Source organism: Neovison vison, chromosome 10 (genome assembly GCF_020171115.1).
Source record: "Neovison vison isolate M4711 chromosome 10, ASM_NN_V1, whole genome shotgun sequence".
NCBI lineage: Eukaryota > Metazoa > Chordata > Mammalia > Carnivora > Mustelidae > Neogale > Neogale vison.
Genome location: NC_058100.1, coordinates 57,807,554 through 57,878,486, shown reverse-complemented (window position 1 = coordinate 57,878,486; position 70,933 = coordinate 57,807,554). Strand labels below are relative to the sequence as shown.

The window sequence follows — 70,933 nt, the reverse complement described above, 5'->3', positions numbered from 1 at the left end:
GTGCTGGCTGGAGATCTCAGCCACAGGGAGGGTGACCAGTGTCAGGGAGAAGACTCCTACATCTGCAGCCTCTCTGGCTCCCTCTCAACCCAAAGATGTTGAGATTACATCATTCCACTTAGAATGTAGAGCACTTTCTTCATAACCAAATATTTCTAGAGGATAAGAATATACAAAACCTGATTCCTTTTTTAGAAAAATAATACAGATGAGTTGTCCTCTTTGAAGAAGCAGGGACTTAGTGTTGGTGATGGAGGTCAACCTAGGTATCATACCTTTTCCATCACGATCAGCCTCAAGGGCAGGTCTCCTTATAGATCTCAGGGAAGCTTCATCTGGGGCTAAGTTTGGAAAATCCTCTTGGGGAATTTCAGTTCTCTGCGTTACTGTGCTCAGTCTTACAGTCCACTTAACATATTTCAGTCTGAAGGGCATTTTCTGAGAAAAGTCAGGAGGCCTATATTGTTAAGTAACAAAACACTGTAACCTGACTGGATTACTTAATTAGTTAGTTAATTCAGGGATTCAAGAATGTCATTAAGGACCCAGAATCCTCCCATATTTCTGCTCTGTCATCTTTTGTCCTGTTTAGCTCCCCTCATGATTGTAATATGGCCGTCATATTTCAGGCAGGTGTGGAAATAGCCATCAGAAGGAGAAGGACCAACTCTTCTGATATAAGAAAGCTTTTCCAAAAACCACATTTGACAAAAATGTCAAATACCCTTTCCTAAATCAGACCATATTGAAGAGACTGGAATTATCATGATTAGTTTAGAATAAATCAGGATTTAACTGTGAGTCACAAAGGGGAGAGGTAAACACCCAGACAGAATTGTGGTCTTGGTTAGTAGGCAACTGTCAACCCAAGGATTCTTCCACTCTTCTGACTATTGACTTGTACAGGCCAGTTTGGTCCTTTAAGCCGATCAGTGAGATCTACTTGAATCAGACCAATCAATTTGATTAGAAACCAATTATGCTATGTTTACTAAATGGATTAACCTCAAGATTAACTCATCAAAAAGAATCTTTTAAGAACTAGCAGTAGGTCCTTTAAAGTCACAACTATTAGAAGTCACAATTTAAAGTAGGTCCTTAAAGTCACAATTATTAAAGTCACAGCTATTAGGCACTAGACCTACTTATGTGTAAAGAGGGCCAATTGGACTTAGAGCTCCTAATCAGCTGGGCAAAAATTTCTTCCAGCTGAGCATAGATAAATATATATTTTTTAAATACCTATGATTTCCAACAAGAGTGCCAAGACCGCTCAGTGGGAGAAAGAAGTGTCTTTCTAATAAATGGTAGCAGGACAACTGGATATCCACATGTAAAAGAATGGAGTTGAACCCCAACCTCACACCACTTACCAAAATAAACTTAAAATGGGTTATTGACCTAAATGTAAGTGCTAAAACTATAAAAAACTTAGAAAGAAACTTGTCGACCTTGTGACCTTGGATTAGTCAATGGTTTCTTATATATGACACCTAAAGCATAAGCAGCAAAAGAGCAAAAATAAATTTGATTTCATCAAAATTAAAAATTTTGTGCTTCACAGGGTGCTTTCAAAAAAGTAAAAGAAAATCCAAAAATTGGGAAAGCTATTTGCAAATCACATGTTTATTTTTGTTATTTTAAAGATTTTACTTATTTATTTGACAGAGAGAGACACACAGAGAGAGGGAACACAAGCAGGGGGAGCAGGAGAGGGAGAAGCAGGCTTCCCTTTGAGCAGGGAGCCCGATGTGGGCACCGATCCCAGGACCCTGGGACCACGACCCAAGCCAAAGGCAACCGCTTAACAACTGAGCCACCCAGGTGCCCGCAAATCACATGTTTATTAAGAGTTTAATATCCAGAGTATAAAAGAACACTTACAACTCAACAATAAAAATGCAAACAATCCAATTAAAAAGAGAAAAGGATTTGGATGGACATTTTTCCAAAGAAGATATATAAATGGCCAATAAGCACATGAAAAGATGCTCAACATCATTAATCATTAATGGTGTACAAATAAAAATCTCAAGATTACTACTTCACACCCACTGGGATGACTATGACAAAAAAGTCAGACGATAACTAGTGTTGGAGAAGACATAGAGGAACCAGATCACTTCTACATTGTTGAAGGAAAAATAGCTAAACAGAAACATGGCCCAGCAACCAATTCCATTCCTAGGTGAATTACAAGAGAAATGAAAAGATAAATCCACAGAAAAACTTGTACACAAATGCTCATAGTAGCAACGTTTACGATGGATAAAAGGTGGAACAACCAAGTTTCCAACAGTGGATGAATGGATGATAAATATGATAAAACATTATGATGTGATAAAACATTATTTAGCCATGAAAAGGAAGGAAGTACTGATACATGTTACAACATGGAGGGATGTTAAAAACACCATGTTAAGTGAAAGAAGCCAGTAATGAAAGGTCCTATATTGTATGATTCCATACAATGTATACAAGTTACATGAAATGTCCAGAATGGGCAAATTCATCCAGATAGCAAGTAGATCAGTGGTTTTCACAGTTTGGGAGAGGGGGAAATCAGAAGCGACTATTAACAGATGTGGGGTTTGTTCTTAGGTTGAAAAAACATGTTCTCAAAGTAAATAATAGTGATAGCTGTAGAAGCTTGTGAATACATTAAAAACCACTGAATTGTAGACTTTAAAAGGATGAGTTCTATGTTATGAGAATTATGTTGCAATAAAAATATTTATATGACTATCTCATATAACTATCTCAATGGGGGGAAACAGGACAAAAATCAGTGGGCTAATAAATGTTTAGTTTGCAAAATTTATAAAAACTCTTTTATGATTCTGAAATGTACATATCCCATTTTATCACCTCTTATCTCCTTGGTCCAAATGACTTATTGTGAAAATCAGTGGTTCTCAACCCTGGCTGCACATTTTAGAATCACCATGGGAGTTTTCAGGAGATATGAAGCCTTGGCCTGATCCCAGGGCCAATTAAATCAGAGTCTCTGGGTCCCCTCCCCTCAACCCTGGCATCTTATTTTATTAAACATGTCCAGGTGATTTCCATGTTCTGTCAAGCCTGAGAAATCAGTAGTAGACCAAGATGTGGGCAGCACTGGGTCATGTTATGAGGGGATTCTTTAGCTAAGTGTTTTCCCCCCTCTAGTCACGTTTATTGAGATTATAATTTGTGTACATTAAGATTTACCCCATTAAATTAAAAGTTCAATGAATTCTGACAAATGTATAAGGTCCTGTGACCTTATGACAATCCAGAAAAGAGAACCTTTCCATTACTCTCGCAATGCCTTTGTGTCCTTTTGTAATGAATCCCTTCCCCCGTGTATTAAATGCACATATTAGAATACTATTATTAAAACATTAAAAAACTTGTCCTTGAAAGAATTTATAAGAAAATGGAGAAAAAAATTCTATGTAAAATTAAGAGCAAAGAGCAGGAGAAAAATCTCTATGTAATAAGATCCTAATTGTTTAATCTTTTTTTAAATCCAAGTGCACAGTTACATACAGCTCTCCATATATGTATAAATTTGTAGAAAAAAATCAGTGGTCATCTCTGGTTGTGAGAATTCCAGGAAATGTTAATTTTATTCTTTATATTTTTCTGCATGGTGCAGTTAGTCTACAATAATACGTGGCTTTTAAAATGGAAATATTAATGATTATCTATAAAACAGTGATCTATGGCCAAGTGATGAATGAAGTCTACTAAAAACCGAACTGTCACTTTCTACCATGTTCTAGGTCCCTCACAGCAAAATCCAGCTTTCCCATCCCACACACACTTCAGGTCACTTGCTCATAGCAGCTCATACCACCCCAAGAGATTAATAAGAAGATATTGACTTCTACTGAGATGGATATCAAAAAATATTGACCCAAGAGAAGAAAATATTGATGGAAGAAGAATCAAGGTCTTTCAATGCCTTGAAGGAAGTAATAATTTTTCTTGTGCCGAAAGCCTTTTGCTAAATGCTGTGTTCTGTTCTCTATTTTTGCAGACACTTGCACATTTAAAGTCAAATATGGCACATTCTTGTGAGCACCAACAGAGAATGTACTGCAGAATCTACCGTAAGGGGAAGAGGACCCTGTGGTTACAAAATACGTACAGTTTATAGCAGAGTGAGTGAGCGAGCTGAAACAAGATGGTGGCAGGGGAGGTCTGCTCAGGTTTGGTTTCAGTTCCTTTGGATTCAGCAGAATTCTAATTAAAAATACTGAGACATTATCTTCCAACCAGCTCCAACAGACTCAAACCAGATGAGGCCAGCTCCATATCTCCTAACGAGGCACAACTGATTCAGGCTCCCTCAGAGCCAGTGTATTGGGTTTTGGGTGATTTCTTAGGACAAATAAAATTGGAGATGACGGGAGTTGGAATGTTTTTTCCTACATTTTTCTTAAATAAAAGAAGATGATATAATAACATGTTGGTTGAACCATCATTTGAACCAGCAACTTTGTTTTTTTCCAGGTTGTTCTGGAATGGGTTATAGTATTTGGACAAAATAATGAGTTGAAATGAGTTTCAAGTTAAATTATTCCCCTAGTTTGGGAATCGGTTCTGTATCATTTTTCCAATGTTGCATAGCAAACTTCTCCAAAATATAGTGAGTTAAGACAATTGGTTATTCACTCATAATTTTGTGGGATGGTAGTTTGGACTAGACTGTGCTGGGGTGTCTCACATAATACTGGCTGCACTCATTCATATGTCTGGGGCCTCAGCTAGGATAGCCAGGTCTCTTTCTGCTTGTGCTTTTTTATCCTCCAGAAGCCACTTGTATTCCAAGAGAGTGATAGCAGAAACGGTAAGGCCACTCGAGGCCCAAGCTCAGAATCATAATGTCACTTAGCTACATTCTGTTGGGCTAAAGAATTCACAAAGGGAGGCCAGGTTCAAGTAGTAGGGAAATAGACTCAACCTCTTGTGCGGAAGAGCTGCAAAGAATCTGTAGCTATTTTAAGTCTACCACAAACTCCCATCCAAAAGGCAACAAGTACAAAAGAGCTAATAGACCTGAAAGCCTTATAAACGGATTGCCCAATCTCCAGGCCATGGCCTGTGCCAGCTGTGGCTATTTCCCAGTGGGAGTTCCCTACATTCCACTTTCTCTGTTCTCAACAGAATGTCAGTAGTTACTTGGCGATTAAGACATTAATTGAGCAATGTTGACTTCCTTAGATTCTTTTAGCTCAAAGAAGTAAAGCCCTGACTCAGGAAAGTTCCAAAGTAGTAAAACTCAAGTGGTCATTAATTCATCAGCTTAGCAGTGTCGTGAAAAACTCCAGATTCCTCCTATCTTTCCATTCTGACATCCTTGACAGGTTTCATCTTTGTCTAGTATTCCTTATGTTTGCTTCCAAGGTGTCTGACACAGTTTCAGCCCTTATAGAAAGATGTGACATGTCTGTCTCTTCTTTGGGTCATTTATTTATCTTTTGAGTGAAGGAAACTTTCCTTGAAGCCCTGTCAGCAGGCTTTCCTTACATCTTACTGACACCAAATGTATTGCATGACCTTGTCCGGATCAGTCAGTGGCAGTGGGGTTACCTGGATTGGCTTAGATCTGTCAGAACCCACCTCATGGAGCAAGGAATGGGCCTAGATTTCCCTGAAGCCCAAGGTCATATCTAAATAAAATCGGGGTTCTCTTGGGAAAGAGGAAGGATGAGGTTGCTGGGAGGCAGACAGAACAGTACCTGCCAGCATAGTGTAGGCCTGATGTGTTTGGGAAATTTGCTTTGTTCTTGGGCATTTTGAGAAATAAATCTTTCATGATGGAATTTCAGGTAATGTATTATATACTTTGTAATAATATAGGTGGTCAGGGGGAAAAAAGAAAACAAAGTCCTCATTCTCCAGGAGTTCATACTGAACTTAAGGAGTCTCTGTGTGGGGAATGCTCGGGTGGCACAGTTGACTGAGTGACCAACTCTTGGTTTCAGCTTGAGTCATGTTCTCAGGGTTGTGAGATGGAGCCCCATGCTGCGCTCTGCACTCAGCAGGAAATCTGCTTGAGATTCTCTCTCCTCTCCCTCCTACTTGCTCTCTCTCTCTCAAATAAATAAATAGATCTTAAAAAAAAAAATGGAGCCTCTGTGTGGATACATAGAATAGCCAACCAGCACTACCAGTCTTGAAATGAGAGGTACAGGGAAGACATTCTGTAACTCAGGTGCCAAGTGAAGTCACCTATCTTAAGGAGTTAAACATAATCAGGTCCAATCTCTAACCTCCAACTTGTGGAAGATCAAAAGCACTCTTATTCCCATCATCAATTTCTGTGAATTTTGTTCTGGACAGGGTACAAGGGCTTACAGTTTATGGACATGTCTGGCTCTGGATTCTTGCTTCCTCTGAACTCTGAACTCTGTTACATGATGTCTTAATCCTTTGGCTCTTTTCTTTTATGCAGCACTGACCCAGATGTGTGACCCAGTCCTTTTCTTTGGTTTTTCTTCTCACATTTCAAGCTAGTTTAAAAAAAAAAAAAAGGCATCTCTGTGTATAGAAGACTCAACATTTAGTTGAAGACTGAACCATAGATTGAATCCTAGAGGGCCATGAAGGGAGGGAGGTTGATATAAGGCAAAGCAAACACTTTAATACTGAAAAGACATTCTTGTTCTTAAAAGTAATTCATCTGGGCACCTGGGTGGCTCAGTGGGTTAAAGCCTCTGCCTTCGGCTCAGGGCATGATCTCAGGGTCCTGGGATCAAGCCCCACATCGGGCTCTCTGCTCGGCGGGGAGCCTGCTTCCCTTCCTCTCTCTCTGCCTGCCTCTCTGCTTAATTGTGATCTCTCTCTGTCAAATAAATAAATAAAAATCTTTAAAAAAAGTTGAAAAAAATAAAAGTAATTCATCTGCTAAGGATTATCTCACTAGCCCCAGTCTTCCCTAGGCCCCAGACTCTTCCATTATGCCTCACCACCGCCATTATCTTTTCTGTTTCCCCCTACCAATACCTGTTCATCCCATGCAGAGCAGTTTGGCCTTTATTGGTTTGTTTCTTAGTTTCATTGTAAGCCTGCCCTTAGGATCCCAAGTATTGTCCTACATGAAGAGAGTTACCTCCCTGAGAGAAACTCCGGGGCCAGCTTTTAGAAAAGTAAAGGTTTTACTTTGGTTCAGGCAATTACAGTAGGGGAATCAGAGAAGATTCATAGAGTTGAGATGAGCTTAAGCTCAAGAAAAGGGCCACAGGTGAGAGAGCACCATGTGTACCAAGACTGGGGAAGGCTGAGTGGTTGAAGCTAACCATTTGTATTTGCAAACAGTGGGAGATGAGTTTGGCAGTGAGGATGTGATGGGGCCATTACAGAGAGCTTCGGAAGCTTGGGTCTGTAGGTAATGAGAGCTTCTGAAAGATCTGGGCAGATGAGTAACATGAGAGCTTATGGCTCGGAGAGAGCATTTACCGATGGTGCTTGGGTGGGTTTTGTGGCAGAAATCAAGTTGTCCATCAATGTCCATTCTCTCTTTTTAAATGAATGCTGCTTCTGAGCTTTCATTGGACACATAACCACTTACCTGAAGATATGCCAGGCTCTCAGGCAGCTGTGTGTGATCACGTGACCAAATTATGCCCAAAGGGATGCTATGTAAAAAATGTGTGCTCTTCCAGGCTGTGTCCTTATCCAAAAATGTACATCATTCTCCAGTAGAAGGTAACAGGGCTTTTTGGAAAATAACTGATTCTAGGGTTTGGGTAGGAGAAGTGCAAGATGAGCCTGATCATTTGTTATCCACAAAGTAAGAAAATGCTCTAAGGTGGTAGGGGTATGTTAAAAGGACACAGCAATGAGCTGGAAGGGCTCTCCCTGGCCAAATGTAGGATGATTTGAGTGAAATAAATAATGAGAGCAAAGGAAACATAACACATAGAATAAAAAGTAAGAATACATGAATCAGTTTCAATATAGAGAAATAAAATAATAAAGTGGGAGGAGGAGAAGGAAAATCTATTTTACAGTAGAATTCCATCTATCAACATGGAAGGAGTGATGGAATTAGAAAAATCACCATTTGACAGCCACTATCATAGTGTTTCAGGCAAGATTCAAAAATGGGTGCTCAACTAGCGGGTGAACATAGAGAACCAAGCAGGTCATTTACATGGTCTCAAAACATCTTCCCACAAAATACCTATCAGTTACAAAAGGGACACCTATTTCAGTGGAGAAACCTGCCAGACCCCACCTTAACCAAATGATCCAAGGTCATATCACTGACATTGGGATGGTTGAATATCAAGTGCCTCCTGAAAAGACGTGATGAGGACACATCACTTCTTCTATAGTCCTGCCCCAAATGCATAACCTAAATCTAGTTGTTTAGAAGCATCAGACAAACCCAAACCTAAACTGAGGATGTTCTATGAAATAACTGACCTTCATGCTTCAAAAATGTCAGGGTCATAAAAGACAAAGACTGAAGAAGGGTCCCAGATTGAAACAGACTCAAAAGGCAGGATAATTAGATGCAATGATTATACTGGATTGGATCCTGGACCAAGAAAACAATTTTTATTTTCCCATAAATGACATTAGAGAGACAAATGGACTCTGAATATAGCCCATAAATTAGACAGTAGTATTATACCAATGTTAATTTCCTTATTTTGATCATTATATTGAGGTTATGTAAGAATACATCCCAGTTTGGGGGAAATATGAAGTTAGGGGAGACATGGGGGTAAGGGGTAAGGGGTAAGGAGATAAATCATGTCTTTGACTCTCAAATGTTTTAGAAAAAAAAAAAATATATATATATATATATGAAGAATGAGTGATAAAGCCAATATGGTTAAATGTTAACATTTAGAAAATGTAGGTGAAGGCTCATTGCAGATTCTTTGTAATATTTTTGCAATTTTTGAGCTAGTCTGGAACAACTATAGAATTAAAAAGGTTTTGTTTTAAAGGAATGGACATGCACTTCCTCTGCCCTCATTTCTTTACTCTTCCCTCTAGCTGAGAGATAGTCCTGGAGAGAGGTGGCCTGCACTGGGGATGCTGGTGCTGCCCTACCAGCAGCCAGCATGGCCTCTGTTATGTGAGAGGGAAATCATTTTCCATCTTGTTGAGCTATTAGCATTGGGTGGGAGAGCTCTGTGTTATAGCTACGTGTCTTGTATCTAACTCATACAGGCTGGAGGAGGGAAAGGCTGGAGGAAGGTGGTCATGTAGGAGCCTGTTGCATTGGTTTAGTTATTCCTATATAAGGCACGGAAGATGGGGCAATGGAGAGAGTTGGTGAAGATCACCCATTTGAAGAGAATTAACAAAAGGAAATTAAGAACAAGAGAGCGATGTGAGTGGAAAACAGAGTCCTAGGAGCCTCTAGGGGACACTTTGCTATTTAAGAAACAGAGGAACAAATTATCCAGGGGAGAAGAGAAATGTTTGGGGGCAAAGAGTATTTTCTGGTGACCCCTAATTCACAGCACAATGAATATACTACCTCTGTGTATTGCTGGTCTCGATTCTGGGGGGGCAGGGGGAAAAGTAGGCCTCCTTGTGGTTTTGATTAAAGAAGGGCAGAGAATTCTGAACCCACGTAGGCTGAGGTGGGGATTATTAAAGACTACTAAGTGAGGTACGCAAGAAGAATCTTTACAATCTTTACAATGATAATAATGAGAGCAATAATGACTTCTAACATTTACTGAGTCCTCCTGGGCCTTCGTCAAAATTCTTTACACAAATTTGCTCCTTTAATCCTCGTCATAACCATATTATTCTTCTTTTAGAGATGAGTAAACTGAGGCAGGAGTAGGTTAAGTCAAAGATCACTTGCAAGTAGCAGACACTCTAAGGGCCTATTTAGCCAGAGTGGTCCCACCTCGGTTGAACAGCCATTTTGTTGTTTATGCAGTAAAACTTATATTGACCCCACCCCCCCACGCAGGGGAACTTATTTAAAAGCAAGTCCAGGAAACCAGTCCCAGGTAACAAAGCCCAGATACAAGAGTGGGTCAGGTCAGGTGGAGATAAGAGCCTGAATGCAGGGATGAGTCGGGTCAGGTGGAGACATCCAATCAGTAGAGGGTGCATATGGTCTCCCTAGCTACCAAGGAGTGTGGGCCCCACCTTTTGGGTGCCAATTCTGATCAAGGTGATAGGCTAGTGCAAATGTCTACTATGGGGTGAATTGTAGTTCAACTGACCACCCGTGAGTGACCTAGCATGACTGTGCAGCTTTCTCTGCGTGTTGCAATCTCATTCGCCACCTGTGTGTGGCCAGGCCCAACCACAGGGCCTTTGCTCTATAAAAGTTAGTCTGTGAGGCAGGGTGGGGTCCCGCTCTCTGTAAGAGGCGTGGCCCCGACCGGTCGGTTTGATTCTCGATTCTTGGCACAAAACAAAGATTTGCCTGACCTTCGCTTTGTATCAGTCTTGCTCCTTTAATCACGGACACTTTACTGGGGGACCCAACATTGGGGACCCAACAACACAAACTTCAGATACAGGAAACCTGACTCTGGGTGCACCTTCCCACTTCCGGGGCCACTCCTCCATCCCCTGTCTCTCCCGTCCTCTCCCTTCCCCTCCAACAACATCAGTGCCCATACAGGCAAGCTGAAACACATCAGCTCCTTCCACTGTGTTGTAGACCTGCCTGCTAGAACCTACTTCAGGCAGGGCAGAAGTGGGGTAGAGGGTAGAAAGGACAGTGAGTGTCAGCCGTGACCCACTGGAATAGCTCTGGATCACAGGAAGGATTAAGGTCTCTCCACCTGATGGCAGAAAAGGAAGGGGCGGCAGGGAAGGACCACCATTGCGCCTACCTAGGGATGTAGCTCTTCTGTGGCTGGTATAGGGGAGGCTTCTGGAGAGGGGTAGGCCAGAGCTGGCAGTGAGTGGTATTCAATGCTCTGGACTTACTGTTCTTGCTCCCAGAGTCCCCAGAGCCCGCCCGTCAGAGCTGTGACCTAATGGAAGGAGGAGATGGGAGGCTGCGGGAGCTTCCGTCCCTGAGGGTTTCTGCTCGTTTCTTTCTGTGCCAAAGGTTTTCTCCTATTTAAAAAATGGTACACAATGAAGCCCCAGGGTGCCTCAGACAGAAAAAAAGAGAAAGAGACTTTATAAAATCTCTTTCAAACCCGAAGACCCAGCTCCTGGCCAGGAGACAGGCAAACTCTTTTAATAACCGTATTCTGGATCCACTTAAATGGAAACCGTCTCCGGTATTTTTAGTTACTGCGTAATGGATGTAAAAAAGAAGGGAGAAATGTGTACGGGTTTCCTTCCCTGGTTAGAATAAGAAGGAATTGCTCATGATCTCTTCACTGTGTCTCTGCTGGGAAGGGGGAAACACCCCAGGATCCCCACTGGCCCCTCCTCTTGCCTGGATGGGATTTAAACCCAGGGAGGGAAGCTGAGGAGGGGAGAGAAGGCGGGACAGGACAGCACTGAGTTCTGCAGCCCAAGGGCCCCAGTTCCTGGGAGACAGAAGAGTTGGAAGTCGAGCCCAGCAGCCTCTGAGGTAAGAGCACCAGTCTCTGAAGGCTTTACCTGTGACAGGGAGGAAGGTGGCCAGGTGCGAATGAGATCCTGAGCTTGAAAATCCAGGCAACGTAATCAGTGTCTGATCACCTTCAGAGGGAGGGAACACCTAATTAGGAAATATTTCCCAGGACCCAAGTAACACGTCCTTCGCCAGCAATATACTCGATGCCCTGACGGAACTGAGCACAATCAACTTCTTACCTGGCCACGCTCAGTCTGTGTCATCGGAAATTTCCGCCTGGAGTAATAACAGATTTCTACCTATGATGTTTTCTTTAAGTTTGGCATGTCCTTCTCAGCACTATTTCTTTGTTGGCTTTTTAAAATTATTATTACAATGTCAGAGTCCTCTTTTTCGGGGTAATTTTTCTTACATCTCACTTTTTAAAAAAATTCTAAAATGAAGCTTTGATTTTAGATGTGATCAAGAACCGATTCTAACATTCCCCTTTTCTGGATTTTGCGTATGCCAAGTCAAATGAGTTTGCAAATGTACTTAAAGAGCTTTGAAGTTTTTCCCAAACATTTAATTTTATAGGTTTTGTTTTTGATTCGTAAGAGAACAGCTTCTTTCTCCTAAACTCCCGTGCCATCACCCTTGTGATGCCTCAAGAACACCCATTGGGAAACATTTCAAGAAACGATGTGGACGAGTTATTGGGTGTCTTTTTATTTATTTATCTATTTATTTTTGTGGTCGGGAGAGAGCTGAGGGAATGGAGAGAGAAAGAATGAGTGAAAATAGTCACCTAAAAACACCAAACTGGAGTTGCTGATATAAGCATTAAAAAAAGAGAGAGACCAAATCCTAATGTGAAAATAACAAACTGGGTTAGCTGCATTGCCCAAAGTCCATGCTCAATGCCCAATGTCCTTTTCGAGGACACCTGCTCAGCCAGGACTCCAGACTGGTGGCTGGCTGAGCACAGGATCTCCGTGGGAAGAATTGGTGTTTTTTGGCATTTAGGTGTTTGTTGGAGACTCAGGGTCAAGGTGGTGATGCTGGGAGACAGACTCTGGAGGGAATAGAAAGTATTAACATCAGTTACCATTTTTCTCGGGAGGAGGGCACTCCCCCACTCTCCAAACCAGACATTCTTTCATCCAACTTTGAGTCCTGCTATGTCCCCAAGTTCGTGGCTATAGCTGAGTCTTCAAGGAGGGAAAATTGGACAGGATGACTTCAGATCATCTTGTGGCTTTTGGTTTCTATTCCAGCACCATTCTGTGGTTTGGAATGTAGGACAGACTGAGGTCTGCTCCCGAGAAGATGCCTATAGAAATCATGCCAGTGGAAACGCTTGTCTATCCACCGCTCATTCCATAAAGTCTGGATACAGAAGCGAGATCATGGTTTAGGTTCTGGAGCAGCATCTGGAGGTACCAGTCTCTGAGGTGACGATGCTGAGATCTCAAGCCTGGTCCTTGATTGGGCAGGGACTCTGTAGGGTCTCACCACAGTAGACCCACCGCTAATGTCAACCAGCCACAGTCTGTGTACGTGCTGTTGGTCTCAGGAAAAGACCCAGAGAGTGTGGATGGGACTCAGCCTCTTTGGAAGAAGGCTGGAACTTTAATATTATTTAAATACGTGGAAAACCACATATTAAATGAAGAAAAGGAAATGCAGCATTTTCATATGCCTCCCTTCATTATCATTCAACTGAAAGAGTGTGTCATCAGAAGCCCCCCACACCTGTGTGTCTAAAGTGATGCTTTAAAGTCATTCTGGGGGTTGGGTGTGTGGTTAAATGTGGGGGAGGCAGGTCCTGAATTTACGCCCTTGTGCCCATCTTATCTTCTCACTATGCAGGAGCCCACGTATTCCAGTGAAAGGGAAAGGAAGGGCTTTTTGTGAGAAGGGGCTTCGTTGCTGTGGTGTAAATGGATGTCTTTGCTTGATGCTCGGGAAAAGCTTTAAAAGAGCTTAGCACAGAGCCTGACACATCATAAGAGCTGAGGAAATGGGAACTACCATTGTCATCACCCATTTGAGTCCTCATAAGGTAGATCAGTATTTGGTTGATGGAGCAAATCCACCACACTAGCTTGTGACCACCACGAAAAGGTGACCGAGTGCGGAGGCTGGATCATAGACACCATGTGTTAGCTTTTCTAGCTTGTGGTTCGTGGGCGGATGTGGTGGAAAGAGCTCTTCAGGAAAAGGGGTCTTGCATGGCGGTGTGAGTCATCTACCAGGACTTCTTGGGCACTCACTGGGTGTGGTCTGCTAGACCTAGAAGAGGAGGGGACTGGGGGACTGAATGATGCTTGGAATGCTCCTGTATTCTTTTTTAATATTTTATTTATCTATTTGACAGAGGTCACAAATAGACAGAGAGGCAGGCAGAGAGAGAGGAAGGGAAGCAGACTCCCCGCTGAGCAGAGAGCCTGATGCGGAGTTTGATCCCAGGACCCTGAGATCATGACCTGAGCTGAAGGCAGAGGCTTAACCCACTGAGCCACCCAGGAGCCTGGAATGCTCCCGTATTAAGCCTTATCACACAAAGCCAGTTTTTCATTCACATCCACACTTGGTGTCTCCTATTCTGTATGGTATGCCTGGGTGGAGAGTTCAGTGTTGCAGGGACCAGAAATAAAAGTGTTCCTATGTATTTGGTTTGTCCTAGTTCCTATGTATTTGGTTTGACCTAGTTCAAAGACGAGGGGCTTGTGCATCTCCCATACTTGCGTTACTACAAGAGAAAGAGATCCAGAGGCGACATCAGTAGGTTGAGGTGTCCAGCCTGGGATGAGGTAAACCAGGTACACAAGTACTTCCTCTCCTGGGCCGAGTACTTGGGTCAGAAGACCTTGGGGTTATGCCAGGCCTGTGCTGGGGGTCACTGGCAGAATATGCCCAAGAGAGTTTGGGGAAGGAGTGACAAGTTTGCCAGGTGACATGTGTGATCTCAGGGCTTCCCAAGCCAACATCTGCCCCACTTTCCTTCATAGTTCAGTAATGTCCACCCTGTCATTTGAGGGCAGAGTATTAAAAAATATCTTTTTAACTCTACTGGAAATAGATGATACAATTTTTCTAAAACCCAAATCAGTGCTCTCATTTGCTTGTGGTTAATTGTAAAGGCAGGATGAGGTAATAAGGGAACCAAAGAAAGCCCCAAACTTAAGTAGAAAGGTCTGTCATGGTGGATAGAAATGGGCTGCCACTCTCTTCGCTGTAAGTAGTGTTTTTTACTTCTGACCAGGGTGTGCATCTTTCTTTGTGGAAAATGAGGTGATGTGGAGACCATCTGCCCTAGGATAGGACAGGGCTGTCTGGGACTCCGGGTCCATTCTTCTCCTCTGGCCCAGGCTTGGTAGACATCTCCCCCTACAGACACAAGTCCTGGTCTGCTTTGTGTCTCTTAGGAAGACACTTCTCCACATCTTATGAGAAGCGAGCAGGATTTAACCTTCTTATTGGGGGAAAAACTAATTATCTTTCTAGGAGATCATCCTTGGCACTGCTCAGAGGAAGTGCAGGTATAGGGTTTAGTTACAGAGCAATTAATTTTGAATTGAGCATCCAGTAAGCCTTGAGTTTCTTTTATTTTCAGAAGACCCCCTCTCTTAATATGATATGCAAGAGGACATTGGTTTCTTTTTCACATGGAGGGATCTTCTCACTGGCTTTTTTTTTTTTTTTTTTTTTTTAAATCTGGGGCAGTACATACAGCCGAGCGATAAAGAACACTGATAAGGAGAATGGACAGATCTGGTTTTTGATGTCAGCTCTGCTGCTTACTAGCTGTGTGGCCTTGGGCAAGGTACTTAACCTCTCTGAACACCTGTAACAATGAATGATATCAAGGGACTCCCAGGATTTTGAGTGAGAATAACATTTATAAAGTGCCCGGCACAGTCCACCTCATCTAATAAACACATACGTGAAAAACCTAGGTGCTATTATTACTTAGTACCCAAAATATGACCTTGGCTAGGATTGTGTAATGAGACCGGAGACACAGAAGGGATGGACATATTCATGGCCACTGCCATGCCTGGGATGACAGGGATGTCTGGGTGAGGAACACACATACAGAATCTGAAGCCATCGGCGTGTGGCCGGAAATTGGAGCGGCAGGGGTGGGTGTGGCCATCAAGGGAGAATGAATAGAGCACCGGACGTGTGTGTCTCCCACGGCAGAACCAGGAGGACCAGCCATCCAGCTGGCCATTGGCAGCACATACCTCAGAGAGCCTTTCTGGAAAACCAATGCCAGGCCGTCTTTGTCCTGAGTTTTAATATGCCTCTACCCCCCACCTCCCCATGTCCCCTACCGTCCCTCTGACAGTCAGAATTAAAGACAAGATGGGAGGCAATGAGTCTGATTCTGGGGACACCTGGTTTCCTGTGGATTCCCATAGGCACTTTCCGTGGCTGTAAACACCCTTTGTCTCACACATTCCTACAGCGTTTACTAAGTGATTCCTCAACCGAAAAACACGTCCATTCGGAAAGTTATCCTGCATTTTCCTGGGTGACATTTGCTGCCCTGTCCGCCCCCACCACCCCCACTCTGATGGAGCTCTGTCTCTGGTCAGACATCTGCGTAGAGACAGCGCTGGTGAGGTCATCCCATCCCTATGCTCCTACGCCAGGCGAGTCTCTCCTGCCACGCGTTGGAAGGAGAGCCAGCAGACTTCTCCTCTCGCTCATTACACTTGACAGAAGTGCTAGGTCGAGGATCCCTCCTTCCCGTCCTCTTTTGAGCAATCACCCTGCCCAGGGAAATCTAAGCTCAACTCGGGGAATCCAAGAGGCTGCAATTAGCGAAGACATCTTGTTATAAGCGACAGGCGGCAGAAGGGCCGGCGACACTGAAGGCTCCTGCGAGGGCTTCTGGGGTTTCTCATATTCCAGGCTTCCAAAAACAAACACTGGGAGACTGGGCTGCACACAGCCTTGCTGCGGTTTAGGGCAGGAGTCTGTGGCTATTTTGCATTCGTGCAGAACTTCCTCAAAAAGCCATCTGTACTCCATTTGCGTCTCAGAAGAGACGGAGCCATAGGGTGGGGGCGGGGTCTGGATGGCAGGAGTGGGCAGAGAAGTCTGAGCCTGCTTTCTGGCTCCACTGCTGCCTCGGAAGGGGATTTGGGAGGGAAAACTCCATACGAAGAGGTTGCCTTTGAGATCAGCATGTGCGGCTCTTGGAGGAGATGGAAGTATTGGGGGGAGGGTGGTTAAGGGCTCAGTTAGTGGACACTGTGTAGACCGAGTTTGCAGCGTTGTACTTTAGCTGCATAATCAAGGGCACACTGCTTCACGCCCCTGACTCTCAGTCCCTGCCTTGGGGAAGGAACAGAGCTCTAAGTGTGACTGTGTTATCACAGGGTTGAACTTCGGAGGACAGCAATGGTGAAATATGGTTATTTCTACCCTATACCTGACTTCCAACTCACTCTACTGGCTCTCCCCAACCCCCTTCTCCTCTGACAAAAGTCCCAAGTGGATTCCAGAGCTGCCTGGTCACTTTGGGTATCGGAAGAGCACCCTCTTGTGAAGGGGGGGGGGTCCCTGCCAATAGGAAAGCCTCTATCTTCCACCCAGGCCCCCCATGTTGTCAGTGTCTGTACCAATACTTGAGAGTCTTGCGTTGGTCACAGACACCCTGTGGCTCACTTTCTAGCTGAGGGCTGTGCCACAACAGCCCAGCTAAGAGGTGTTCTGGTGAATGCGTGCCTCTCAGTAAATGCGAGGCCAAGGCCCTGGCTTGGTCTCCTGGGGTCTTCTTGGCCTTGGTCTGATAGTGGTGAAGGATGTGTCATTCTGGAGAAGGGCTGGGGAGGCATCCTGTTACACGCGGATGGAGCTGAAGGCTCACACTTCTTGTGGCCAGACTAGAGGTGAAACCCAGCAGCCTGTTCCTGCCCCAGTGGCCTGGACTGACCGACAAAGCAGGCCAGCGGGGCATGGATGGCTTTCAGGGTGACTGAGCCCCTTGGCTTGTGTGATTCTGTGCTCCTGCCTTGGGAGGGCTCCAAGGAATTGGCCTTGGGTCCTTTCCTTAGGAGGCTGACAGCCTCACAGGGAGACAAACTGTGTACAAGAGTAACTATAACACGGTAAACCATCAGGAGGCCCCCAGAGGAACCGACACATTTCTCAGAATGCTCAGCATAAGGAGAGCTAGTTTCCACTGGGAGTGAGATGGAGGGGGGCGGGGCTGGAGAGAAAGCTTCATGGAGAAGGCATTTGCGTTGGAAATTCTGGTCTTTTACTGGCTTGAAGGCAGAGGTGGTGAGGAGAACCCTGGCCCAGCATCTGAGTACAGGCTCTGCCCTTCCTGGCTGTGGAACCTGGGCCCATGAGCTCCATCCCTTGAGCCATGGTTTTCTCACGTGTGCAAAGCAGCGTGACATGGGGTGATGAGCATGGATGCTGGAGCTGGATTGCCTGCATACAAATTCTGCCGCTCTTGGCTGCTTGCCTGTGGGCAAGTCATTTTAGGCTGACCAAGTCTCAGTTTTTACATCTGTAAAATGGGGTACAAATAATATACTCCACGAAGGATTGTTGTGAGGATTGAATTGGTACACAGCATTCTCTCTATGTGCAGGTGTTCTGTAGGTGGTGTTGACGGGGCAGGTAATACTAGGAGTGTGGTATAGATTAGGGTTGGGGGCAGCTGGTCACAGTAGGCCCTTTATAGGAGACAGTTGTTATCCTTGTTATTATTAGTCAGATGAGTATAGAATTAGAGTGAAGAGGCGGATCTCCCAGGTACTGAGGGGTGTAAGCAAAGCCAGGAGGCGGGAATGGACAATGTGTGAAAAAGGACAAAAAGTTTGGTTTGGAGCCTCAGGACCTACAGGATGAAATATGCCTGCTGGTTTCTCAGCCTCCTGTGGGCTCCTAGAAGCCACTCAAAAGTCCAGATTCCATCAGCAAATCCCCATGGCTTGTCTTTTACATCTTTCCTGGGTACAGGTCTCCTAGAGGGTCTGCTCCCTGTCTCTCCGAGGATGGGTCTCCAGGGGACATTCTGGTTCCCCCTGGGGTTCCTCGTTGGCTCTGTGCTTTTGGTGGCATCAGCCCCAGCCACTCTCGAACCTCACGGCTGCAGCGACAAGGAGCAGCAGGTCACCGTCAGCCATACCTACAAGATTGACGTGCCCAAGTCTGCACTGGTCCAGGTGGAGACTGACCCTCAGCCCCTCAGCGATGATGGGGCCTCACTCCTGGCCCCAGGGGAGGCTGAGGAACAGAACATCATCTTCAGGCACAACATCCGCCTGCAGACGCCACAGAAGGACTGTGAGCTGGCAGGCAGCGTCCAAGACCTCCTGGCCCGGGTGATGAAGTTGGAGGAGGAGATGGCGGAGATGAGAGAGAAGTGCAATGTCCAACGCTGCTGCCAAGGCGCTGCTGGTGAGCTCGCCATCTGGTATTCATTCAACAAACCCTCACTGGACACCTGTTATGTGCCAGGTGCTCTCTGTGAGTCTGGCGGGCGGGAGGGGGCGTCTTGTCTTTCGAACTAGCTCCAGGCAGGATCTGTAAGCCTCAGTAGACAGGGACCAGCAACTCTTAAAGTGAGTCTGGACTCCTGGGTTTAGGCTTCTGGGTGCCCTTTGTGGGTCCAGTATCCACAGGAAGGGGGAACAGTGGGAAAGAGAGGAAAGCTGGTCGGCTCTGGAGCTAGACGGGACCTGGTACAAATCCAGTCTTGTCACTATTTAGTGGCGTAACTCTGAGTAAAGTCCTGAAGTTTTCAAAACTGTCCAATTAGGATAATTCTATCACCTAGTCCAGTTCTCAGAACTGCAGACACTGTACAGAAGTTTCCTGGCCCGTAGTAGATATTTAGCAAAGCAGATCCAAATCATAATGGGTGGAATGTTGACATCCCTTTCTATGCTGGGGGAAAAGCCATGGTTGAGAACATCTATATACCGGACAGACACCTGCGTACCAGGGCCACCACCACCACGATATAGCATGCACGGCAGTGGAGGAAACTCCCTGACAAAAATGTCTAGGAAGGAAAGAGGGTGTTCTGAGAAGCAGGAGCTGGGCTGCTGACTGGCCAGGGCCTCCAATTGCCTCTTGCTGCCTGGGCCTAGAGAGGGGAGCCTGGGGGATCCCTTTTTCCACCCCTCAGCCCCAGAGTGTGAATGGCCTATTGGGGGAGCTTTTGCCAGCCCACTTTTCCAGACTTCAGTGTGGGCTAATTTCCCAAGGAGCCAGCCTTGCTAGGTCCAGCCTGCTCCCAGGCAGCCTGGATCTCCCCTGCCTGCCGCCCCCACTCCCCCAAGCCTGCCCCTCAGCACAAGTCAGCGCACTGATGCCGGGGCTGGAGCAGTGCTCGCGCCTTCACGGTTAGGTCCTCAATACTTACCTCCATTTAGAGCAGAGGGAACCAGAACTCACCTGAGCACTCGGATGAGAAGGGAAAGGGATGGGACTTCACGTGAGAAGTGGGGGAGTAAAAGGACAGGTCTGTAGCTGCTGCAGGTCGGAGTCTGGCCCAGGTTGGAAAGGGCAGACCCCTGTCTTCATCCCAGGCCCTGGCCTCCTCGGAAGGAGGCGGCGAGAGGGCACCGGCCCTCGGCGCACTTGGCTGCCCTAACCCCCAGCCTGCTCTCCTCTCGCCCGCAGGTGGGAACCACGACTGCAGCGGCCACGGTACCTTCTCGCCGGACACCTGCACCTGCCACTGCGAGCAGGGCTGGGAGGGCGCGGCGTGCGAGCGGCCCGCCTGCCCCGGAGCGTGCAGCGGTCACGGGCACTGCGCCGCCGGCCGCTGCGAGTGCGAGCCGCCCTACGTGGGCGCCGACTGCGCCTACCCCGCCTGCCCGGACGACTGCAGCGGCCACGGCGCGTGCGTGCGCGGGGTCTGCCAGTGCCACGACGACTTCACGGCCGAGGACTGCAGCGAGCGCCGCTGCCCCGGCGACTGCAGCGGCCACGGCTTCTGCGACACGGGCGAGTGTTACTGCGAGGAGGGCTTCAGAGGCCTCGACTGCGCCCAGGGTGAGCCGACCGCGAGGCCCGACTCTCTCCTTTCCCCGCCCCGCGCCGGCGGCCTTTAGCGGTCGGGACACCAGGGCCGCTCAGGGAAGTGGCCTCTGGTCCACCTCGGAAGCCCCGGGGTGGGGGTGGGGGGCTTGTAAAACACAGATTGCTGGGTCGGCCTGAGATCCCGGTGCAGGGGGCCTGGGGTGGGGCCCGAGGATCTGCATTAATAACCAGTTCCAGCGGCTGTTGGTGCTACGGGTCTGAGAACCAGCCTTCTTCTGTGACCTGATGGTGGTGTGTGTGTGTGTGTACGCGCGCGCGCCTGTCAAGGGCTGATTGAATGGGCGTCAACTCCCAACCACTTAGCTTCTGGCGAGACGGGTTGGGGGGGCGGGGGCGAGGGTGCGGTGGGTGGTCCAGAGTCATACCTGCCACCAGAGTTAAGTATATAGTGGGTGCTCGGTGACATTGGTTGTGCCTTTTCTCCCTTGTTTCCTCCCCTCCCCACACCTCTGGTGTTCTGCATACAGTGGTGGCTCCCCAGGGCCTGCAGCTGCTCAGGAGCACCGAGGATTCCCTGCTGGTGAGCTGGGAGCCCTCCAGTGAGGTGGACCACTACCTCCTCAGCTACTACCCTCTGGGACAGGAGCTCTCTGGGAAGCAGATCCAAGTGCCCAAGGAGCAGCACACCTACGAGATCACTGGTTTGCAGCCTGGAACCAAGTACATCGTTACCCTGCGCAACGTGAAGAAAGAAGTTTCCAGCAGCCCACAGCATCTGCTTGCCACGACAGGTGAGGGATGCCTCAGGTTTCCCAGGGAAGGCCCCATTTTAAATATTTCTCCCATCGTCCCCACAAATACCTAATACTCAGAAAATTGCCCTCGTTTGGGGTTGAAAATCATGCCTGCTGCAGTCCTGCTTTCTGGAGAAAAGTCTCTCAGCTTTTCTTGGCTCCCTTCTCTCTGTTCTGCCAAGGCAGGGATAGAGCCTGCTGGCCTGGGGCCCAAGCGGTCTTCTCTGCCCCTGAGCCAAGGAGGCTTTGAGGCCTCAAGGAGGCTTTGAGGCCATTCAGCAAACTGGAGTTGGGATGGGTGAAGGTTTACTGAAGCCACCTGTATCAGAGTCATCTTAGCAGGAAAGAGAGAGGGTAAATAGTAATTGAAGACAGTTTAGGGAAGAGGCATGGGTGGATAGGATTTGGCTGGTAGAACATTCTAGATCTAGCATCAGTGGGGGTCCACCCCAATCTGAAGGAGCAGGGATGGAAATTGGTAGTGAGACCCAAAAAGAGCTATAGGAGAGGGCTGTCTGAGGAAGCTGTTTGGGTAGAGATGCAGGCCATCTCTCATGGCCTTACCAGAAGGGAGGGAAGGAGATCAGGAGCTCTCTATCCTGCCTTCTGAGCTCCTGGTAACTCACTGGTTGAACGTAACAAGAAGCCAGAAGGAAAGGGGATCTGACTAACCCAATTCATAGCAGTCATCATCTGGGATACACAGGAGGACAGAAGATGGATTTGGGGGGACAGAGTCTCCAGTGTACCACCAAATACTACCAAAGTGTTTGTAAAGACAAGCCTCATGGCTTACTGTTTAGAGATTCTTGTTTTCTCATGAAAGTCCTTAAAGCAGCTTAGATCTTCAGGAATTTGGAGAAACCCAGTTAATCTGAGTGATTCTGATCCCTTCATTCACTCATCTTATTTTACTGAACCTTGTACCAGCCACTGTTTTAGATGCTGATAAAAATCAGCTGCCTCTATCTTTTGCTAAACTCCTGGGGAAAGATCCGGGAGACCCAGGTGGTTGGGCTTTTGGGCCCATCGTTTTCTCTGCAGAAGCATCAAGCTGCCTATCCTGTTGGGTGGTGGGGATAGGGATAGCTCCATGTTGGAAAGGGCTGTGAAGGACCTGTCATCCTGGGGGTATAATCTGTGATTGCCTTTGTCGACCCCCTCTAGCCATAGGCCCCTTGGGACACCCCTGGAGTCAAGCAGGTTGGGTTTATTGACTGTTGGTGTGGGACAACACACCACAGGGTCTGTGTATGTCTCAAGAAGAGCATTAGAAAGCACTGGAAAAGGATTGGGGCTTGTGTTGGGTGATTGGGGGGAAGTTGAAGGCAGTAGGGGTTTGCTTTGGCTTGCATGCCTTCGTCGAGGGGAGTAAACTCCATGACTGGTAACTTAGTGAACCTTTTCTAGAAAAAGCCAACTACAGGGAGGCTAAAACCATCATCAGAGAAGAAGGGTAGTCACTCGTATTAGTCAGGGGAGAGAATGTTGGATTGTTTTTGTGGTTTGGACAGTGTTCCTGCTTTTGCCTGTATTCAGACATGATTACGGAATGGCCTTCTTTTGTCTTCAGCTCTCATGACCACACGGTGGCCTTTCTGATGCTGATGTTCTGTGAAATCATTTATGCTCAGTGGGAGTGCACCCAAGTAACCTGGGAGAACCAGGCCAGCTCCCCACTGTTGGGCTGTTTTTCTCTTTCTCTCCATTTTTGTCTGTCGCAGCCTCTGTCTTTAGTGCCCAAAGTCTCCCAATGAAGAGCAGAGACAGCGGTTCTGAAAGTCTTAGTAACCCCTCTTGGCTTCTACACTAGGGACTTGTGAAATCTTGCAGCTGTGAAGCTTGTCTTTCTTTCTAATCTGATCCATGTTAAACCCTTTCTGCTTCCTCCTCAGGGAAACCCCAGTCTGAAAGACACCTATCCCCATAATACTCTTGAATATTTTCATTAAGTCTCTGCTTTTTCATTTGTGAGCTGTATAGGTCCCTTCTGTGATCCTTGAGTCACTTTCATTACTGACCTCTTGACCTGTTCCTTCAAGGAATTCCTATCTTTGAAGGAAGAAGCTGGAGGCTGGGGGATAGAAGCCAGTAGGTTGGAGGAAATTCTTCAGAGAAAAGGCTCTGTGAGATTCTTGTTCATAGCAGAGTGAATCAGAAACATTCAGACCCGAGCGACCTCAAGAGCACCAAGTTCACCCCCTGCCTGATGCACAAATTCTGTGTCCCATGTCCTTGACAAATTTTCTGTCCCATGTCCTTGACAAGGCAGTGAAAATGGGTATGTGAGCAAGGAAGGGGCAAGGCTGAGAGCTTAGGGGCTTCAGACTTCAGGTTAGGTGACATCCATTGGATATGGCTGTTGAATACGGCCATTGGATACGGCCATTGGAACCCACTGCTCTCAAAGACCCAGTCCCCTCCCCAGCCACTGCCCAAAAGTTCTTCCCTTGGAACCACATCAGTGATCCATTCCTTTGCATGAATCATTATAATTTCATTTTTTTACAAGTGGAAGGGTAAACATTTATCCATTAATACTTGACTATGAATAAATAAGTACAGTAACTCCAATAACTCTCCTCTGCAAGCTGGACAGGTTGGGCAGCTGAGGTCACAAGATCTAAACTCTGGTAGAAGGCACAGCGAAGATACTCAGGAGGACCAAGTTAAAATTCACCTATTTTAAAGTTTTCCCTCATGTTAGTCTCTTTTTTAAAAAATTTATTTAACAGACAGAAATCACAAGTAGGCAGAGAGGTAGGAACAGGGAGAGGAGGAAGCAGGCGCCCCACTGAGCAGAGAGCCTGATGCGGGGTTCAGTCCCAAGACTGTGGGATCATGACCTGAGCCGAAGACAGAGGCTTTAACCCACTGAGCCACCCAGGCGCCGCCCTCCCCCCACCCCTTATGTTAGTCTTTACAGGAGAATGTGCGTGGCAAAGAAGGAGCTGTAATTTGGGAGATGGAGGAAGAGACTGGTTGTATTATCAGTATTATACTCGAGTTAATTTCAAAAGCATTCCCACACTTTACATGGGAGAAGCTGAGCTTCTCCTGGGATTGTCTTTGAGGGCACGGTGCTGCAGCTAAAGGGTGTGTTTCATTCAGAGCGGCCTGACCCCTGGGTCTGGAAGTTTGCATGGCTGGCTAGAGATGTGTGGTCCAGGGCTTGGCCCATGGCGGCTTTGACAGGGAGAGCAGCATGGCATCGGATGGGATGGGATGGGAGGTAAAAGGCTTTCTCAAAAGATAGTCTGTCCTCCGTGGATAATGTGAGAGTCAACAGTTTATTTGCTACTTTGGTAGTTTTAAGACACCTGTTAAGGATATGTGTGCTGGGGTGAAGCATGTTCTCAGTGTGTCTGGAAAGGCCACTGACCTTACTAGGCCAAAGACAGCTCCAGACATGCCTGAGATCTTCCCTTCACTGCTTTCTCCCACCTTCTCTAACACCTGACCTAGATCTTGCTGCTCTTGGCACTGCGTGGGTGACGGATGAGACAGAGAACTCGCTTGATGTGGAGTGGGAGAACCCCCCGACCGAGGTGGACTACTACAAGTTGCAGTACGGCCCCCTCACAGGGCAAGAGGTGGCCGAGGTCACTGTGCCCAAGAGCAGTGACCCCAAGAGTCGCTATGACATCACCGGTAAGAGCCAGCCCTGGGAATGTTGGGATGTTTGCCATGGATGCTGAGGTGGGGACAGTGGGCACAGAAGGTCCTGGGGCCCTAAGAATCCCTTGAACTCTGACTCTGGAAACTCCCAGACAAGAGCCCAGTTGGTTGACCTGCAGAATGGGTTCTAGCATCCCAGAGCTGACTCTGGAATCTCAGAGCAGCTGGCTGACAGAGGACAGCCCAATGTCCTCTTAAAAACTGTGTCTGTGTCTCAGGGTGGATATGTCGGTGTAGACATTCCTTTTGAAAGAACTCTGTGTATGTGTGTGTGTGTGAGAGAGAGAGAGAGAGAGAGAGAGAAAGAGAGACTGGTTTATTTGGCAGGCTGCATGGAAGAGTGGTGCTGGGAGGCCTGGGTGGGGAGATCCTTGTCCCATTTGACCAAGTCAGTCTACTGAGAGCTGAAAATCCGATGGCCGCTAGGGAAACAGGGCCCCGCAGGGCTGGCTCACATTTTGTGACTCCCAAAGCTTGGAGAATTTTCAGGGCTCTCTTTAAGGAATATAATACACAATCATGAATACCTAAAGAACTACCCTTGGAGGTAGCCCATGAGCTTATTAGCTCCACGGTTTCGTCCTCCTCTGCTGTCCGCTCTGTGCCCTCCATCTTGAAAGGACATCTTGGGCTTCCCAGTGTCTGCAGAGTGGAGAGCAGCGTGCGTGCCTCCCACATGCTGCTCTATCTGGGCCACGTAGCAGTAATTCCAACCACGGCAACAGAGAAACAGACAAGAAAAGGCAATGCAGAGAAGAAAATCATGGGATACGATTAGGCTAATTATTACAATGAGGCAGGAAGAAACTTTTGAGGGAGAAGGATTGTTGGGGGTCAGAAAGCCAGTTGGGCTGTAAATAAAATTGGGAAATCAGTGCTTGGCGGCCCAACAAAGGAGTTCCCTTATGTTCACTTCATCTACTCTGGCCCCCCGCACCCCCTGAAGCGCCTTGATGGTGCCTCGTACTCCTGGCCCCAGTATTCTTTCTCTGCCTTAGATTCCTCTTGGGGTGAGAAGCATCCCTCCCCCCACGAGGGAACTCCTTGGGGAGAGCAGGTTAGGGGCGAGGGTCTGGGGGCCCAAACTCACCAAGCTACTTGTTGGCAGGTCTGCAGCCTGGGACAGAATACAAGATCACCGTTGTTCCCATGAAAGGAGAACTGGAGGGCAAGCCGATTCTCCTGAACGGCAGGACAGGTAGGAGCAGTGTAGAAGCACTGTGCCCACTTCTCAAGTTTGCTTTCTGATATTTTTTTTTTGGCTGACTCTCTGGATAAGAACACTGGGATTTGTATGTCCTGACTTCCGTTTTGTGGGGCTGGGGAGGGGAAGGGAACTTTTCCTATTTGAAATGTGTCTTACCATTGAAAATCTCCCCCAGGATCTTGGAGTCAAGGGGAAAGACCATTTCTGACACCTTTCTGCTTGTTTTATTAGCTTTTACCACTGGAATATTTTTACTCAGTATCTTGGACTGAGGCACAGATCCCTATTACCTAATACAGGGGATCTGTAATTTTTTTTCTCTTTATTCCTGTGTTTTTTCCTGATGATCACATGCAAACACTCTGGTTTAAAATGTCAGAAGATTTTAAAGACTCTCACGTGGGAGCAGTGGTATATTTAACATCTGTGGATTGCGAAAACATCGGTAGTGACAGACGTTATAAATCAGTAACATTTGATGATAGATTTGTCATTTCTGAATCGGAAAAGAATTTGAAATCTCTGTAGTCATATATGCAACCAAAATCCACGTAGCTCCGAGTTTTGAGCCAATGCTTGAGTCCGTGCGGAATGGTGTGTCTCCTGCAATGGCGAAGCTCTTGCCACCCCAAGGTGGGAGGGAACTGGTGAGCTAGACGAGAATGCCACCGGGGGGAGGCTAGTCCTCGAAGCCGACCAAGAAGGGATCTTTGAATTTCGAGACTTTCTTGAAACGCGTTTTAGTTCTTTTCGATTCCCTCTTGGCAGGAGCTGGCCAGGGTCGTGAGACGGTGCAGGAATGGAATTCGCTATTTCGGGTTGCCTAACAGATCGCATATCTGTAGTGTGAAAGCTAGAGTCAGACAGTTGTGAAAGCTAAGCTGTAACTTCATTTAGGAATGAGACAATACAGACTGTGCAGCCTGCCTGAGCAGTGGACGGGTGAAGACTTCGAGTGGGCTGGAAAATGGCAAGGGCTTCCTTGCTTCCGCTGGCTTTCTTGTTAGCTGTGAATTCACTGAGAACGTCCTATGCATCAGGCATTATGCGAATGAAGGACTTCTCATAATGGATCCCATTTAGTTCTTACCGTAACTGCGTGGTAGGTCCTACTATTATTTCTAAGTCACATATTAAAAAAACAACAACACCTGGGAAGTTAACTCAGGATCGCCTAGCCAAGGAATGACAGAGGCGGGATTTGAACCTAGGAGATCCACTTCAGTGATCACAAAACTAAAGTGCCTCCTACTTTTACCTTTTCACTCGTTGTTTCTGGCTAATTCTCCTACTGTTTACGTCCTAACTAGAAAAATGTCTTCAATTTCTCGTTGATTTAGGACAATGAGGAACCCCTGTATCTTGGCCTCAGTGGTTGTGATCATCTGGGCTGTTGTTCTCCTTACTCCCCCTTTTTCCAATGGAAAACCTTCCTGCTGTTGGACTTTTCTTGGAGTTTCTTTTCTTTTTTTTTTTTTAAGTAGACTCCATACCCAGCATGAAGCCCAACACAGGGTTTGAACTCACAACCCTGAGATCTAGACCTGAGCTGAGATCAAGAGTCGGATGTTTAACCAACTGAGCCACCCAGGTGTCCCTGTTGCTGGGGTTTCTTAACACAGAGGCTCATGTCTGCATTATGGGTTCCTTCCTGTTCCACCAGCCTAGGAAACCCTCCACAGTTACCTCTAGTATCCATTAATTCAGTGGGGAATTCAGTTAATTCAGGCTATCAATTAATTCAACAAAAACAAATTGCAGAGTCCTGCTAGGCACTAGAGACATGGTCCCTCTAGATTCTTCCAAAGATGAAAAGTCCTGGTCCTCGCCTTTCAGGGGCTCATAGCAATAAGATCACTCATACTTCCAGGCTCAGCTCCAACCTTAGCCTCTCCACTGAAGCCATGTGGGACCACATTAAATAGCAACCGTTTTTGCCTCTGAGTTTTTAGAGCATTTAATCACACATGGCCTTGAATTGCTAGTTAACCTTTCAAGTATGTTATCCCAACTAGAATGTGAGCACTCAAGGAGTGTTTTTATTGTCAATTACATTCTTGAAGCAGGATGGGATATTTTATTGGATAGCAAATAAATTTGTGTCATGTGTCCAATGCACATTAAAAAAAAAGACACAATCATTTCTGAGGTCAGGAAACACTTTCAAACCTGGCTAGACTGTTCATTCCTTTAACGGGGGAAAAAGAAAAAAAAGAATCTCTCTTTTCTCCAAATATTTTGCAATGCCTGAGATGGAAAAAGACACCATAATCTAAGAACAGCATAACCATGTGCAGGAAAGAAAGGACACAGTTCAGTTATTTTCCACTGAACAAGTCACTCAGGGGAACTAATCCTCAAAAGGGAAGGGGTCAATTGAAAATCCTCACCCTGTTAAGGCCCTCAGAGGGCACGGAAGCATCTTCCGGAAAGGCAAGGCTTCCGAAGCAGGTCAGCTTCAGAGTAGCAAGCATCAGCCAGCCCAGCGTCTTCAGGGGGAATGACCTTGAACTTCACCGCCGGACACTGCCAGCCATCCCACCTCCAACGACAGGAAGGGCAGGCCACTAACTAAGAGGTGATGCTACCCCTTTGTCCTCAGTTTCTCCATCTGTAAAAGGAGAGGTTGGAATAAACGAGCTTAAAGTCCCTCTTTTTTTTTTTTACATTATTGTTAGTGCTTTCTTAACTTCCATGACTCATGCTTTTCCGTGGTGAGTCCGGAACAAAGGACTGCTTGCTTTGTTAGAATCCCACCAGCTCCCATGCACAGCGGAACATCCTTGCATACTTACGTGTTAACAATTTTTGTAGAACATTTCTTTTGACGGTGCCGTGAAATAGCAATTTTGCCTCTCTCTGGATCTTTTCCACTTTTTACCACCTTCTAGACACACTGTTGCATTTGAAGTGGCCCAGCCCCTAAAACTTTCCTTCTTCAGCTCCTTCATGTTGCAAGATGAACCTGTCAACATCCAGAGTTCCTGCCTCGTACATAGTCGCCCACGTGCTCCCAGTGGCTGAAAAAACAACCATGATCTTCATCAATTGAGTACCGCTGTTTTCTAGGTGCTCAGGGCTCCATACACATTATCTTTGGTCCTTACAATAGCATTCCACACGTTATTATTCCCATTTTACATGGGAAAAGTGGAAGCCCACAAAGTTTAGGAGAGTCAGGATGAACCAATGAATGGCACTTGAATGTGTTTGCTTCAGGCCAGATCACAAGCTTTCCAGAAGCAAAGCTAGAGGAGAGCAGGAAGAGAGGTTGATCTCTGAACACATTCTCTACCAATAAGGCCTTCGGGATAATTTTATTGCCACAGTGAAAGCAATGGGGGAGGAGGCTGAGAAAACAAGGTGATGGGATGCATGGCTACTGCAGTCCAAAGGAAGGCCTCACTTTCCAGAAACTCACTTTCAAAATAGGGGCATAAAGCCCTATCCCCTGTCTTTGCCCCCAAGCCCATATCCCTGTAGATTTTAGATCCTGGCTGGGCCATTTTCCACTATGCCAACTGGGTGATTCAGAAGTAGCCACTGGGAATGGAGAAAGCTATTCCGAAGGCCTGTGGCTATGGGCTAGAGCAGGGACATGTGAGGCTGGTGTTCCAGCACAGACCGAGGACAGCCGTGCCCTCCCCAGCCTAGTGGCAAATCTCATTAAAAAGGGGAATAGACCTTCCCAATGTGCCTAGAGCTCTCCGTTAGCCTCCTCTGTCCACTCAGTTTTGTCAATTAGATGTTCCGAAGAGGGGATGCCCTTTATTCTAACACATGCTGTGTAAAGGTCTACCTCCCAAGTCTTGTCTTATGCCTTTCTGACCTTCCGTGGCCCTGACAAAGGTCTCAACAGGGCAGCCTAATGTCCAGCAGGTGGGAAGGAAGTTGAGACCTGGGGAGGAGAGCCTGTCTCCTCATCGAGGTTCCTGCTGTGACTCATCTGTGATTCAGCTGTCTGTCTGCAGCTACTGGGAGGCTTTGTTCCATGGAAAAACTGTTTCTGATCCCCACATCCCTTCTTGGCAGACGGGAAGGATTTGGCCCGCTCAGCTGGCTTCTTCCAGCCATGTGGCCCACCATCAGGGTCCCATCATTGAGGCTGTCCTCCGGCTTCTGCATCTCAGTGTCTGGTTCCCATCCTTAGGGAACAGTTCCATGAGGACTCTCCTTCTGGCTCAGGGTGTCGCTGTTAAGAGATTGAAAGAAAGGGGCGCCTGGGTGGCTCAGTGGGTTAAGCCGCTGCCTTCGGCTCAGGTTATGATCTTGGGGTCCTGGGATCAAGTCCCGCATCGGGCTCTCTGCTCAGCAGGGAGCCTGCTTCCTCCTCTCTCTCTGCCTCTCTGCCCACTTGTGATTTCTCTCTGTCAAATAAATAAATAAAAAATCTTAAAAAAAAAAAAAAAAGAGATTGAAAGAAAGGACAGAGTCCTGAGTTCCAGGCTGGCCGGGACTCTAACTGGCTTTATGACCTTGAAGAAGTCAAGGTCATGGATGTCCTCTCTGGGCTGGGTCTCTGGAACCCTGGCATGGGAGGATTCTTATTCTTACCCCTCTTCTTCTCCATCGTCAAGATGCCTTTCCTGGCCCTCCATTTCTCGAGTGCTCTGGGACTGTTGAGGGAACAGGGTGTATCAGGGCTGGTTATGCTCACTTGGGTACAGTGGCTCTCAAGAGGGCCGCACACACACACAGGTCCCTGACCCCGCAAGGCAGAGGTCTGTGCTGTGGGTCCTGCCGCTATGGTACTGAGCACTGCTCTGGGCCAGCGAGGGCTGGGGGGGGGCACTCCTGGGACCATGGGGGTGTACAGCTATAGGTCCTTTTGGAGATGATGAGGACCAGGGACTTTAAGAGGCAGGACTGTAGGGTGTTCTTGTCCTCTTTGTCCCCGTCCTCACTTCCCATTCTAAATGTCCCCGTTCCCAAGTCAGCTCTGGTTTCCCAGATTGACATGTTACCTTTGGAGGCTCTCTTCATTCCCTCTCTGTCTTGTGCGGAATCATGCTTTGCATAGAAAGGGGAACAAGGTGGGAAAGGAGTTCTCTCTCTCTCGTGCACCCTGTCCCCCGAGCATCCTCTGAGAGCTTGCTTGAGCCTCCAGAGGCCTGCGATGTGGTCCTGTTGTTTGCGGCACCGCCTGCTCGGCCCAGTGGATCTCCCCAAAGCCCACGTGTAAGACTATTTCCCTGTTCCAGCTGTCACTATGAGCTTCGGTCCCCGGCTGCAGCTGGATTCGGATTGCAGGAACCTTTCAGATCACACTTGATTTTATTTATGGATTGTTCTTATTTCTGTAAGAAAAGGCTGGTGGTAGTGCTGCATGGGACATAGAAAGTGGTGATGCCTTCCACTTCCACAGTCTTCCACAGAGAGGAACGGTTCACATATTGGCACTTTAGGCGTCCAGTTGCAAATTCTTGGTCCCATTCTCCCCACCTTCTTCTTCAACGCTCCCCCCCCCGCCAAGATCTCTCCATCTCTGTAAAGGGTCACCCCCGTCTGCAAATCGCTCAGGCCTCAAAATAACGTGGAATGATGGAAGAATGGATTTGTGTCCCACATCAGCAATGTCAGCAGATTCTGACAAGTGTATGTTTGAAATCCCTCCGATCCAACCTTTCTCATGACTTTCATCCCTGACACATTGGTCCACATTCCTGTTTTCTCCCGCTGTTGGGGTGGCCTCCCAGGTGACTTCTACTGTCAACCCACTAGACCCCTACTCTCTCCGGCAGCCAGAGGGATCCTTTGATAATGCAGGTCAGATCATGCCATTCTTTTGTGCGAACCCCCCAGAAGTTTCTTACCTCATTCAATGCAAAAGCCACAGTCTTTGATGGCTGTCCACAGTCCACTCACCTCTCACCTCCCAGGCCTGCCCTGCAGCCTCTCAGCCCCATCACTGACTCTGTCCAAATGTTCTGACCTCTTGCTGTTCCCTTTATATGTGGAGCAGGGCCTTTGCACCTGCTGCTCCTTCTGCCTAGAATGAGGTTCCTAGACTGTACATGGCCCACTGCCACACTTCATCTCAGTCTCTGTTCAGATGTTCCCTTCCCAGCAAGCCAGCTCTTTCCTGACCTCCTTTTCTAAACTCACAGATATCTTTTGTTCAACATTTCTATTCCTGTATATTGCCTTATTGGGCTTCCTCAGCCCGTCACCGCTTGTTTATCGTCCATCTCCTTCAGGAAAATGTAAATTCCATAGGAGGGAGTCTTTATTCTGTTCATTACTTATACAGTCAATCCTTAAACAACAAGGATTGGAATGGCTGGGTCCCCACTTGTGTGCAGATTGTTTTCAATAAATATATGGGAAATTTTTTTGAGATTTGTGACAATTGGGAAAAACCCCCAGACAAACCAAGTAGCCTAGAAATCCTGAGAAAACTAAGAAAAAGGAGGTATTATTGTAAGAATACAGTCTACGGCACATCTAGCATACAAGATATTTGTTACTCGAATATTGTCGGTGAGGCTTCTGGTCAATGTTCGGTTATGAGTCACATTTTTAGCGAGTCAGAAGTTACAGGTGGCTTTTGGACTGAGAAGAAGAATTGAGGGGCTTAATTCCTGCATTGTTCAGGTCAGCTTTATTGGTATCCTAGGGCTGCTGTAGCAAAGGACCAAAAACTGGGTGGTTTAATACAATAGAAATTTATTGTCTCCCAGTTGTGGAAGCTGGAGGTCTGAAATCGAGGTGTCTGCAGGGGCATGTTCTCTGACAGTTTTAGGGGAAAGTCATTCCTCTCCTCTTCTAGCTTTTGCTGTTTGTTGGCAGTCCTCGGCCTTCCTTGCTCTATAGATGCAGCGTTCCTGCCACATGGCTGGCTTCTCCCCATGTGTCCTCATATCGTCTTCCCTGTGTGTGTGCGTCTGGCTCTGTGTCCGACCTCCCCCTTCTGTCAGGACACCTGGCATCTTGGATTAGACTTACTCTAATGACCTCATTTTATTATTATTATTATTTAAGATTTTATTTATTTATTTGACAGAGATCACAAGTAGGCAGAGAAGCAGGCAGAGAGAGGAGGAAGCAGGCTCCCTGCTGAGCAGAGAGCCCAATGTGGGGCTCGATCCCAGGACCCTGGGATCATGACCTGAGCCAAAGGCAGAGGCTTTAACCCACTGAGCCACCCAGGCACCACCCCCCTTTTTAAAAGCAGGTTTCTTTCTTTCTTTCTTTCTTTTTTTTTGGACAGACAGAGATCACAAGTAGAGAGGCAGGCAGAGAGAGAGAAGTGGGGGAAGCAGGCTCCCCGCTGAGCAGAGAGCCTGATGTGGGGCTTAATCCCAGGACCCTGAGATCATGACCTGAGCTGAAGGCAGAGGCTTAATCCACTGAGCCACCCAGGTGCCCCAGTGACCTTATTTTAAACTGCTCATCTCTAGAAAGAATTTATTTCCAAAAAAGGTCACATTCTGAGATACTTAGCATTTTGAAAGATTTTTTTATTTTTAATTAATTATTTATTTATTTAGTTTTTGCAGGGTAGGGAGGGGAACACACTTTAATATATAACTGATTTAAATTGAATTCCCAGCTCTAACTAGGCATTTGAGGAATGTGTGTAGAATGTATAAGTGACTTCATTTACTAGCCGAGTGACCTTGGGCAAGTCATCTAACTTTTCTGAGCCTGGTAGACAGTTAGTGCCTAAAACTTATCACTATTATTAATTTTCCAAACTAGTACATGGGGCATCTGATAATGCCTTGAGTTATTACTATGAGGTTTGATAAAGTGATGTGTGGAAAGCACCTTGCATTTAGTATATGCTCAATCAGTGACAGCTGATTTATTAAACAAGATATGCACTGCCTCTTGTGATGGAACTTGCACACAAGTAAGACACCGCCATTGTGCTCGAGGAAGATAATTCTAGTTGATGTGAAAAAAGTTGTAACTTCTCTGCTGGGGAATCCTGAGCCAGGAGAACTAGAGTGGGATGGGAGGAAACAAAACTGCTTGAATTTCTGGGAGTAAGAAGCTGTTTTGTGTGTCTTTACTCAAATAGATACAGCTCTGCATGTGGGCAGGGTTCTTGGGGCATGCCTCATCTTTGTTCTGTGAGGGAGCTTTATCCGTGACCTTGATGGCCGCTTCTCTCAGCTGACTTACTTATTAGGTTTGTAAATGATAAGCCAGAAAGGAAAATCAGCATGTTAAGTGAAAGACTAAATTATGAATGAAGTCAGCAAGATAAACTATAACAAGAATAAATATTGGGTTCGGGAAATGTATTTTATATGCAGAAGGGGGATGAGGAGGCTGAACATGAGGATTCTCAACCTTTGATATACATCAGAATCACCTGCTGAGTTTTGCATATTTGTTTCTTTTTCGGCAGAGATGCCAGCGCATAGCTGAGACCTTCTAAAATGAACTCTCTGGAGTCGGTACTTAGTAGGTACCCAGTGTTGACAAAGTCGAGAACCCCTGGGTTAGCAGGGGCACGTGTGAAAAAGCATAAGGATTTCCCGATGCTGTGGGCTGAGGATAGGTTGTTGAGGAGTGTGGTGTTCAGGACACAGAGGTCATGATGTTCTGGGTCGGTCCTTCTAGAACATCAATTTTGTATAGCCAGGGATTTCCGCTCATTGTCTTCATTGGTGATTCCTGAGTGCCCTTACGTTCCCTGGCGTGGAATGGATGCTCAGTGAATTGTTGAACGATTGGACTGAGTTTTGGGGCTTTTTCCCTGATAAGGGAAAGAAAGAGGCCAGTCTAGATAGGCCAGGTCTAGAAACTGTAATTTGGAAGTTTGATATGATATGATACAATATGGTATGGCATGATATGGTATAACGCTGTAAAAGCTGGTAACTTACAAATGCATACAATGAAGCGGTGGAAGTGTTTTGATAAGAGGAGAATTAGGAGGGAGAGTGGTAACTATTCTTGAATACCTGCTGGAGGGTCTCCCAGAAGAGCATGAGGTGTATTCCGTGTACCTCTGGAAGGAGTTTCACTTCAGGTGGCTACATTTGTGGGAACTGACATGTAATGTGCTCAGTGGTCTCAAAATGGAAGGGACTGTTGGTCCCTCAGGGAGCCCTTTCTCAGCGGAGGGTTCAAGCCAAGGCCAGTTGTCCAGCTGTCACAGAGGACAGAGAGATGCTCTTACAGTGTGTGGACTATAGAACTAGGTCACCCGGGTGAACTAGAGCTTGAAGCCACCATGACCTTGACCAACCACATGTCTTTCTCTAATTTTTCTTTCTCATATTTTCGTGAAGAAATTGATAGCCCAACCAATGTGGTCACTGATCGGGTGACAGAAGACACAGCGATGGTCTCCTGGGTCCCCGTCCAGGCTGTCATAGATAAGTACGTGGTACGCTACACTTCTGCCGATGGGGACACGAAGGACACGGCCGTCCCGAGGGAGCAGAGCAGCACCATTCTGACAGGCCTGAAGCCAGGAGAGGCGTACAAAGTCTACGTGTGGGCTGAGAGAGGCAACCAGGAGAGCAAGAAGGCCGACACAAATGCCCTCACAGGTAACAGAGGGACGGGAGCCTAAAGAGGTTTCCTCATGGCGGGGAGAAGGCTGATTCGTGACTCAGGAGGCCATGTCCCCCTAACATTATCTCTTTTGCTTACAGGGATGGGGAAGGGGGTTGCAAAAGCATTTTAAAATTTCACAATTATGATTTTTCCCATTTCATCCTCGAACAAGAGAAACCAGCCTTTTTATTTTACACAGTAGGTCATGCTTATTTGGGTTAGAATTCCATGTGCAACTCTCTCAGTACAGAATAACACTTCCTAATTTTCATTTTTTGGATGTTAAAACTCAGAACATTTGGATGACAGTGAATTTGAATGCTTATCTCTGTTTGCAGAGGCCATACAGGCATTTGCTTATGATCTGGAACTCTCTGTCAGACCATGGAAATGGTTTGCATCCTGAGTCAACAGTCACCAAATGTACTGATTCTGCTTTGAAGCTTCCAGAAACCAGAAGGGTCCGTCCCCAGACCTCCTCTAGCTGTCCCACTCAGCTTGGGCTTGTAGATGTCTTGAGGCGGCGGTGGGGAACACGTCCCAGATGTTGTTTCTGCTTAAAGCCTCCTTTGCTCCTGTCTCTGAATTCAGAGCACTCTCATCTTGGAGGCCGCTTGAGGTTCTGGACATTTGACAGGAAATCATAGAAAAGGAGTCCCTTATCGATTGGGCTCTGTTCCAGACAATCAGTTAGTATAGAGACATTCAGAGAAGCCGATAATTCGTAAGGAATGTGATCTCAGAAGCTTGACTGTCCACATTTTAATCCCAGCTCTGCCATTTACTAGTTGAGTGGCTTTGGGCAAGTCCCTTCACCTCTGTTTCTCAGATTCTTGTCTATAAAAGAGGGCACGTGGGTTTTTACCTCATAAGCTTATTGGGAGGGTTCCACGAGTTAATTCAAGGAAGCGCCTGACACATAGCCCCATGCTACGTGAGTGACAGTAGTGATTATTTCTTACGAGTCCTCTCTGTCAGCTCTGGCTATTCTAGCAGAATACCACAGACAAGGGGCTTCAGCCAAAGCAATTTAGTTCCCACAATTCTGGAGGCCAGGAGGCCCCATGATCAGGGTGCTGGCTGATTCGGTTCCTGGTGAGAGCCCTCTTGTTGGCTTTTAGGTGGCCGTCTTCTTCCTGCACTGTTACGTGGTGGAAAGAAGCTCAGGTCTCTTCCTATCAGGCACTGATGCCATCATGGAGAGACTTACCCTCATGACCTCATCAAACCTAATTATCTCCCAGGTCTCACCTCCAAACACCAGCAAATTGGGAGTTAGGGCTTCAACATAGGAATTGGGGGGCACACAAACATTCAGTGCATAGCAAATGTTAATCAGCATTCAGCCCTCCCAAAGCATTTGGTGGCATGGAGCCTCCTGGCCCGGGGTGGGCCTTATCTTCTCCAGGGGAAGGAGAAGCTGCTGGTAAGGATGGTGAAGCCTAGGTTGGTTTAAAGGCAGGGTCAGCCCTTTCTGTGAGTGGCCAGAGAGGCCCTATTTTCAGTTCTGCCATCAAGATGCGAAAACAGCCACAAATAATATGTAAATGAACCTGTAAGACTGTGTTCAATAAAACTTCCTAAGAGAAGGCTGTGGGTCAGATTCGGCCCATGGATTGTAGATGGCCACCTCCTGGTTTCTGTTACAAAGGCTTTCCCTTTGGTAGGATTTTGAGTGTTGTGAAAAGGAAGGGTCAGTCTTCTTAAGATGGTAGAAGTTTGAATGGAGAAGAAGCTTTCCGTCTCTCGTGGGGGTGGTGTCAGCTAGGCACCCCAGATTATGGGGAGCCCCTGAGATGGGGCATTGCTGGCACTGTCGGGCACAGAGTCAGGCTCTTGGGGTGCAGATATGAAAGACCTAGTTTACGCTCATGGCATTCACAACTGTCCAGGTAGAGAAGACAAGCAGAAAAGATAAAGAGCCATGAGTTCTGTCTTTCTAGAGCCCACAAACGTCCCTGGAGCTATGGGAACCAGGAAAAAGGGTACTTAGCACAGACTGGGATGGGAGAGGGGGTCATGGCTGGCTGGAGGAGGCAGAGACACCTGAGCAGAGTCTAGGCAGATGGATGGGCATGAGCAGTGGAGCAGCATATGCAAAGGCTTCGAGTATAAGAATAGGACAGGGGGGCGCCTGGGTGGCTCAGTGGATTAAGTCAAGCCCCTCATCGGGCTCTCTGCTCTGTGGGAAGCCTACTTCCTCCTCTCTCTCTGCCTGCCTCTCGCCAACTTCTGATCTCTGTCTGTCAAATAAATAAATAAAATAAATCTTAAAAAAATAATAAAAAAGAATAGGACAGGGTTTGTTTTTTTCTCTTCTCTTAATATGGAATTACCTTAATAATGACTAAGTGGTGTTGATTGTGGCCAGGTCCATGAGGGTGGAGTAGTGAAGGATGAGAAACCAGAGCGAAACTCCTCCCTGTCCCCTGTCCCTAGCACTTTCCGAACTCTCTGCTCCCCAAGGTGAGCTGCCTCCCTTGGGTGTGCCTCCCCCGACCCCCTGCGACCTGGCTGTGCACACCCAGCGATGGTGCATAGGCTGGAAATGTGGTTGCTGTCACGGAGAGCTCAGCCATGTGAGGAGGTGGCTCTTTTTAATACTATTTTTTTTTATTTTTTAAAAGATTGTTATTTATTTCTTTGACAGAGTCAGCGAGAGAGAAAATACAAGCAGGGGGAGTAGCAGAGGGGGAAGCAGGCTCCTGGGTGAGCAGGGAGCCCCATGGGGTGCTCTATCCCAGGCCCCTGGGATCATGACCTGAGCTGAAGGCAGATACTTAACTGCTCAACAGAGCCACCCAAGCGCCCCTGAGGCGGTGGTTTTTGAAACAGGACTCTAAAGGCATTCTAATCACCCACTTCTGCTTGGATTTCCACCTCCAGGGGTTCACATTTTAAGGAGAAAGGGGTATTTCAGGCCTCAATGGCACTTGCAATAACAAAGAGCCTATATTTAAGCATTTACCATGTGAATAGCTCACTTGTGATTTGCCAGAAGCTGTGAAGTACATACTGCTCTTTCCTCCTTCCTGGAGGTGAGGGGACCCAGAGGTAAGGTTTATAGTCTGCCCAAGTAAGCAACTAGGAAACACTGGAGCCCGGATTCCAACCCAGTTTAACTGCATAGAAGCCCAGACAGATTCTGCAAGTAGGATTATTTTTATCCTCCCAGACCTCAAATCCCATCAATTTAAGTCTTCTGGTTCTCTGGCCTCAGACATAATGTTTTATGTGGAAAGAACTGACAGCTCCTACTTCCAGGATATTTTTCTTCCCAAAGAAAATATTAGAGCTGACGCAGAGATTTACTGAAATATAATTGCTTTCAGGTAGAAGGAGTCAGGAACTGAAAGAGTGTATTATAAAAATCCAGGGTAAAGGAGAAATTTGTATATGAAGACTATTATTATTTTTTTTTAATCCAAAGGCTACTTATGGGTAGAGTTTATAGAGCTGAGACTATTTTGGTTTTGTCTGAGAACGCCACATTTCATTAAGTGCTATTGGAATTTCAGACCACTTGCTTAATTAAACCCTTAAGTTATCCCAATCAGTGGCATAGAACAGACTCTGAAATTTGTCGAGATCATCATTTTGTCGGTGTATATGCTGGCCTCATAGGAACTAGAGAGTTGGTAAATGCTACATTCTTTCGTCTCTCTTCAAGAAATTGACAGCCCCACAAATCTGGCCACCGACCGGGTGACTGAGGACACAGCCACCGTCTCCTGGGACCCAGTGCAAGCCATCATTGACAAGTATATGGTGCGCTACACCTCGGCCGATGGTGACACCAGGGAGGTGTCTGTGGGGAAGGAGCAGACCAGCACCATCCTGACGGGTCTGAGGCCGGGTATGGAGTACACAGTCCAGGTGTGGGCCCAGAAGGGGGACCGGGAGAGCAAGAAGGCCGACACCAAGGCCCCAACAGGTAACAAGAGAAAGGTGGTCAATCGCAGTTGAATTTTGAGCCTGTGGATATGAGTGTGCGTGGTACCAAAGAAAGATGTGCCCTGAGATGAGGGACTTTGCAAAGAGAGTCCTAAAGATCAAAAAGGACAGTGAGCTCTCATGGGGATCTCAGTGTGCTGGTAGCCATCAGTCTGCCTGGTAGTGATGATCTGCTCATGGAGCCACTGAACCCACTGGAAGGGAGAGGCGAAGTTACGTGGTGGCCCTGTGCTCAGCAGACTCAGCAAAGATGTTATAGTGGCCTTGGGACCACTGCAGGGCATGTGATCATGTTTTTAGAGTGACTGGCTCTGAAGTAGCCCTTGAGAAAACGATACATTGGGTTCCCTGAACATCACGGCAGATGTTTAATCATGGTTTTGATGTGCCATCATGTTGCTAAGAAGATGTCATTCCTTCCACATTTTGGGGAGTGGAAAGCCAAGAGAAAATATGTGAAGTTTGCAATGCATAGTCTTCTGAAATTGGGAGCCAGGGGTTACTTTCTCTCTTGACTCCCAGCCGACTCCGGATGGGGATATCATTGCCTTGTGGGAAGAGAGTCCTAGAAGATGAAAATGGCAGTGATGGGCTATGGGTATCTCTTCCATGGCTTCCAAGCTTAGGCTTTTCCAAATATATATATATTTTTTATTTTTAAGAAATTGACAGCCCCCAAAACCTGATGACCGACCGGGTGACAGAGGACACAGCCACCATCTCCTGGGACCCAGTGCGAGCAGTCATCGACAAGTATATGGTGCGCTACACCTTGGCCGATGGGGACACCCGGGAGGTGTCTGTGGGGAAGGAGCAGAGCAGCACCGTCCTGACGGGTCTGAGGCCGGGTGTGGAGTACACGGTCCAGGTGTGGGCCCAGAAGGGGGACCGGGAGAGCAAGAAGGCCAACACCAAGGCCCCCACAGGTAAGGGAGCACACATCATCACTTTGTCACTGCCGAACTCATCGTCTGTGTCAGTTGGTTTTCCTTCTATGACTGGCAGAAAGTGAGGTTCTGGTGTCTTTACAGAGTCCACATGTACCCCTTACTTCGATTTCATGGTTTCTCTTAGAATGCGTAGCTCATGGGGTGCCTGGGTGGCTCAATGGATTAAGCCTCTGCCTTTGGCTCAGGTCATGATCTCAGGGTCCTGGGATTGAGCCCAGCATTGGGCTCCCTGCTCAGCAGGGAGCCTGCTTCCCCCTTCTCTCTCTGCCTGCCTCTCTGCCTAATTGTGATCTCTCTCTCTCTGTTAAATAAATAAATAAAATCTTAAAAAAAAAAAAAAAAGAATGCATAGCTCATCTTCTCTTCAAACTTTGGTCTTTAAAGACTGATGTGATTACTCATAGTTCTTTGTTCTCTGCTTGTGCATCTTCTGTGCTCTGAACGCAGTGAATGCTTTCCTGATAAGGAATAAATACGATGGAAAGCCCACATGCCCGTGCTGTGGAGGGAGCATGACTGTGAGCCCGAGCCTGCTTTGTTTTCCCTCCTTACTTATTGAAACTCTTTCTGTGGTGCTTGTTCTCCGTTTCTGCCTTTGGATGAGTGTTTTAAGCAAAAATAATAACCATGTTTTATTGGCTAAACATAAGCAAATATCTGATCACTTTTAGTTCCCATCATGTATCATTTTAGTAATTATCCATACTGCAATTATTTATTTTTTTAATTTTAATTAAAAAAATAATTTATCTATTTATTTGACAGAGATACACAGCAAGAGAGGGAACACAGCAGAGGGAGTGGGAGAGGGAGAAACAGGCCTCCTGCTAAGCAGGGAGCCCAATGCAGGGCTTGCTAGGACCCTGGGATTGTGACCTGAGCCGAAGGCAGACGCTTAATGACTGAGCCACCCAGATGCCCCCCATACTTCATTTAAATTTAAAGATTCTTCCCACCATCTGCTTGGGCCATTGGCAAGCTAGCTGCCTGCCCTGGGAAGGGGGTGCGCTCAGCTTCTCTTGTATTTCCCTTCTGCTACTTCAGGCCCCCCTTCCAGCACACTAACTGTGATTTCTGACTGATGTGTGTTTGGCAAAGCTTGGAGAGAGATCAGGGCTCAGGAGGAGGAGAGGTAAGTTGTCTTACTTGACTATGATGGTCACGGTTGCCCCGGGCCTGTTGTGGGGCCTGATGAGTGTTAAAGCTAATGTTTTCCCTCATGGAGCATTTCTGCGTGTTCTTTAGCTGCCTTCCTCCACTCCAGTGTTTGGTCCTAGTGATCCTGTCTGCAGATGCGTCTCTCCTGCCAGTCACCTGCTCCCTTTCTTCCACCTGCACACATGGGGGTGCACTCCAGTGCCTTTCGGGGGGGGGGCAGTGTCACCTTCTCCATCTGCCTGAGCCTCTTGGACAGCTTCTAAAACCATCCTTGTTTCACGTCAGGTCCACGGGGAACGTGCATCACCCTTTTCCCATTCACCTGGATGTACCACCCTTTTGCAACAGCTTTCCATCACTCTGCGCCAGAGCAAACAGCCATTCTCTCTCCTCTTAGATATTTTAGGCCCATGTCCGACACCAGCCCATGGTGTTCCCCAAGCTGTGGGCAGACTTTCTCAACCTGGACACTGCTGAAATTTTTGTCTTGATAATTCTTTGTTGCTGGGGTCCGTCTTGTCCTCCGTAGGCTGCCTCTACCCATTAGACACCAGGAGCCTCCCATCCCAAACTGAACTGTGACCAAGTCAGTCTCAAGACCTTGCCGGTGGTTCCTGGTTGAGAATACTTGCTCTAGGACATGCATTACCAGCTCTGTAAGGAATCCCATTGCAAATGGTTATTCGAGGTTTGGGTCTCACCCATGAAGCTCACAGTTTAATTCCACCCAAAGAAGTCCACTCCCAAAGTCCCATCTCTTTGGCCTCTCCAACCTCGCTCTTTTTTTTAAAGATTTTAATTATTTATCGGCCGGGGTTGGGGGAGCGAACACAAGCAGGGGGAGTGGCAGGCAGAGGGAGAAGCAGAGTCCCCAGTAAGCAAGGAGTCCAATGTGGGACTCCATCCCAGAACCTCGGTATCATGACCTGTGTCAAAGGGAGATGCTAAACCAATTGAGTCACCCAGGCGTCCCCCCAACTTCTTTCATAGTCTGGAGATGGTTGGTCAGCCAAGGGTCACAAGACTGTTGGTCCTGCTGTGTCAGTGGGCTGTCAGGTTGGAATGTAGATCCACTTCTCTTGGGGTCACATCCCAAGCCAGGGTAAGAGACCCGCTTGATTATACCACTGCACATCTGTGACAGGACCTACCTAGAAGCAAGGACTTTAGGGAAATTACTTTTGCAATGAACTTTTGGAACAAAGACATGCTATTATTGTCTTGGTGACTCCATTTTTGAATACCTTCTTGTGTACATGGTGTGGGGTAGCATAATCTTCTTCATTCATAAACTATCAACAAGGTGAGATCATTAATAATAGCTAAGGGTCAGTGGGCATCTAGTCTGCACCAAGAATTGTTGTAAAGGGCAGATTATTATTACCTCATTTAATACAGCAAGTCTCCAGGATACACACTAACGTTATCTTGCTCTGCCTTTTTTTCCTATAGACACTAATATTCAATATTTTCAAATCCTCCTTTTAAATGATATTTTTCATCTTGGTTTTCAGAGCCACCCAGCAAGATATGTACAATGCTATAATCGTATTTTATAAATGTAGAGAAGTGAGGTGACTTATCCAGGGTCATGAAACAAATTAGTAATTTATGAAATTAGTTGTATGTATGGAACATTAATGCTCAAAGGAACTTTAAAGTCTATCCAACCTCAACCCCAGATTTATAGGTGATAAGGCTGAGGCCCAGCCAGAGGCAATTGGGATGTGCAGGGTCATAGATTTTCTGACTCTGGATCTGGTGCTCATTCTACTGTCTTGTGCTGCCTCCTTGAGGATCCAAGAATCCAACGATGGAGAGAAGGTCAATGTCCATGAAACAACTGAAAACTAACATAGGAGATGGGAAAAACACAAGAACAGGAAACTGCCTCCCTGCAAGGAACATGGTCTCACTCTTCGGCGCTTGTTAATAGTTCACTTTAACTTTCCTTTCAGACATTGACAGCCCAAAAAACGTGGTGACTGACCGGGTGACAGAGGACACAGCCACCATTTCCTGGGACCCGGTGCAGGCTGTCATCGACAAGTATATGGTGCGCTACACCTCAGCTGATGGAAACACCAGGGAGGTGTCTGTGGGGAAGGAGCAGAGCAGCACCGTCCTGATGGGTCTGAGGCCGGGTGTGGAGTACACGGTCCAGGTGTGGGCTCAGAAGGGGGCTCAGGAGAGCAAGAAGGCTGACACCAAGGCCCCGACAGGTAATGGAGCATTGTTCTTTGAGAATGTAAAGCTTAAGCCTATAGATGGTCAAGTTTTGTGTTCTTGCTTTGACACCAACAGACTAGATGGTTTGTGAAAGGGCAGGATGGTGTCCCTTCATAAGAGACAGCAGACACCATCCTTCTTCCTATTATACATCATCTCAAACTCAGGAGCTTATCCGTGGCCTCATACTTTGGTCGTAGAAAGATAAATGGTGATTGGTCCTATCTACTCACCATTCCTCTGATTTGTGTTCAATCATTGAAATGTTTCTACTTGAAAGGGAAAAGATAGGAAGAAACCATGTATATTAAGATCTGTGAGCCTAGTATTTTAGGTAAATGGTTTTTGCTCTGATCTCTTTGGGACAAGGAAGGGTTATTGTTTTCTTAGCAGGTAAATCCTCTCTAGAGGATGGTATGCTCTGTTCTGGGGATCCTGAGGTTGCACTTACACACTGTGTTCTTTTATAATTTTAAAGCTCTTTCATCTCACTTTGCTCATTTTTAAAGAAGATTTTATTTATTTATCTTAGAGAGAGAGGTGGCAGGGGGAGGAGCAGAGGGACAGGGAGAGAATCCCAAGTAGACTCCACACTCAGCATGGAGCCTCATGCGGGGCTCTATCTCGTGATCCTGCAGTTAGGACCTGAGCTGAAATAAGGAGTTGGACACTTAACTGACTGAGCCACTCAGATGCCCCTTCTCATTTTTTAAAAAATAATACATTTATTGAGATATAATTTATTTTCCATAAAACGTCATCTTCTAAAGCATAGAATTAAGTGGTTTTTGGTATATTTATAGTTTTACAGCTATCACTAGTATCTAATTCAGAAGATTTTCAATACTCTGGAAAGAAATTCCTTGTCCATTAGCAGTCCCACCCCAACTGCCCCCAGCCTAGGAAACTACTACATTCTGTCTGTAGAGTTCCTCATTCTGGACATTTCATACAAATGGATCCATACAACCTGTGACTTTTTACGACTGGCTTTATTCACTACACGTAATATTTTCAAGGTTCATCCATGTTGTAGCATGTCACCACTTTATTTTTTTTTTTGCCAGATAAAATTCAACTGGATGGCAGTAACATGTTGTGTTTATCTGTTTGTCACTGATGAGCATTTGGGTTGTTCCTGCTTTTTGGCTATGGTGAATAAGGGTACTATGAGCATTTGCGTACAGATTTTCGTGAGGACATGTTTCAGTTGTAGGAGTGGAATTGCTGGGTCACATGGTGACTCTATATTTAACCTTTTGAAATGTTAAAATGTTAAAATGTTTCCAGGATGCTGGCACTATTTTACATACCCACCAGCAACGAAGGATGGTTGTCTTCCTCATTTGCTTGGTCCTCTGAGGCTTTTGGTGAGATGGGTATCTCAGAGATCAATATCCCCATGTTACAGGTCAGAAACCTCCAATACATAGAAATGAATAATTTTTATACATCATGAAATTAGCGGATGACTCATGAGTCAGATTTATGGAATATTCATGGAATATTATGGTAACTTAATATCTAGATAGTAAGGCCCACATTTTACAAAGAAGGAGCTGAGGCTCAGAGCTAGCTGTCCAGGGCCACAGCTGGCAGATGACAGGGCTGGGCCTAGATCCCTGGTCTGTTGGCTCTGCTCTGGGCTTTTTCTGTCCCTGTGCTCTGCTCTCTGGGCTGGAAGAGAACCTCGCTCTTCTGACTTTGGATCTAGTGCTCATTGTCTTGTCATGTGCTGCCTCCTGGAGGATCCAAGAGTCTAACTATGGAGAGAAGGTCTACCTCCATGAAACAACTGAAAACTGACATAGAAGATGGGAAAAACACAAGAACAGGAAACTACCTTCCTGCAAGGAACATGGTCTCACTCTTTGGTGCTTGTTAATATTTCACTTTAACTTTCCTTTCAGACATTGACAGCCCAAAAAACCTGGAGACTGACCGGGTGACAGAGGACACAGCCACCGTCTCCTGGGACCCAGTGCAAGCCATCATTGACAAGTATATGGTGCGCTACACCTCGGCCGATGGTGACACCAGGGAGGTGTCTGTAGGGAAGGAGCAGAGCAGCACCGTCCTGATGGGTCTGAGGCCGGGTGTGGAGTACACAGTCCAGGTGTGGGCTCAGAAGGGGGACCGGGAGAGCAAGAAGGCCGACACCAAGGCCCCAACAGGTAACAAGAGAAAGGTGGTCAATCGCAGTTGAATTTTGAGCCTGTGGATATGAGTGTGCGTGGTACCAAAGAAAGATGTGCCCTGAGATGAGGGACTTTGCAAAGAGAGTCCTAAAGATCAAAAAGGACAGTGAGCTCTCATGGGGATCTCAGTGTGCTGGTAGCCATCAGTCTGCCTGGTAGTGATGATCTGCTCATGGAGCCACTGAACCCACTGGAAGGGAGAGGCGAAGTTACGTGGTGGCCCTGTGCTCAGCAGACTCAGCAAAGATGTTATAGTGGCCTTGGGACCACTGCAGGGCATGTGATCATGTTTTTAGAGTGACTGGCTCTGAAGTAGCCCTTGAGAAAACGATACATTGGGTTCCCTGAACATCACGGCAGATGTTTAATCATGGTTTTGATGTGCCATCATGTTGCTAAGAAGATGTCATTCCTTCCACATTTTGGGGAGTGGAAAGCCAAGAGAAAATATGTGAAGTTTGCAATGCATAGTCTTCTGAAATTGGGAGCCAGGGGTTACTTTCTCTCTTGACTCCCAGCCGACTCCGGATGGGGATATCATTGCCTTGTGGGAAGAGAGTCCTAGAAGATGAAAATGGCAGTGATGGGCTATGGGTATCTCTTCCATGGCTTCCAAGCTTAGGCTTTTCCAAATATATATATATTTTTTATTTTTAAGAAATTGACAGCCCCCAAAACCTGATGACCGACCGGGTGACAGAGGACACAGCCACCATCTCCTGGGACCCAGTGCGAGCAGTCATCGACAAGTATATGGTGCGCTACACCTCGGCCGATGGCGACACCCGGGAGGTGTCTGTGGGGAAGGAGCAGAGAAGCACCGTCCTGACAGGCCTGAGGCCAGGTGTGGAGTACACGGTCCAGGTGTGGGCTCAGAAGGGGGACCGGGAGAGTAAGAAGGCCAACACCACGGCCCTAACAGGTAATGGAACATCGAGAATGGAGGACTAAGCCTATCGCTGGTCCAATTTGTTTTCTTGCTTTGACACAGGCAGACTAGATGATTTATGGAGGAGCAGGATTATGGAGGATCATGTCCCTTCATAAGAGAATGCACACACCCTCCCTTACTTTCCTTTAACTCATTTCCTTACAAGTCAGATCCAAGCGGGAGTTTCAAGCTCCAGTTTTGCCACGACTGGATGGTCTTGCCCCGCGACTCCTTCTCTGAGTACATGAATATTTCATTGTGCACAGTATTAAGGGTCTCTCATTGTGTTTTAGTGAGAACAGAAGATGAAAATCAAATGTTAATATTAATAATAACATTTGGAAAATTCAACTTTGAGAAATAGACTTTACATCTAGCAGCGCAAGTAGATACGTGTGGTGTGCTTTGGCATGAATGAGTCGTGGTAATTCTGGTTTAAAGGATAAAGGCAACATCTGTTTTCTATTCTGAATGGATTGTGAAAGAATGTGAGGCCATATTTCTCTAGTGATTTAACCAGCTAACCAGCATTACATGTGCATCCACAATATGTAAAGCATATTAAAACTGGTTTTTAATTGGCTGATTCATTTAAGAAGGGATGTTGTGCATTTACCTTGTGCTTTGTTCTCTATGAGGCTGTGGGAACCCTGAGCAGAATAGGAGGTGGCCCTCTGCCTCTAGAAGTTGACATTTGCCTCTGGCTATTAGAATAATCTTGTATGTAATCAGAGGTCTTTGTTGATATGATTTTAGAAACAAAATTTTTACTGCTTGTGAGCATGGGCTGTGTCTTCTTCCACTGGGCCCTGTGTACTACCTAACACCACGCCATGTACCTAGTGGGAATTAGAAATTCGCTTACTAAGTAAATAAGGAAATTTGTTTTATTAAATTCTTAGTGGAGGTGATAGTGTAGATCTGTAGATTGTGGCTTACTGTGCTTTCTTCTTGGGGAGTCAAAGTCTGTCTGGGGAGAGGACATCTCACTGAAGTAGTCAGGGCATAGGTAATGGGGAAATCACAAGACACAGAAGAGTATCACCCCAAGAAAAATGACCCCAAGGTTCTGTACTATACTACACTGTACTATTAATAGTGCATGTTGATCGGTACTTTTCCTTTTAGACATTGACAGCCCCAAAAACCTTGTGACCAACAAGGTGACAGAGGACACGGCCACCATCTCTTGGGACCCAGTGCAAGCCGTCATCAACAAGTATATGGTGCGCTACACCTCAGCTGATGGGGACACCCGGGAGGTGTCTGTGGGGAAGGAGCAGAGCAGCACCGTCCTGATGGGCCTGAGGCCCGGTGTGGAGTACACGGTCCAGGTGTGGGCCCAGAAGGGGGACCGGGACAGCAAGAAGGCCGACACCAAAGCCCTGACAGGTAACAGGAGGGAGGAGGAAAGAGACTCAGGTCCTCACCGTGGGCTGCTCTATTGCTGCCGAATGATGTCACTTCTGGTTTTGGGGTCTGTGACTCAGGGATGGTTTTAGGAAAGTTTGCCGTAGAAACCTCACTCACCTAAAGAAAAATCAAAGCATAGTCACAGACTCAGTACTGAGCAGGCCTGTGAAGGTCTTAAAACTCTTCCCCAAGCCTGTGCTCCTCAAAACCATGGGTTAAAGAATTGTTCCGTGACAAGCTGTTTTGCATAGGTCCGACTTGATGAATGGTGTGTAGCTTAGAGGAGCAAATGTGACCTTGGGAGGTTGGAGCTCTGCATTCATTTCAAGTTTTGAAGAGCATCTTCTCATGGCATGCCTGGGATATAGCAGCCAACAAAACAAGTACTCCTACTCTCTTAAAGTCCATTGGGAAAGAGAGGCGATCACCAAGCAAAGAAACTTATAACCATAAACTACGGTCAGCTCTATGAAAGAGGTGAACACGGTGAAGGTACAAAGAATTACAGGGAAGGCATGCTTCTTAGAAGGGATGGGATGGGTAATAGTTAAGATCCACACGGACAGGAACATCCAAAGAGCATTTCCTTAAACAAGAGAGAAGTTTATTCTTGTGGAATAGTTAGAGGGTAAGTGGGCCAGGCTGGTATGGTAGGTCCATGGCACGGGAGAGCCCGACTCCTCCTGTATTGCCGTTCATTCATCCGTGGGGCATCCACCACCTCCTCCACCCTCCTCCCCACGTTCCAGCAGTGGAAAGGGAAGGGCAGGGCCGGAACATTGCCCACATTCTTCACTTTTCTCCTATTCCGTTGGCCAGATCCAAGCCCCAGTGCCAGACCTCCCTCCCAGAAAGGCTGGGGAGTGAAGTCTTCAGCTGGACGGTCATGTGTCCAGCCTCCACTTCTGTTCTGCTGCCCCGTCCAACACAGTAGCCGCTGGCTGCATGGGCCTCCTTACATGTTAACTAATGAAAAGTAATTAAATGATTTGCAGAGTTGTACTAGCCACATGTCAAGTGGTCAGTAACCACATCGGTTAATGGCCGCTGAATTGGACAGTGCAGGGTAGTTCCATCATTCTGCAGAGGTCCATTGGACGGATGCTCGTGGAGGAAGGGGAGAATGGATGGTGGGAGAACTCGCCATTTCTGGCAACGGGAAGGGTGTATGATGGCCCTGAGCTGGAGCAGCTAAGATGGTTGTAGAACTGAGAGGGGCTGGGGGGCTGGAGCAGGGAGGGTGAGAGGGGAAGTGGTGTGCAGTGAGGGGGGAGGAGGCGGGGTCACTCACAGGACCACACGGTCCCTGCAGCAGGGAACGTGTTGTGTTCATCAGAAGAAGAGCAGCTTGATGTAGCATTTGTTTAAAAAAGTTTATTCAGGCCACAGTGAGGGGAATCCATGGAGGACGGGACAGGAGTAACATCAGGAAAGTTAGTGAAGAGTCTCGTGTGAAATCCGGGCGAGAGGGAGCGACAGCCGTTGTGAAAGAGGGGCTATCTGGGTGCACATTTGGAGGCATAATGCCAGTATTTGTTGATGGATGAGATGTGGGGAGGGAAGCAAGTGAACAGACAGGACCCGTGTTTCTGGCCTGAGCAACAAGGAAGGCTGGGGCAACATCTTTTTGAGGGGAGCCTGAGAGGTAAGTAGGCTCAGGGAGGAATGGGAAGACTTTCATGTTTAAACTGGAGAAGGTGGTGAGATTCCTTGGTTGAGTGAGTGACTTTCTTATCGACTCCACAAATACCAGTCATGGGTCCGGTCCATATGAGGCGCCGTGGTAGAAATGCGGTTGTAGGTACAAGCTGGGTGGGCACGGATCGGGGATCCGAGGGCATTGGTTGGTATGCAAAGTCATGGCCATGGTTGAGGTCTCTTAGGGAGAAGTGTAGAGAGGTGGTCAGCCAGGTCACTAATGAAGAAGACCCAGGAAGGGTCAGACAGTTGGGAGAAAACCAGGGAAGGGTGTGGTCATGGAAGTCAAGAGCTGGGAGTGTTTTCAGACAGACGGAGTGGATCTGCCCTGACAGATGCTGCTCAGAAGGCCAGTAAGGTGAGGATGGTGAGCGTCGATCGGATTTGGCAGTGGGAAGCTGGGGGTGACGAATTCTAGCATTCTAGTGGCGTGCTGGGGAAGAGTGCCAGACTTCACTGATCGAGGATCGGACGGGAGAGGAGGAGCGAAGTGAAGGTGAACACCAGTCTCGTGAGAAATCTGCCAGTTAAGGAGTCAGAGGGACAGGAGGTCCTAGAGCCTGTGGTCTGGGAACGACTATTGAGGAGAGACCGGGGGTGCCGGCGAGAGTGTGGACGAAAAGGAGAAAAGTCCTTCAGAAGGTGGGAGGTCACGAGTCAGAGCAAAGAGGGGCTTGTTGAGGTTTTATCACAAGAAAACAGCAGGACCTGGGGCAAAACTTTTCATTTCTCTGGGCCTCCATGCTCCCCTTCAGTCAAAGGCAAGGAAGGTTGGAAGATCTGATTTCTCAGCTCTGAGAGTCTGTGAAACCGAATAACCAGATCCCACGGAGGTAACGAAGAGGCGGTTTCAGCCACTGTTTGGGCCTCTTCTCTTGTGGCTCAGGAGACTTTTTTTGGTTACTTCTGTAGAAACGAGAGAGACAGGAAATTTCCGTACTGATGAACTTGCTGAAGATCTCATTCCTCCCAGTTGTAATATCCAGTGGTTGGTTTCCTTGGAAAATGGAAACTAGGGGCCTTTCACGCCTGTTTTCAATGGAATTGTATCATTATTAGAGATAATTCGAAGGGAGGGCTCCTGGCGATGGGGTGCTGGGATGGGCTCCCTTAGGCTCTAAAATTCGGACTTTCCTTTTTAAAAAGAAATTGACAGCCCCCAAAACCTGGTGACCGACCGGGTGACAGAGGACACGGCCACCATCTCCTGGGACCCAGTGCGAGCCGTCATCGACAAGTATATGGTGCGCTACACCTCGGCCGATGGGGACACCCGGGAGGTGTCTGTGGGGAAGGAGCAGAGCAGCACCGTCCTGACAGGCCTGAGGCCCGGTGTGGAGTACACGGTCCAGGTGTGGGCCCAGAAGGGGGACCGGGAGAGCAAGAAGGCCGACACCACGGCCCTGACAGGTACTGTGAGGACCTGGGACAAGGAAAACCATGTACGTCCATCAGGACAGTCTTCCTCCATACCTGGGGGTGCGGAGGGGAACGGGGGAGGGCAGCGGCTTCACCTGAGGCATTCCTCAGAGGGGTTCCCTCTTCCCCCCTCTGAGGTACTCTGCGGGCCTGACGGCTCTGATTAAGAAGGGGTGGAGGAGACAGTGTGAAAGGCAGCCCGTGCGGCTCTTCCAGGTGCTTGTGCAAACGTAGCCTCCCTCGCATTCCCCTCCACACCGCCCGGCTCCCAGGCTCTCTTCCTGGGCTTTCGAACCCGCTTGGCCTCAGCCCCAGTTTGGAGAAGAGGGAGGCTGGGAAGCCCTTCTCTTTTCATCCCCCTCGCTGGGTCCTGGGAAGCTCACGGGGCCCTCCCTGACGTCCTTGGGCCTCTGGGGACCGTCTGGGCAAGGCCTGGCCGTCCCCCCTTTGGCGGGGTGCACTGTGTGTGGCCACTGGAGTTAGAAGATGTCTGGAATTTCTTTATCAGCTACAATTAGCAGGGGTTTTTAAATAAAAGAATGTAAAGTATACTGATGGTAAACATTTTCAAAGTAAAGCGTATAGAAAGAAAAACTCCCTAATGCCCAGTGTGGGTCTCCAGGGGTAATTAGTCGCTTTCTCCCTCTCTCTCTCTGTCTGTCTCCCTTGTCTCTTTTGTCCCTTGTCTCCCTTGTCCCTTTCTTCCTCTGTTCCTTCATTATCTTCTCTTCCTTTCACACTTGCCATTTTTAAAGGCAACAATATCACCATCTTTCTGCTTCAGAGAAACATGGAAATAACCAAGACAGACCTCTCAAGCCTGGAACTGGCAGATGGGTGGGCAGTCAGAGCAGTAACAGAGGCCAGCTTAAGATATTTAGATAGTTAAGGTTTTTGCTTTAATTTCTCAACGCAGGAAACTCAGTTTTGCAGGAGATGGAAAGAATAAAATCTGTACCAGATGTTATGCTCTAGAAAGTCAGACCAAGCTAATGTTACTGAAACTCAAAATTTGTCAAAACATCCTAATTCAAAACAACAGCTGCCTGATTTCTATTAAAATATCGCAATTCCGTTCTCAGCTGAAATGCTACTGGGGAGAAAATAGCCTGGAGACGTCTTTTTTGGGAACCTCTAAATTAAAATCATCTTCTGTGATGATTTTTCAAAATGGAAATTTTCATTCAATATCTTATTTGGTTAAAAAAAAATGAGCCATCTGACCAATTAATATGGTGTTGACTAGAATTTTTGCTGAGCCCGAGTTTCCCTGGTCCACAGGGCGCACGCACGCATCCCCGTGTTCAGAGGCAGAGGAAAAGTGCTGCTTTTCCTCCCCCTCTTCTTCCCTTTCCTTCTCTCTCTCCTTCACACAAGCATGCCCCTGCTTCCCTGGGCTTGTACAGGGTGAGGCATCTAAGGCTGCACATTTAGTTAGGCAGGAGACTGAACTTTGTATTTCTGTGCTATGTGGTCAGAATCTCAGTAAATTTAGGGTCACGCTTGGGTCGTTTCCCAGCGCCGGGCCCGGGGAGGCAGGCGTCGAAGTGTTTGGTCATCTTTCCAGGTAGGTGTTTGCTGAGTTTGCCCAGTTTCTGCACACAGGGCCTTCTTGGATCTGCAGTCTCTCGGCTTCCCGCGCCACGTTGGGAGCCCTGCGGTCACTGAGAACCCGTCCGCTCACCTAGATTGCTCCCACACGCCACTCTTGAAGAGTCTGCGGTTTGGGGAGGGGGAGGCACGGGAGCACGGATTCACTCTGTCTGCTACCCACTGAACCGAACCCCCACTTTCTTAATCTGCTTGTCCTCAGTGGGTGTGTGCTTTTGGAGTCGGAGGCTGCAAGGGGCTGGTGGCAAGGAAGAGCAGAGACGACTCCCTGCTGGAAGGGAGGAAAAGAAACCAGAGAAGTAGGAGAACTAGGTCGACACATCAAACATTGTCTTGCCCCAGTTGTAATAATACTTAGTAAGCGTAATTCCTTGGCTTTATGTACAGACATCGACCCTCCCAGAAACCTTCATCCGTCGGCTGTCACCCAGTCTGGAGGGGTGCTGACCTGGACAGCCCCCTCTGCTCAGATCGATGGCTACATTCTTACCTACCAGTTCCCAGATGGCACCGTTAAGGTACTGGATACTTCCCATTTCTCCTCTGGGTGCCCATGTCCCCCAACCACATGCCGCCCCTGACTTGGGTGATTGCTAGGGTCTTGGCGATGGTAATGAGTTGAGAAACGAGTTGGTCCTTAGTGATCCTCTGCTGTGGGAAGGGAAGGTGCTAGCCCCTGTTATTTGTTGACATCCTACGTGTGGCCTCATTTCACAGGATTCACGTGTGTGCCTGCCCCTAGCCGACGGTAGCATATTCACGGGCCACACATCTGTCCGTGGTCTTGCGTTTATTGTTGGTCTTTCCCAATTCACGTTAGCCCCATTGACACAAGGACTTTTTGTCCGTGTCATATCCGTCACTGTATCTGCAGTGCTTGGAACCAGGCCCACAAGAGGCGCTCAGTAAATGTTTGTTGAATGAATCGATTAACCCTGATTTCAAGAGTAATGCCTCCCACCTGCAATCTGAAGACCAGCAAATTTGGGAGCTTGTTCTGATGCAAGATTTTTCGTCTTTCTTCTCGGCGAGAAAGACGGGAGGAAGGGGAAAAGGAAGGGCACGCGGATTTGTTCATGACCTCAGTGATGACTTACGGCAGCCCTTCAGGGAAAGTTAGCCCCATGTTCATAGAGGAAGTCAGATTGGTTCAGAAGGAAGAATTGAAAGCTAACTATGCCCCCACCTCCCAGATATCAGCAGTCACTTTTAGTCCCCTTATTAGCTTGTCAGCCCAGTGTCGCCAGCCTCTGTGGCTGTAGTCGGCATCCCAGCATGCATCTGGAGGCCGAGGTTCCCAGGAGACCTGGGGGGTGCTCCCCCCAGGGGCAGGACCTGGGTGTTCGCTCTCAGCTCGTGCTCTCATGAGTCTCCATGGCACTACCCTCCAGGGAAGCTGATGGGACCCACTGGGACTCTGGGAGTCATGAAGCCCTCAAAGAAACCCAACACTGTCCTCTCAGAGAACTCCTGTCCTTAGCCCCAGGGAATGCTGTTGACACCTTGGGCACCGGGGATGACATACTGACTGTCTCATGTCTCCTTTGTTTGGTAGGAGGTACAGCTGGGAAGAGGGGACGAGAGGCTTGAGTTGCAAGGCCTTGAGCAGGGCATCGCCTACCCTGTCTCCTTGGTCGCCTTTAAGGGTAATCGACGGAGCAGGAGTGTATCCACCAGCCTTTCCACAGGTAACGTGGACTCCCACACTCTGAACGAGGACATGGTCGAGGGTGGGCGTCAGAGAGCTCAGAAGAGGTGTCCAAGGAGGAGCGAGTGGACAGAGTGGTGGATTTCTCTGGAAATGGCGCAATAAAAATAGGGTTATGGGTTCAGATGAAATCCATCTCATGGTAGAAAGACTAAAGAGCAGAGCAGAACAGAATATTATTTTGTGGGAGTTAGGGGAGGAAGTGATGTGGGGTGCATGAGGGGCATAGACCTCCTCCTCCTTCCTTGCCCTTCCCCTGACACCGCCATCTCTCTGCTTGCCTCCTAGTTGGTGCGCGTTTCCCACATCCTGCGGACTGCAGTCAAGTTCAGCAGAACAGCAATGTCGCCAGTGGTATGTACACCATCTACCTGCACGGAGACTCCAGGCGGCCCCTGCGGGTGTACTGTGACATGGACACGGACGGAGGCGGCTGGATCGTGAGTGTTTCTCCGCGGGAGAGGGGAGCGTTGGCAGCTCATGCTGGCTTTCAGACAGATCCCGACTTAACCCCCACCCCCACCCCCAACCCCACCGGAAGTACTTCACACCTGGGATAGAGCTGGCTTTGTGGAATGAAGGCTAATGGTTAATGACTGTGGAGGCTGTGGTTGATCAGCATCTCATGATGCCCTCTGTGGATGTGTCACCTCCATTTTCTTCTCTTGCAAGCCCTGTCATCAACATGACTCTCCCGCAGAAGCTTTCGCATAAGTGACAGAGGTTACCATTTCTCTTTCATAGATAGGTCAATGGAGGCCCACAGGGAGAAGTGCCTTGGTGCTGTACAAGAGTTAATGACAAAAATTGGAACCCGATTTCAGGACCACCCCCCTCACCCCCAATCAGGAGTCTCCCAGATCATTGGTTTTCCCTTTGGGTCCTCTCAGTCCATCCAAGAGGGAAATGCATGATCTTTTTGGGCCTCGGGCCTCTGAACTGAAGCTCTTTGTCTAAGTTCTGCCTCCTGCTTTGCTGTTAAGAAGCCAAACTCGGGTTTGAAGGGCTGAAGCCTGAAAGAGGGAAGGTTGGCAGGGTGTCGGGGGTCCCTCTTCTGTGTAGGGGTTTTATTCCCCGGGGGCTATGGTCAGCTTACCCCTCCCTGTGGCACCTGCTTCGATTGCTGTGGCCTGATCCACTTATAAGATGAGCGGCCTTTGAGGGTTGCCCTCTGATCCCTACGCCTACCCCTGCCCCCTTCTCCCCACGCCTGAATAGACAGAGGCTTTCACCGCCCCAAACCAGTGTGCGGCCTCACCTGCTGTCACAAGGAGGAAGCAGGAGCCCCTAGTGCTCAGACCACGTTCACTGACACGTCCGCTCCGGGGTCGGGAAAAAGCAAAGACACTTGAGCAGCCACGAATGAGACAATCCCATCTGAGAAGCAGCAGTGAAGGAAACGTCCATCCGCGCCGCTGTATCTGGTGGCTGGAAGGCAGTAACCGGAGCGGATGGAGGGAGATTCCTGACTGATTTATAAGAACAACGGAACGCAATGGAACATGGGAGGGTCTTGCCTCTGAGAAGACCCGTAGGGCGGTTCCTGCTGCTTTCAGCAGCTCTGTGGTAAGCGCTCAGTCTCTTCAGACTGGAAGCCAGTTTCCTGCCTCGTGCCCGTAACTGACACATGGCAGAACGTTTGTGTTGTCTCAGGTGGCCTTTTTGAAAGCCAGCCTTCCCTAGGGAAGGAGACGTTTGTCCAGGGCAACCTCTAGAAAGATATCTGCCAGTCTCTCTGCCTGGGAATACCCCAGATTATTTCCCACAAGTATTTACTGGGTGCCTGCTGCGTGTCAAGCACTGTTTTATGTACTCAAGAACCAGCCGTGAACCAGACAGACCCAAATGCCTGCCCTCAAGGAGCTTGCCTTCTACAACCTGCTCCTGCGAGTGACCCTGACTGGGACGCTGAGGTTAGTTCCAGAAATAATCAAATCACCCTGCGTTCTAACCAGCACCCGTCCCTCACCCCCTCCCAAGACTCGTTTTCTGACCCAGGCTCCTGAAGGGAATACACGAACCGAGTGAGATTCTGTAGGGTTCTGCTCAGAGCTGCCACAGTCTTGAAAACACTTGGGTCCTGGAACCTTCTCTGCCAGGTCTTTTATTGACAGTTTCCACCGTTTGGGGCTCAAGGATCTTTTGTCACTGAGAGATGACCTTAGTGCATTGCTCTGTTATTTTCTAATAAGATTTTATTTATTTATTTAAAGAGAGAGAGTTAGCGTGAGTGGGAGGAGGGAGCGGGAGAGAATGTCAAGCAGACTCCCATGAGAGGCTCCATCTCACCTCCCTGAGACCATGACCTGAGCTGAAACCAAGAGTCAGATGCTTAACTGAGTCACCCAGGAGCTTCCAAAATCCTTTTAAGGGAATTTTTGTCCATGGGGTGGCAGGAACCCAATGTGATTAAGAGGCCAGAAAAACCCTACCCCGAGGTAATTGGTGTCACAGGAGGCGAGCTGGGTTGAGGACCAGACGGGAACACTTAAGTGCCTGGAATATTTCCGTCTTTGTCTTCTGTCTTGCACGTCTTAAGGACTACATTAGAAGTTCTTTCCACAGGCATTTAAATGACATTTCGTTTTTTTCTCCCCAGGGAATCAGTCAGGACATTAAGTTCTAGAGTGCCATGACAGCTCTGGAGTGTAGAATTCTGCCCGCCTTGAGACAGACCTGCTAAGGGGCTTCTTTTACCCCCAAACAGTTTGCTGTAAGGTGTTTTCTCCCCATAGAATGGGAATGGGTTAGATTCTGAGCGAGTCAAATCAGGCTCCCTGATCAAGAGGTACAGGCAGGTGATCACAGTGGGTCAGTTCACTTGGAATCTGACATAGTAAAAGGCAAACTCTCATTTATTGAGATTTAATAATAACTTATTATATGTGTATGTGCCAGTCTCTGGCCTTCACACTTTCATGATTTATTATGATTAATGATCTTGCTAACGCCTCGATTTAAGAGCATGACAAATGGGCTATTAACATCTTGATCTCATCGTTTAGAAAAGCAAGGCTTATCAAGGTTAACCAACTTGCCCAAGGACAAAGCTAGTAAGTGCGGAGCTGCATCTCTGTAGTGATGGAGAGAACGTCAAAACGATTGTTCAGAGTTTTCCTAGCTGAACTGAAGCATTATTAAAAAAAAAAAAATCAGAGAGGGGCACCTGGGTGGCCTAGTTGGTTAAGCTTCTGACTCTTGGTTTTGGCTCGGGTCATGATCTCGGGGTCCTGGGGTCGAGCCCCATGTCAGGCTCTGTGCTCAGTGGGGAGTCTGCTTCTCTGTCTCTCTCTCCCTCTCCTTCTGCCCCTCGCCCTGCTCATGCACTCTCTCTAAAATAAATAAATCCTTAAAAGAAATCAGGTGGACAAACCCCCTCTCATGCCTAAGCGCTGTTCCCTGATTGGGGAATGCCTTTGTGAGGCACCTGTCCCAGGTGGGCAGCGTCACTATTGAGCCTGACCTTGTACCGTAACCAGTTATGCTAAGTGGGAATGTAACCGGACTTGACGTAGAAGGAATATCGGCGCGGCCTCTGCCCTGGGATCCCACCGTCTGCAGCACAGGAAGAGTCCCGGGGAAGGGACCGGAATGGGCAGCATGCTAGGAAATAAACAGCCCCAGGATCTTAAGAAATGAGTTTTGGAACGTGAGCTCAGTGAAGCTGGTATTTTCAAACGCTCTGATGAAAAGATGGAGAGATCCCTGTTCTATCCTTGCATCTGCCACTAGATAATCAGCCGATTATAACAATGTGGCTAATCGCCGTCCTGAACGTTCTCGTCTGGAAAATGGCATCATAGGGCCCTCGCCCCGCAGCCAGCATGGAACACGCTGCTCTGTAACGGCGGTTACTGGAGCGGATGAGCCAAGGAAGAAATGAAGGCAGCCCAGAGGGGAACAAGCATCTCTGGAATGAAGGACAAAGGGGAGAGAAACCACAATGTTAGTGCAGCCTGGAAAGATTTGCGCGATCATTCCCTCAGTTCTGCTCAGCAGCTCAGGAGCTTTGGAGAACATTTCTACCCTTACCATCTCCTTGAGTTCTCCTTGCACCTCTGAGACGGATGCTCCCTGCCCACTTCTAACCCTGTTTGTCCCACAGCTGACCGAGGCGCAGTAACAGGGGTGACCGGCTCACCAGCCGCTGGCCGGGCGGTGGCCCTGGTCTGCTTTAGAGCCCCAGGCTCTCCCTGCCCACTGTAGAGAGATGCCCTAGTCCGGTGCTTCTTGGGCCAACAGAGGTGGGCTGGGGCTTCGAAAGGAGTTACCGGTGAGCTCCACGCGGAGCTGTCAGCATTGCTGTAGGCCCCCTGTTCTCTCCTCCCTCCCTGTGTCTCCCAGAAAAAAGGAAAAACAGAAAGAACGCACAAATATCGGGAAGTTTACTGTACCAAGTTTGAGGTTCCGTGTTTTATTTCAAGGCACCTGCGGTGAAGCGTGGTGGAAAGGAGGGAGACGGGGCTTCGTGCTGGGGCTTCTGCGTTTGAACGGGTACGAAGGGAAGTGGGTGGAGGCAAAGACGCCATCCAGGCTCCCAGAATCCCAGAGTCGCTTCTGTGATTGGTGAGGAGGGTGTTGAGCGTGGCTTTCAAGGTTACGGGACCACGACCATTACTACCCATTCCAGTAGTGCGCACAGGTGTGACTAGCTCGTAGGCACTCTTCGGGCTTGCTTAATATAAAAGAATCTAGTTTACCCTGACAGGCACTGCCTTCCTTCCCCCGAGCAAGGAGTTTGGAAAAGCAAGCCGCACATACTTTCAAGAAATAGCGGGACCCAAGTCCGTGTCTGTGCTCTCACTGCCCGGTCACTCCTCAGGCCATTCCACGTTCGCTTCTGCCCTCGTTTCTCTCCAATGCAGCCTTTGTTAGAGTCACTCCTGACTTCTGGGTCCCTGAATTCTATGGACATGTTCCTTAGTTCTCGTGTTCCTTGGCGCTGACCTGCCTTTGACACCATCAGCCGTACCTTTCTCCTGGTGGTCTTTGTGGTCCCACGTTCTCCTGGTTGTCCTTCGGCACGCCCGGGCCCTCCCCCGCTCCTTCATGAGCGCATCCTTCCTCCTGCGCCCGCTGCGTAGTGCAGGCCCCTGAGTCTTGATTCTGGGCCATTTTCTCTTTTTAGTTCCCGCTTTTCTTCCCAGGTGGTTGCATCCTCTCCAGCGGTTTCGCCTTCCTCTCTGTGTCCCCGGGGCTTTCTGTGTTCACTAGGCTAGCGTGGGCTGTGAGGTAGTTAACACGCCAGCACCAAATCCCAGTGATTGAGGACCGGAGAAGTTTCTTCTCGTGCGTGCAAAGCCTTCTGTGGGTTTGGCAGTCACTTGTCGGCGGTGACTCAGGGATTCAGGCTGATTTCCTCCTCCTGGCTCTGCCCTGTGGACACGTGACCTTCCCGGAGGCCCCGAGGCACAGGCAGTGGAAGACGGGGCACGGAGAGAGAGCACCCCCTCCCCGCCCTTCTGTGCTCCCACTAAAGCCCTTTGGCTAGAACGAGTCACGTGGCTCCCACTTGACTGGCCAGGGACCTGAAAGAGAAGCACTTCCCGCTTGTGTTCCTGGGGACAGGACACTGAGATGGGGGAATACTGAGCAGCGTCTCAGACACACCTACACCTTTGCAAGTCTGGCCCAGATCTCTCTTCAGAACCCTAGCCCTTAGCTCAGCTGCTCCTGTGGCATCTTCGGTGGCCAGGGGACCTCAGGAGTGCCTCGCACTTCCCTCGTCCCAGGTGAGTGCACACTGGCAGCCCCGACTTCTCTCAGAACCCCTGTCTTAGCCAAGAGCCAAGTGAACGGCCACCCAGCGCCACAAGCCCGAAGCACAGGAAAGGATCCCTTGCCCTCTCTTTCTGTCCCACTTTCAGTCGCCATGTTGGTCCGTCTGACCTTCCCTCTGCTCTGTCTAACCTCAGGGCAGCCCCCAGTCCAAGCTGCTGTCCTCGTTCACTCAGCCATGGCTGTTCACGTGTGTCGGAGTGACAGGCCCGTCTTCCCTTGGCAGGTCTTCCAGAGGCGCAACACGGGGCAGCTGGATTTCTTCAAGCGCTGGCGGACCTACGTGGAAGGCTTTGGGGACCCCATGAAGGAGTTCTGGCTTGGTATCATCTCGGGGATTCTGGGAGGGCTGTGGGGGAGGGGTTGTTTCCCCCTTAAAGGCTGTGCGGGCAGCTCTAGAAGGCCCCCCACGTTCAGGAAGACGTCCCAGGGACAGGGACAGGACACTCGAGGAGTCTGCCCACCAGGGTGTCGATCGGGCCATGTTGCTGGGAAGGCTGTCTTGTGCTGGGCTCGTGACGGGGTGGGCGCATCCCAGGGGGTCTTCACGCTGTGTGTCAGCAACTCAGGACCCTCCCCTGGGCCTTCTCAGAAAAGTTGGCCCACTGGGATTCGGGGCTGTTCCTAGAGGGTCATGGCTGGAGTCCCTGTGGCTCTTCAGGCCTGCCAGTCAGTGTGGGGATGGCGTTCTCCCTTCTCCTCCGGCTCGAACGTGCAGCAGATACTCATGGGGAGTGAAACAGCCACAAACATCCACAGGGAAAGGAAGAATTAAAGAAATCATAATCTGGAGACTCTGTGTCTGAGAGGGTAGGTCATGGTCATGGTCAGCTCGGCCAGGAATTCCTTCAGAGACCTCAGGGTGGTGGCTGACGTCCTCGTCCACGTGGCGAGATGCGGGGACGAGAGGGGGAAGCGCTTCTGCTTTAGAGACAAGGAGTCGGAGGCAGGTTTCCCACCCGGTTGCCCCCCACGGCTCCTTTCCAGAGGACACGCTTTCCCCACTCATAAACACAGCTGTGCCGAAGAGAGAACAGGGGGAGAAAACAGGCCTCCCCAGCAGAGACAGAGTGAGCAGAGGAGGGAAAGGCCACGGTGACTCTCCGTGCCGGCAGTCACAGAGGCTCGCAGCCGCGTGCCTGCACACACCGGCTGATCGGTTACTGGGACCCCCTCCTTTGCTTTCAGGACTCGACAAGCTACACAATCTCACCACTGGCACCCCGACTCGCTACGAGGTGAGAGTGGACCTCCAGACGGCCAACGAGTCCGCCTACGCCGTGTACGATGCCTTCCAGGTGGCCTCCAGCAAGGAGCGGTACCGGCTCTCCGTTGGGAAATACAGAGGCACCGCAGGTGGGAGCGCCCCTCTCCCCCCACCCCGGGCTGGGGTCCCTGGCTCCCAGTGCGTCTCCCGATCGGACTGCCGCGTGCCACGGTTTAGGGAGTGGTGGGGGGAGAGGGGATGAACCCTGCAGAGGTTTGTCTCACCTCGGGCTGGTGGCATGTCTGTCCAGTTGTGAAGGAAGAGAACAAAATCAAGCAATGTGACCGAGACCCTGGGGTGATATCATTGAATATTCCGCTTCAGAGGGACGGGGTGGTTACTGTTTTAATATCTTATCTTCCGTCTGGATTTATAGTTTTTAAATGCTAACAAGTAAGTCCGCTGTTTGAGCCTGCATGGTTTTGACGCGGGGTTGATTACGTAGGGATGCGGTATCAGCCGGATCCGCGGACTCTATGGGCTGTGGTCTCTCCTTTGAGACTGTCCTGAAAGCAGCTAAGTCACAACAGAAAAGAACTTCTGCGAAGAGCCACGAAAGTGGTGAGGAGAACAAGGGCTACAGGGTGTGAGAAGAGGGGGGCCTTGAGTCTAGAGGAAGTTCCTGAAGGAAGTTCCCCACCGGGCAGTGGTCTGGGGCTGGGTCTGAAAGGTGGGACTTAAATGGGAAACAAGGAAGGGGTCCCCAGGCCTGGGGGCGTCCATGGTGAGCAAGGACCGAGCAGAGTCCAGGCAAACGGGGTGTGCTCGTGAAGTCAGGCCACTCTAGAAGCCCCTAGTGGTGGAGGACTGTGAACAGATGCCTCTTAGTGTCTGGGGCCACGAACCAAAGTGGCCAACTGCTAAGGCAGTTTCTTGTAGGTCTTATAATTTAATTGTTTTTTAAAAAATTACGTGGATTCTGCACTTCCTCTTGTTTCCCGGTGCTTAGCACGGAACCCGGGGCAGAGCAGGTGAGCTTGAAGCGGGATGTTGCTAGCCAGAGCTCTCCATGCGGTCCTACAGATGCTTTGTATCAGGAAGGAGAGTCCCTGAGACCCAGGTATCTTGCCTTGGGGTCAGTGAAGGCGTGAGCTTGGTGACATGGGGACAAGAGACGGCACCCTATCCCGCATCTCTCCCCGAAGCCCAATGACTTCCCTCCCTGCTGGCTGGGAACCCTCTGGGGCTACCTGTTCTCCTCTCTTCTCTCATGTGCACATACCTGTTCTGAGGCTTGTCTTAAAATACCCAGGAAACGAACTGATGCTAATGGGAAAATGAGTGAAAAGGAGTCAATATATTCGCGAATTAATGGAATTCTCCTTCCAGGGACTCTATTTGCATTTTAACTGTGATTACGGGATCATTCCCATTCTGAGATTGTTCAGGCCCACAGTGCTGGTCAGTGGTGGATGTGTTTTCCACAGAAAGCCTCGGGAGACTTTCAGATCACATGGCATTTAGCCAGCGACCTGGTCTCCCCGATGTGCCACCGTTCCTACTTGGAAACTCTGAGATTGCATGGTGGGCTTCGTGGTATTTTAGCTTTCCTTATATATGCTGATTGGTCCCCAGGAGGGTTTTGAAATTTAGGAAGCTTCTGGCGGCTCATGTCCTAAACGATGAGGTCCGGTTTAGAGGAGGTGGCGTTCAAAGAGAAAGTGAACGGTTTGATGTCTCTCTGCACGTGCCAGCTCCCCCGATTAGAGTCCTGCTTAGAATCGGGGGTTCATGCCTGGGGATTAAACACACCTAGAAGGATCGCCATCACTCCCGCTGTCCTGCTGGGCCCTCAGCTTCGGCTTTCACTGAAGTCCCCATCAGAGAGCCCCTGATTCCTCCACGAGGAAACTCCAGCAAGACAGTGCTGGCTAAATTTCGTTTCTGGTTCTGAATCTTGGAGTGGGGCAGGGAGGACATCCAATGAGCGCTACCTTTAGGATGCTAGTCATCTCCTGAGAAATTATCATGAAAACATGTTTTGGAGTGGTGCAGGGTGACTGCTAAGGGCTAGCCCACCTTTTGCAGCTGGTCTCACGTCCCACCTCCAGGAGACTCAGTGATGCTCACCCAGGGATGCGTCCCCAGCCTGGGAGCACTTGGATGCGAGACTGAAGAACTCCGCTGGCGTTTGCTGGGCTGGGGCCAGGGATGCCAGAGGTCCACTGTGAAGAACAGCTCTATGCAAAAGTACCTTCCTCGCTTTGAAATGGATTTTTGCACACTGGTGCTTAAAAGGAAGGGGAAAACTTGTTAGGTCTGTGGACAAGAAGGGAAAGCCAAAAAGCCAAAAATGGCACACGTCGTTCTTTATTGGCCCTTTTTTGGTTCCAGGGTTGAGAGTCCAGACACATGGTCCTGCGGGACGCCACGGGGATATGCCGTGGATGGCTTCCTTGGGTCTGAGGTGGCCCAGCTGCCTTGGCCTTCCTTCCTGCCTCAGGAGGTGATGGTGGAGCTATGTTAGATGAGATGGGAGATGACCAACTCAGTGGCTCCAGCCTGGGCTTTTTTGAGGCTGCCGCCAACCCCTCCAACCCACCACCCAAGGAGAGCCAGCTGCCCACCCCAAGTGGGTAGCACAAGTTAGGGGTGCTTATTTCCCATCCGGTGTTCTCTCTGAAAACCCTAAGAGACGGGAGAGGGTCTGATCACCACTGGCTTTTCTCTTCTGTCTTACTTAGGGAGATAAGCTTAATAAATCAGAACACGGTGTTGGCTGGGGGGCCTGACAGCCAGAGAAAAGTGATTTTTTGATTCATGGGTACAGTCGCTGTCTGTGCTCCGAATGTCAGCAGGCTTTCAGTTTCGGGAAGCGAGAAAATCCGTCTGTGGAATAAACTGCCACACTTAGCCAGAAATCTGCTTCACTTTTCATGATCCCAGCGCCCAAGGTCAGAGAACCACAAACAAATCGTTAAGAAATAGCCTTTGCACAGACTCTTCGAAAACAGCTCTAGGAACACGAGATGCAAGTTAGGTAAGCTGTGCTCATTAAAAGTGTCACCAAGGGAGCCATCGCGTGTTATTTTAAGCTGTAGTTAACTGTCTGCCAGAAAGCTGAAGGGGAGAGGAGATGCGAGCGAGAGGGGGAGCGACAACATGCCTTTCCTCAACTGGAGGAAACGAATGGGGGCAGAGCCCTTCAGCTGACTTGGCAGGAGGGGCCTCTGCGGCCCTGTCCCTGCTCCCCCAGCCCTTTTTGCTGGGTAAGGGGTGGCAGGACCCACTCTTTGAGCTGCCAAGCCACAGGGACAATCTGGGACCTTCTCTTTTCCTGGTGTGTTGTTCACTCTTCCCAGAGATCTGCCCCTTGCCAGCCCCAGCGACGTCCTTGAGAGCAGGCCCCCTTGTCTGTGTTCCCAGAGCCTCGCATGGTGCTGAGTCCTGGTGGGGATGGGAGAGGGTGTGTGTGGGGGGTGTCCCTGAATAAATGAAGTTGCAGACTACACACAATCTGCAGGTCTCTGACGTCACCTTGCACTCCAGGGGCTTATGAAAACACGGACTGCAGATGGGCTCCACCTTCCTGCTTTCAGCTTCTGTAGATCTGGGGTGGGCCTGAGAATGTGCATTTCTCGCCAGTTCCGGGGTGGTGGCTGCTGCGGGCTGGCTCTTGTTAGCATAACTACAGGTCCCTGCAGAAAGGAGGAAGCTGCCAAACTAAGAGCCCTGGGCTTGGAATCTGAGGCCTGAGGTTTGAGTCCTGACCTCCCCCCACAGCTGTTTGTGGACTGTGGGGCCTTGCCAAGTCCCCAGAACTTTGAGTCCATTTCCTCCTGGGACTAAGGGCTGCTGCCCCACCTCGTAGGCTACCCTGAGGGAGTCAGAGGAGGGTACTTAGGTGAAGAGGGTCTGTGGCTCAGAGACCTGATGAAAACCGAGTGTTACTGTAGGAACACCACTCGATTTAGCTTGGGATTGATACAGGCCCTTATTGCCTCTTACGAGCTGAATTAAAAAGCAGACTGAGGGCACCTGGGTGGCTCAGTGGGTTAAGCCGCTGCCTTCGGCTCAGGTCATGATCTCGCGCCCTGGGGTTGAGTCCCGCATCGGGCTCTCTGCTCAGCAGGGAGCCTGCTTCCTCCTCTCCTCTCTCTCTCTCTGCCTGCCTCTCTGCCTACTTGTGCTCTCTCTCTGTTAAATAAATAAATAAAATCTTAAAAAAAAAAAAAAGCAGACTGATAGGAAGATGACAAGGATGGTGGGGAAATAGTAGAGATACAAGTCAGATGATGTGAGCGAATTTCCAGAGAGATGTCATGAAGCTCGAAACCGAGCCTATGCACCAGGAAGCCTCAGGAACTCAGGTGTGTGTCCGAGGCGTGCATGTGCGAGGAGCTGGTGTGCAAGCAGCGGGTGTGCGAGGATTGTTGAGGAGGCTGGTGCTTCCTCGGGTGTGGGGTCCAGCTGGCCTCTGAGGAATGGTTAGGATGTGGACCGAGGAGAGCAGAGGGATGCTGGGGGCAGAAGCATGGGGGCAGATCCGTGGACTGCTCAAGGGGCCCGTGCCCGTGGGGACAGCGGGCTCCAAGACTGGAAAGCTACAGCCGAATTCCAGGCCTGCAGAGCCCGCGGGGGAAGGAGCAGCTCCCTCTAGGTGGTGAGAAAGGGGACATTAAGTCTGAGGGTCTGAAAGTGGGTGTGTGTGCTTCAGGGAAGGCTGGGGAGGCTGTTGTGTTGAGATAAATGCAACCCGAGGAGCACAGGCTGGGGTGAGGGCATCTGTGAGTGATCTGCTGGAGGAAGGCCTTGACAAAGGGGTTTGTCCGATGTGGTTGGGGGTTCAAGTTTTGGTGCCTGGGAGGCTGGTTGAGCAACGACACGGAAGACAGGCGAGGGTTACCTTGCGGAAGGGGTATCAGGTGCTGTGAGGAGAGCCGATGGGTTTGGTTTTGGATGTTTGGTTACTTCACATGACTGCGGGGCCTCCAAGTGGGAATGCTTTTCAGGCTCTTGGAGAGACAGGCCAGTTAGGAGAATCTGTTTGTATCATGTTCTCCTCTTGGCTGTTTTGAGAGAGGAGTGATTCCCTGTGACGTACTGGCTGGATCCCTGGCATTATCGTGCCCAAAGATTGTCCTGCTGAGTCCAGAACACAATCATCATCTCAGTGGCCAAACTTCGATGTTCACCTCTCATCTGTCCTCTCCCATAGGGGATGCTCTGACTTACCACAATGGATGGAAGTTTACAACTTTCGACAGAGACAATGATATCGCCCTCAGCAACTGTGCCCTGACCCATCATGGTGGCTGGTGGTACAAGAACTGCCACTTGGCCAACCCCAATGGCAGATACGGGGAGACCAAGCACAGTGAGGTAAGTGACAGAAGAACTTTTTTGTCCCATGTTCTTGATCAAAGCTTTCTGTTCCCAGGGACACTCTCCAGGCTGGTTTGATCCTCTCCTTCTGATGCCTCCACTCAGGACAGGAGGGCTTCTTCTCTAGGCTTCATGGCCTTGAGGTCAAGGCCTTCCCTGCCCATCTACAGAAGCTCTTCCCCCACCCCATCGCATTCCCACCGGGGCTGCACGCTTACTTAGTGTAGGTGGGTGGGAACTCAGGCTGTCTGCTGCTGGACAAAGACAGATAACGTGGATTATGCACGTCTCTATGTACTGGTTCACACATGAACACTGTTTTAGTAACAAAATACTGTGAGCTGGGTGACTTGAACAACATACATTTATTTCTCAGAGTTTTGGAGGCTAGGAAGTCCAAGATTACGTTATCAGTAGATTCAGTTCCTGGGAAAACTCTCTGTCTTAAGGATGGCGGCCTTTTCACTGTGTCTTCATATAGTGGAGAGAGAGCTCTGGTCTTTCTTCCTTTTCTTATAAAGGTACTGAGCCCAGGGCACCTTCGTGGCTCAGTTGGTTGGGCATCTGACTCTTGGTTTCAGCATGGGTCATATCTCAGGGTTGTGAGATTGAGCCCCGTGTGCACTCAGCATGGAATCTGCTTGATGTTCTCTCCCCACCCCCGTGCTCTTTCTCCTGTTCATTCTCTCTCTCAGTAAATACATAAATAAAATCTTAAAAAAAAAAGGGCACTAATCCCATCTTGGGGTACCCACCCTCCTGAGTTCATCTAACTCAACATAACTAACTCAACTCATCTAACTTCAACATATGCATTGGGCATTGGGGCATTGGGGGCGGGACACAAGCATTCCGTTCATAACAGACATTTTGTAATTCTTTCTAGTTGTTCTCCCAATGAAACCAGAGCTATTTTTCTCAAATCCTTTGATCACCAGGAAAACAAAGTCTTTTCCACTTTTGAGTAGACCCACCTCTGGATCTACTTCCTCCAAAGCCACTCAGAGTCTACTGAGAGTGTTATGCTAAACTCCATCTGAGCCTTCTCCACGGCTTCTCTCCCCTTCCTTGCTCTGAAACGTTCCTACCATTGATTTCTCAGACCTCTATGAGCTGTGGGCATCCTCTTGACTCCTTGCCAGCTGTGGGACAACTCCTGGCTGCTCCCACACAGCTCCTTGAAAATGGCATCCTTTTTCCCCGCTCATCATGAATCCATTCCCTCCCCGAGCTCCTCCCCAGCTTGGGTTTCTGATTTCCCACCCTGGGTCCTTTCTAGCTTTCAGGAAGCCAGCTCTCCCCAGAACTCACCTTGTGACTGGTATTACCGTAAATATTAGCGCATTTCAAGTCTGGGTACAGTTTGATTACTTTGGCCCCAACCAGGCTGCAGAGACTCCCAATCCTTGTGCGATTCTTCAAAGGGAAGAAGAGATTTTCCCCCAGGGAGCCCAGGAGGGTGGGCCCATGAATCATAGTGGCAGCATGTGGGCTGACCCAGGGAAGCCTGTGATCAGAGATCAAATATTGGAAATGAGCAGCCAGCATGCCCTAAACCATCCCCGCATTTGCTAATAAAAGACATTCATCTGGTTAATGTGCTTTTCACAGTCTGCAAGGCATTTAAGCTTCTTGTTTATTATTTACCTCACAAATTAAAATACATAAAATTGGTCACTTGGGCTCTTTATTGGCCAGGTTGCAAGGTTATTAAGTGAATTAAATATTATTGCGCTCACCAGTCAAAAGACATAAAATGGAATTTAGTTTCCAGCAGGCTATTTGTTACCCCAGAGCTAGTATCTAAACAGTCTAAATTGAAAATTATTTTACACGATTGACCAATTAATATGTTTATTTTTGCCTTTAATTTTTTGGAAGGAAAAGTGCGAGGCAAAGATAATGGGCGTGTTGTTGTCCAGGTTGACCATGTATTGGCTTTGCTGCTGCCGTGGTCTCCCCCATTGCCCTGGGCTCACACCCCATCCTTCCAACTACTGGGGTGGGCTGGGGTTGGGGCGGGGTTGGGCCTTCCAAGTCATCAGTCTGTTAGACCTCAGCTGCCCAGCAGAGGGCGCATATCTCTAGTTTCAGCCCTACTTCCACAAGGACCCCAGTGACAGCTTGTCTCACTTTTTCTCTCCCCTAAGCAGGGAGGGAGGGTTTTCCCGGGAAAGAGGCATTCCTTCCAGCATAACCCACCCCTCCTTCCTCCCAAGTTGCCTCTTCTTGATGCTGCCTTTTTTTTTTTTTTTTTTTTTGTAGGGGGTAAACTGGGAGCCATGGAAAGGACATGAATTTTCCATTCCTTATGTTGAGTTGAAAATCCGCCCTCATGGCTACAGTGGGGAGCAAGTCCTGGGCAGAAAGAAGCGGACACTAGGAGAAAATTCGAGAACGTTCTGATGGCCCATGGGAGCCGTCATCGCACGAGGCAAGACCAGCCTGGGATTGGGGCTGTGTAGGCTTGGGGCAGGGTGGGTAGAAGTGACTGGTTCATGGACGTTCGGGGGATTCTCCTGGACTCTGGTTTCTCAGATGGCTGGATAACCTTCAGGACAAAGCACGTGACCAAGCTTCAGACCATACAGGTCACTTCCCTGTCACCTGCATTTTTGCCTTTCTGTACTGGGGCCCTGAAAGTCAACCAGTGGTAACATATGAGAAAGACAACAACAGACTGCAAGGTTTTTCAGTCTATCTTCAGGAACAAATATATGGGATTAGTGGGGAAAAGGAAAAAAAGAATCAACTTGCACTTCACCAATTGGAAATCTCTGGAAATTGGTATATATATATATGTAAAGCTCTGCTACTAGAAACCTTTTTCTTGGAAAGAAGCACCAAGGAGGGGTTATTTTTGATGGCCAAGGGGCTAAAGTGGCCTGATGCTTGTTACCTCCCATTGTCACTGGGTTTTGAGAAAAAAGCTGTAAATCTTTCCCCATTTAAAAGATATTAGGAGGAAGAAAAAAGGGACCACAAGGACCAACATGGATTCCTATCTAGCTAAGTTGTGACCAGCGTCCAGCATGCTGGAAACCAAGCTTCTGTGTTACTGTTCTTCTCGAAGGCCTCCTTCCCACCTATTTGCATAATCACTTGCATAGATCTGCATATGTTGTGAATAAATTCTCACTCATTTCAACTTTAAATAATTGGACTCTTTTGATGATTGATTCCTCCCAAAGACTCTTCTGTGACTCCCTTTCATGTCCTCCGGTCCTCAGCCTCCCCTCCTTTCCCTGGCCCCCCACATGGTCAGACCCTTAGGTTTTCTGCAGCTTCACTGAGACAGAGGCGTACTGTTTGAACGGGCACTTGGCCAATTGGATCCTTTGGGCTTATTTTCCTGTGACTCTGGAAGGTTCTTCTGTAGCGAAGTCCATGATCATTATTAAAGTAACTTAAATTCCTATTCAAGAAAGAAGGAATAATAAACCACCTGATTTAAAAAAAATGTGCCTTGTGTTATTGAACTCACATGAGTGCACTTGAATTCTAAATTTAACCCGAGTGCACGCAGAGGTACAGTTTGTGCATTACAGTGGAATTTGGTTGGCCTGTGGTCGCACACTTGGGTGACA

At 48.4% G+C, this 70,933-nt stretch overlaps 1 protein-coding gene across 1 annotated transcript; it reads left to right on the top strand.

Moving 5' to 3' along the window:
- The first annotated feature begins 11,435 nt into the window (after positions 1 to 11,435).
- On the top strand, positions 11,436 to 70,501 carry TNN (tenascin N). Its single transcript, XM_044267363.1, has 21 exons — positions 11,436 to 11,518; positions 18,476 to 18,916; positions 20,147 to 20,521; positions 21,037 to 21,300; positions 24,769 to 24,954; positions 26,090 to 26,179; positions 35,437 to 35,700; positions 39,378 to 39,641; positions 40,324 to 40,587; positions 43,728 to 43,991; positions 45,909 to 46,172; positions 46,855 to 47,118; positions 48,256 to 48,519; positions 51,385 to 51,648; positions 53,656 to 53,786; positions 54,824 to 54,956; positions 55,265 to 55,416; positions 60,981 to 61,077; positions 61,943 to 62,110; positions 67,180 to 67,343; positions 69,612 to 70,501. The coding sequence occupies exons 2-21, from the start codon at positions 18,511 to 18,513 to the stop codon at positions 69,750 to 69,752; spliced, it is 4,419 nt and encodes a 1,472-aa protein (XP_044123298.1). The 5' UTR covers positions 11,436 to 11,518; positions 18,476 to 18,510; the 3' UTR covers positions 69,753 to 70,501.
- The last annotated feature ends 432 nt before the right edge of the window (positions 70,502 to 70,933 follow it).

Excerpts from the sequence above, each read along its gene's own strand:
- TNN (XM_044267363.1), top strand. The coding sequence starts at position 18,511 with ATGGGTCTCCAGGGGACATTCTGGTTCCCCCTGGGGTTCCTCGTTGGC. Across the intron at positions 54,957-55,264 it reads ATCCACCAGCCTTTCCACAG|TTGGTGCGCGTTTCCCACAT; the intron begins GTAACGTGGACT and ends CTTGCCTCCTAG. Across the intron at positions 55,417-60,980 it reads CGGACGGAGGCGGCTGGATC|GTCTTCCAGAGGCGCAACAC; the intron begins GTGAGTGTTTCT and ends TTCCCTTGGCAG.